Source organism: Cydia strobilella, chromosome 25 (genome assembly GCF_947568885.1).
Source record: "Cydia strobilella chromosome 25, ilCydStro3.1, whole genome shotgun sequence".
Taxonomy (NCBI): Eukaryota; Metazoa; Arthropoda; class Insecta; order Lepidoptera; family Tortricidae; genus Cydia; species Cydia strobilella.
Genome location: NC_086065.1, coordinates 8,358,629 through 8,417,557, shown reverse-complemented (window position 1 = coordinate 8,417,557; position 58,929 = coordinate 8,358,629). Strand labels below are relative to the sequence as shown.

Genomic DNA, 58,929 nt, shown 5'->3' with positions numbered 1-58,929 from the left:
AATAGTGTGAATGATCCAGGTAGCTTTACTAACATTTTGTAAATTTTTACTAAACCAAAAATTAGAATAATAACTTCGTTATTACGCGACAAAAAAATATATTACGTGTTTAACGTAAAACCCAAAACTTGACCACAGAGTATTTAAAAAGTTACAACTTTCTTTACCGACCAATTAGAGACGCGAAAAAAACGTTTCACGACACCGATTTGTAAGCGCTAGGGCTGTGCGATTCAAAGAACGGAAAATATTTTGTCACCGCTATTGTATAGTTTTAAAACGCGTGACCGTTTGTCTATGACTGCCGCCATTTTACCCAAGGCCGTCCTTTCCAATTTTATTATTTTACAGTAGTGTTTATTGGTATATTGCGACCGTATCTTCATTACGGACTACCGCAATTCTGAGGGCAGTAAAAGTTACTTTTTAATTGTCTATCATGTTATTCTGAAAGGAGGATTTTAGTATTGTCTTTAAAGGTTTGTCGGGCGGTTTGACGGTCAAATTTGGCGTCGTATTTCATAATTTAGCCAGTTTGTGGTTAATGGTAGTAATAAATAGTAATAAATTTCTTAGCTCTTTCCATTTGTGGCTAGATAGGACGGTGACGGTATAGTTTTTTGCTAATATTACTTAAACAAAAGTTACATTACAACACTAAAAAGTCTAAAAACACATTAATACAACTTTACTTCAGTCGTAAAAAGCTTAAAATTCATGAAAATTTAATAAATAATTAGATAATACTATATAAAGTATAAAGCAATGTTGACACTTGACAGGTACAGAATTAAAATGTTAAAATAAATATGGTTTATTTATACTCAGAATAATATGAGGGTTTATATTTGAAACTAACTTACAGCCATATGCAAAATTTAATCCGCAAAGCATCAAGTAAAATTTTCGCCATTTTATTATTATTATAGGCATTTATTACGTATTACAACCGAAAAAAACTTAATTCCCATTTCACCGATCCGCACAATCCATATAATTTACCTCTGGCAACCCAAGCGCTATCTGTCGCCATAAAAAAGAAAAGGATTGTCTTTGATTCCAATTTTGAATTCAATCTAGGAGGGCCGGCTCCATGATTTTATTTTCATGACCGTTTGGGGAGTGTGCCGCGAGTGCCGCGAATGGTTGCCTTAGGCGCAGGGCCCAGGCGAGATTTTTCGGTTTTGAGATGGTTTTGAGCATACTAGTGTAAGATGATCGCTAGGCACGTGTTCAGATCATCTCGGATTCATCCAGAGCTTTGCACCGACTTGAACAGAACAAAGTAAGGTAGTGTTAAAACGACATATTTTCATAGAAAGTTGGCATTAATGATGACACAATAAGCTAAGTCTGCATGGTAGTACCTATTTACAATGGTATTAGGTATTTAGGTATATTAGGTATTATTATTAATAGTATAATTTTTGATTTTGAAATGTATGACTGTTTACAATGTCAATGTGTGGTAATGTTATTAAAATTCATGTAAATTTTTTTATGAAAATTCCCTCACTTTGTTTTGTTTAAGTTGGGGCAAAGTTAACTTAGACGGACTTTATTTTTATTCAATATCGTGTATTTAAATTATATTCACTCATTCGTTCATTCACTATTATTATTCAATGATATTATATTATATTGCATATGTAGGTATAATATATCATTGCCATTTTTGAGATTAGCTATAGCTAGGGCCCATTTCCCGAACGGTATTAGTCTAATATCAAAGATAGATATAACTCCGTAATAGATGGATACAGTCTAAGGAAAAAACGTGCCTCGAAAATCAAGAAAATTTGACTCTCGGTCAGAGGGCGCTACTAGCTTTGGCCTACTGTCGTATAGATGGCGTTGACGGTTTCGTTTGTTATTTAACAATTTTTACGCATATCAGTGAAAGAACATGGGTCAAAATCATAAAAATAATTAATGCAAATAAAAAAAAATCATTTATCCATATTTAAATACATTTTATCGTATTTTTATAAATCTTCATTTTTAGTTTTAAAGTGTGTCGACAGATGGCAGTAAATTTACTGGGGTTACAAAATTTACTATGACAGTACCGCTCTAGTATAAGTTACTCTATGCTAATATTATTGGTGTGTTACCATGGTAACCCATACGATTTGACAGTTCGTGAACTAATAATGTTAGTCTAATACCGTTCGAGAAATAGGCCCCTGATGGGTGCTGCTTTCAGTAATAGGGAACTATATATCCACCAAATATTATCGAAATCCGAAGAAAAAAAATCGTACTTTTTAGTATTTGTTGTTATAGCGGCAACAGAAATACATTATCAGTGAAAATTTCAACTGTATAGCTATCACGGTTCATGAGATACATCCTGGTGACAGACAGACGGACAGCGGAGTATTATTAGTAATAGGATCCCGTTTTTACCCTTTGGGTAGGAAACCCTAAAACGGTAACAAAATAAAAATCTTGAATCGCCCTCACTCGGCTAGCGATTGTAACACGGGAGAGATGTGACGAATATTTAAATAATAAATGAGGTAACAATCTTGTTATTATATTAGCGAATAAGCAGGGATCATGCTCCGTTATTACTTGGGGGGTGAGCGTTATGGCGTTCGGTTATTAGATTTGTTATGGACTACTAGTGTTAAAGGGTTAGAGAAGAGTTATTTTCAAGTCGAACAAATAATTAAAGGGGTTTACAAAAAAGGGGTTAGCTATAGGGAATATTACTGCAATGTTCTACCGCCAGAGTGCAGTACTAGTGCGCATCCTAAACCAGAGTAACTTATACATACTATGCCTTTAACAGTTTTTTGACAAGTTTTCACTATGACATTGATGCATCAAGGCGGTTTGTTTACAGGTGGCCTACCGCGAAATGCGACAATCGAAATTTCATTATTTAATTTATTGAATACAATTCTGGTTAAACGGCATTACAGCAAACACCAATGCGCCGAGAAACTTAACCTAACAGAAAATTTCATTTCCAGAAAAATATAGTACAAAAGTAGGTACAAGATACAAAATACAACGGAAGAAACAGAAATAACACCTCACATAACATAGTATTATCTGCCTCTATCGATCGAATATATTTCTCAACCGATTGTCGTGAAATTTTGTGGGCAGGTTCTAGTTTTTTGTCCATCCAGTTTTGTTTTCAAAATGGCGGAGCAATACCTTTAACAACTCTCAACAAAAGTGTAAGAGACAACTCAACAAATTTAATATTAAGCACACACTCCTATTAGCACCTGCGAACCACATAATTCTCTCCTTTCTACCCCCAACCGCCAATATATTCCACTATAAATAAACAATCAGACGTCACCGGCAGGTATAAAACCCGGGTTATTTTTTAATCCGGGTCGCTCGTAAATACCCGGCTCGGATCACGGATATTCTGGGCAATCATCCCACTATCTCCACTATTTTTTCCCGGGAAAATGTAGCAGTGGGCCCCGGGGAACGTGCCTAATATATGTTTTATTTGGGCGCCACGGGTTAGGAGTGTTCAAAGCCGTTTCAAGAATTGTGTTTTCTATTTCTAGGAGGAATATGTTTGCAACGACTTGAGTACAAAGTGAGGGCGTGTCATTATAAACATCCGATTTTCATAGAAATTTGGTATTAATTGCCATTAACACACTTTCTTCTTCCTCGCGTTATCCCGGCATTTTGCCACGGCTCATGGGAGCCTGGGGTCCGCTTGACAACTAATCCTGAGAATTGACGTAGGCACTAGTTTTTACGAAAGAGCTACCATCTGACCTTCCAACCCAGAGGGGGAACTAGGCCTTGTTAGGATTAGTCCGGTTTTCCCACGATGTTTTCCTTCACCGAAAAGCGACCGGTATAAATATCAAATGATATTTCGTATATAAGTTCCAAAAACTCATTGGTACGAGCCGGGATTTGAACCCGCGACCTCCGGATTGAAAGTCGCACGCTCTTAACCGCTAGGCCACCAGCGCTTCAAGACATTGACACACTTTGTCATTGCAAATTCTATGCAGGGCTAGCTAATAGGCCCCAATCCCAATCTAAGGTCATAAACTGATTTTAAAACTAGATAAAATCCGGGACAACGTTAGGAAAATGAACTGTTGTTAGATTGCTCTTCCTGAATCTAGATATCTGCTCTACTATACTATAGCTCTGACGCTCTACTATAGCTCTGACTAGTGTCTCTATAGCCATAGAGTAACTTATACTAGAGCGGTACTGTCATAGTAAATTTTGTAACCCCAGTAAATTCACTGCCATCTGTCGACACACTTTAAAACTAAAAATGAAGATTTATAAAAATACGATAGAATGTATTTAAATATAGATAAATGATTTTTTTTATTTGCATAAATTATTTTTATGATTTTGACCCATGTTCTTTCACTGATATGCGTTAAAATTGTTAAATAACAAACGAAACCGTCAATGCCATCTATACGACTGTAGGCCAAAACTAGTAGCGCCCTCTGAACGAGAATCAAATTTTCTTGATTTTCGAGGCACGTTTTTTCCTTAGACTGTATCCATCTATTACGGAGTTATATCTATCTTTGCTATAGCTAAACGTTGCGCATCACAAAACGCACGGCTTCACATAAATTTCGGAGAAATAAATGTAGCAATACGAAGCAGAACCAAAGAGTTTAGTCATACCAAACAAACAATTTATACACAGACAAGATTATTTACACTTTAAAGCAACCGAAACTAATTATTTGCTACCGAACGGTTATCAACGCTTGGCGCAGCGGGCGGCCATTTTGATCATAAAACCTTTTTTGAACAATTGCGGGCTGACCATAAACCATTTCACGAAACGTCAAAATGTTTCCCGCGTTTTTCGTCGATGGCATTGTTCATTATGCCAATAAACTAAGGAGAAATTGGTACAATTTCTTTTTATTGCTGTAAACGTGCGTTTAGGGTGATTATTGCGATAAGTTCGTAGTAATTGTCACACGATGTGCCAAATATTTATTGGGCTTTGGGTATAGGCACAGAATAAGTAATACTTAGTATTATCAAACAGAACAGAACGGCCACGCACCGCCCCGCCCCGACTCGAATTACCTTGCCCCGCGAGAGCAAATTGACGGCCGTTTGCCGGCTGCTCAGTACTATTACTCACACTATGACGCATGACGCGTGAGACGTGCCGTTCACATATAGAAACGCAAGTGATTTTTGATGTATAGCGTGTCCGCCCTGTGGTATAGGTAAGTACTCGTTGCTGGGTCCTAGAATTGCTCAACTTTAAAGTATATTAAAAATCAAAACACGTTATTTTTAAAAGTCGCCGAACAAATGTTGGTCAGTATGAGGAGTACATCCTACAGTTTAATTTATTGCTCCTGTTACAGGACACACCCACACACCCAGTATATCCTTCAACTGTTGTAGAGTTCACTAAGTCGCGGGCGAAGTACAAAATAAACAAAGCAAAACCTCTTCGATGCGTCATAAGACCCATTGCAACCTTTAAATCTCAGCGACCTTAAGGGCCCTCCACATTCGTGCGCGAAGCTGCGAACGCGAGTTTGGAGTCTAGTTCGCTAATCAGCAAAATCGACTCCACACTCGCGTTCGCGGCTTCGCGACGCGTAGTCTGGAGCGCGCTTTATGAATTTATCAAAGCCTCAAGAAAATAAATCCGTCCATAAACAACGGAGCGCAGAAAACAAATTACGCGCCAATAGCAGCGCAGCGTCGTTTCGCGCCAAAATTAACGTCATTTAGAGCGCGCAGCTCGCAGACGCGCGGATAAACTGCGATCATTGCCTGTGGAAACAGAAATGGCGGACGGGTTACGAGTAGTGATGGCCGCGGGAATTCTTTATTTCTTTATAATAATAAAGAAATAAAGAATTCCCGCGGCCTTTATTTATTTATTTTTATTTATTTATTGAAAACTAATGCGCCATGAAAGTTAGTTACATTTAAAATACAACTAGTACTATGATACATTTACAACACTAAATTATTACAGCCTCACCTCATCCATCCTGTCACAAAACCTCAGACATTCACTGCACACAGCCGTCCATCGCCACGCAAACATATCGCAGTCAGTCGTTGATGTCAGGAGCGCATTTAATAGTGTGAGAGCACGAAGAAGTGGCGAGTTCTTCTGTATGAGTGCGATATTCATAACAACATAACAATAAATTATTGTGTTGAACATAAGCTTAAAATTAATAATAAACACTACATTAAATTAATTGCAATTAAAACTTAATGAGAAAAATATGATTAATGAAGCTTAATGAATTTACGGGAATATCTGGAACATTTTTTATGAAGCAGAAACGTCTGCGAGCGTTACTACAAAATTTTAAATTAAAGGAAAAATGGAAACAATTACACCGGCAGGACTCGAACCTGCGACCATACGCCACCTCAGGTAGCATTTATACGTAATTATGACGTCAGCGACGTCTTTATGACGTCATAACATCGCTGACGTCTCTTTGCTACCTGGGACCCTTAAAGGGATGGAAAAATTCGCACACAACTGGTAGGCCTCCGCGGCTCAGTTGGCAGAAGCGATTGGACCGGTGTTCCAATGGTCGCAGGATCGATAATCTCATTAAAAACTAATTTGTCAAAAAAAAAAATTCTTTTTTTCCTAAACTTAAATTTGAATTTGAAATCATTTATTTCATGTACCCGTGACACATATAAATATAGAAAATCTAAATTCCCAATCTGCCGAGTCGGGAACATTCCCAGTTCAAGGTAAAACGTGGAACATCACTATTTATGAACGACATTAAAACATAAACTGAGCTTACAATGTATCCAGATTACTTACGCCGTTTTCGCGTAATTTTGAAATTTTGTAGGTTAGGTTTTGGAATGCATTTTCTGGTTTTAAAACTCGTAGACAAGGTCAGGTACCATGTATTCTTAACTCGATTTTAATATCTCATACTACAAGTATTTCATATTAATGATATCTACATATATATTCTAAAAAAAACCGGACAAGTGCGAGTCGGACTCGCCCACCGAGGGTAAGTTACTTTCATGTAGTTAGTTATTTCAAGGACTTTCCACTATAATACCTTATAGCGCTTATAGGTAAAATACAAAGAAATTAAAATTTCCAACGTTAGAACGAAAACGTTCCCCAAATCCGGAACATTGTTCGTAGCACGTTGAATAAAAGCCGGGAAATTACTTTACCCCAATTTCTCCTTAAAAAGGCCTATCCGTTCTCGCAGTGCATCCCTTTCACTCCACAGCCTCCCTATAGCGCTGTCCCTGACTCACACGAAGAGGAAAAGCAGGCGAAATAAGTTCTTTCGTTTCTAAAGCTCGTTCATGAATCGCCCTCGGCTGCCATCATGGCTGATTATACAATACAATACGGGCCAGAATTCACTGAACGCTTTTCTTAGTAAAGTATACGTGAAAATGGTCAGGGACTTCAGCCCAGAAATCCTGGAGCGAAACGGGCCTTTATCTCTGTTCCGCTATTGGTTGTTTCAAAAAAACTACGCAGCTTGTGATTGGCCAAAACAAATTGCTCGCGCTCCGTTCTTTATTTGAATTTGTTGGAAATATCACAACTGCCTGTATTTAGTTAGTATGAATGGGCGTAGTGCTCAGGGTATTTTGATGCTGTTAGGTCTTTTTAAAGTTAAAGCGTAGAGGCTTTTACGTAGAAGCTTGGAATGAGAAAGAAATTGCAATATTAGGACAATTATACCAGATTTTCCTTCTGCCATGATAATGAAAATTACAGAGGTGATTTACTAAATCCTATGTTATGCCATGAGGCTTCCACATTTTGATAATAGGGTATTAAAAATGTAATTAACAATAGTGTATTTACTCGTAATAGTTACATATTTTAAGGAATCTTATTTTATAATACACGAAATACAAAAAATTTGAAACTAAAACCTGTTCTGATAATAGGGTATTTGATAAATTTTTATTAATGGTATCCACATGGTATCAGTCGATCAGGTTTGTTTTGAGGATCAAATGTCTGTATGGGAGCCATTGTCTTAAAGCAATACAAAAGTCACAAATGATGGTCAAAGTCTGGCACCCGCACTTTACTGACGAAACGCTTCTTACAAAATGGCAATACATCGTGACGTCAGCATGTAACGTCGCTATTGCTTAGAAGCCATTTCGATGTATGGAAAACAAGGAAATTGCGATTATCTATACCAGTATTATATAATCTGTGTCTATACATATAATAAAGCGGAAGAGGGTCGAAAGTCTGTACATGGAAGATATTCGAAAAAAAATTGGCTGGGGATACTTAGAATCGATAACAGAACACGTTCCAACAGTTTTCTGAATTTTTGTCTGTTTGTCTGTTTATCTGTTTATCTGTTTGTCTGTTTATTTGACCGCGCATAAAATGAAAACGGCTGAACGGATTTTGATGCAAACTTTACTAATCTGTCGAAAAAATCCACGGCCAGGTTATAGGCTATAAAAATTTGAGAAATTTCACCCCTGAGGGGGTTAAAAAGGGGATGAAAGTTTGTATGGGGTTCAAGATTTATTTTAAGCTAGCAATTTGAAACTTCGTTAAAAGATATATTGTTGAATTACAAGAAAACTAATTTCAAAGTTTTTGAAAATTCATCCCCTAAGGAGGTGAAATTGAGGTTAAAAGTTTGTATGGAGATCAAATTTTTTTTCGAGTGCGTTACTTGAAACTTTGTATATGGGCATATTATTATAATACAGAAAAAGTGATTACAGCGTTTTCAAAAATTCGTCCCATAACGGGGTTAAACGGGGGTTGAAAGTTTGAGTTTGTATTGTATTGGACAAATGCTTTGAAACTTCTTAGGAAGGCATAATAGACGATTACAAAAAAAGTAAAATCAACGTTTTTGGAAATTTAACTCCTCAGGGGGTTGAAAAGGGGATGTAAGTTTGTCTTGGGGTGCAAATTTTATTTTAAGCTAGGAACTTGAAACTTTGCTAAAAGGTATTATATTAAAAATCAAGAAAACCAATTTCAGCGCTTTTAAAAATTCATCCCTTAAGGTGGTAATAAAGGGGTTGAAAGTTTGTATGGTGGTCAAACATTTTTTGAGTGCGGAACTTGAATCTTTATATAAAGGCACAACGACGACTGGTCACCACAAAAGTACCCAATACCCTACTCAGAAGCCGAAGGGCTTCTTGCTGCAGAGGAAATAATGGGGCCGCCTCAACAGAATCCGCACAGGTCATGGCAGGTGCAATTATATGCAAATGGGGATGGAAAGAGAGCCCGTTGTATGACTGCGGCCTTGAAGACCAAACTACCCAGCACATTGTTGAACGATGCCAAAATAGACATTTTCAAGGCAACCCGGAGGACCTCTATACCTACCAATTGGACACCTGACCAAAGAATATAATACTCACTAGGAGAAGAACGATAACTCCATTCAAAAAAATGTCCCTTTCAAAAGTTATTTTATACGGGAACACCCAAATATTCCGAAATACGTTTTTCCGATTTTTATAACCACGATGGAATAAAATCACGGATGTGCTATTTCCGAAAACTTAAAATCCGATTGTCATTTTGACCGAAAGCTTAAAGTTCCGATTATACACTTTCCGAAAATATTTTTTTCCGAATTCTTAAATTCCGAAAAATCATTGTCCGATCGGAAGTAAAATAATTCGGTATTCAGAAATTCGGTCTTTTGTAAGGTCGAAAAAATTCTATCCGTGATATTCAAATGAAAACTCACGTTTTAGTAATTATTACTGGTGCCTGTCGTGCCGCATCATGTTAAATTCGGCATAAAATATTTTTGGCATTAAAATTCGGCATCAATAAATTAGGCAGAACTGCGACCCCGCGAACTCGACTGTTGCCAGAAGTGGGTTAGGTTAGATTAGAACTGCGACCCCCAAGAGAACGAACTGTTGCCAGAACTCAGAAGTGGGTTAGGTTAGGTTAGGTTAGAACTGCGACCCCCAAGAAAACGAACCGTTGCCAGAAAAGTGGATTAGGTTAGGTTAGAATTGCGACCCTCAAGAAAACGAACTTTAACAATATATTCGGAATATCGTTATAGGAACCACGTCAATTCGGAATAAGGGCAATTCAGAATTCGTGATTTTGAAAATCGTAAATCTTAAATTCGGCGTTTGTCACTGTCGGAATTGTTATAATCGGGATATGTGGTTCGGAATTTAAAATTTCGGAATAATGGCAATTCGGAATTCGTGATTTCAAAAATCGTAATCGTAATCGTACCTAATGCCGAATTAATTTATGATATCAAAATGATACCATTCCGAAATAAAAACCGAAAAAATATGAAAAAAAAATATTAAGTTCCGCCTCCAGGGGAGAGGGAGAGAAATTAGGGGTGAATTAGCCGCTTACTGACACAGACCGAATTCCACGCGGGCGGAGCCGCGGGCACAGCTAGTAACACATATCAGTGAAAGAACATGGGTCAAAATCATATAAAAATAATAAATACAAATAAAAAAATCATTTATCCATATGTACGTGACGTAATATATACATTTTGTATTTTTAGTTTTAGTTTTAATCGTGTGTCGATAGAGTGCAGTAAATTTACTGCGACTACAAAATTGAGTATGACAGTCCCCTATATTCTATATATTATCTTTGTATCTATTTAACTACATATTTAGTTTAAAAATTCAACATCTGTCAACAACACTATTTTCCTGAACCTGAATAGACAATATACTTAAATATAATGAGAATCGGTTGAGAAATTCGACCAGTAAAGGGGAACAGAATAGACGAAAACATATTTCCCAATCTGAAACGGAGACTCTTTGCTCGCGCTCGCTCGGTTAAATACTAACGAATAAGTGATAACGAATAATAAATATTTCTTTTATACAATTTTGAGTAACGTCTCTATATATGTGTTATTTTACTGCAAGTGTAGGTATAGTGCAATATAATTTTTTTATCAAACCGTAAACGCTTATTTAAATACCATAAACAATCTGAATGTGGTAGACCTTTATTTATACAACACAAGACACAAACGTGAAAAAAAACAATGCTAACAAAAGCTTAGCTTCAATAATTGCTACCGGGGTTTAAAAACAACTTATTGTTTGTGTCGCCGATGAAAACAGTATTGTCTATGGAAGAATTATAACCTTTTTGTCGTCAATTGCAAATGGTGAGTGCTTCTGGTGAAATGTTAATTGAGTCCATATCTAATTCGACATTGTAATTGTTAGAATTTGGACATAATAATAAGAGTTGGGAAGAAAAGATGATGTCAAGCTTCTGGGTGAAGACTTTCTTTGTGTGAACCGTAAAATTATCACGGAATCATATATTTTAATAGAAAAAATGGTTCGTTCGATTCTGTAGGAAGTACATTGACTGGTTTTATTTAAACGAAATGATTATGTATACTAGTATTTACATGTTTTCTGAATTACCTTTTCTATGTTTTTATGTAGGTATTAATAACTTACAAGAGGTATTAAGATCCGATGAAAATCTTTATAACTATCCATTCTCAAATCTCAGCGACGCTATCGATCCGACTGACTAAAATCCAAGATGGCGCACCTGTCATGCGCTAGTGATGTACTCGTATACTTTGGAGAATAGGGCTTGCCGTTGAATTGTTTTTTTCAACAGTTAACAGTATGTTATTTATCTACTTTAGTTCGCACTTTGCTTCCCACTAACATCGTCGCCTAAGAAATTTCAATAAAGGGTCAGGTGGGGTAAATATACAACACAGGTAAATAATAAATATCAGACTTACGTTTTTAAAACACAGCGATCGATATTACAAATTTTTATGTATATTCAAAGAAAACATGAAAAAATTTACGCTTCCGGTATTTGGGTCAAAATTCTTTTCGTTGTCTTGTTTCTGACCACTCTGTCACGCTTGTATTTTTGTCTTTTATCATTCACACGAGAAAAATTAAAAACTAAATTTCACCCCATACAAAAAGCTCCATTCCGTTTTGGGGTTAAAAAACAAGACAACAAAAATAATTTTGACCCATTTGCGAGGTTCCTGGTAGGTTTCCGTAGCTCAATTGGTTAAGAGCAATGCACGGATTGCAGGTTGCGGTAAGCGTAATTTTTTTTCCTTTAATATAAATATTTACAGATAATATTTATAAGTGTCCCCTCCCCACTTCACTGCCCGTGGCTCTAATATAAATGGCGGCCATTTTTTCACGGGCTCCATCTGCGCTAAGCTGCTGACATTCATGTTTATTTTCCATTAACCAGATCTAATCAAGTTTAGTTTCGTTTTACGCCTTCTGATGTTATTTATTATTATTGAATTTACTAACTCACAATGTACGTAAGTACCTAATCAAATCTAGCAGCTTGATTTTAATCAACTTTCAATAGGTGGACCGATTTGAAGCTATTTATAAAAGTAAATATACAGGATGATAATACAATAATTTGGTTCTATCGACACAGAATAAGTAATAGTATTATCATACAGAACGGCCACGCACCGCCCCGCCCCGACTCGAATGCCCTCGCCCCGCGACAGCAGATTGACGGCCGTTTGCCGGCCGCTCAGTACTATTTTTAAGCAACTCTCACACTATGACGCATGACGCGTGTACAGACGTGCCATTCACACATAGAAACGCAAGTGATTTTTGTTGTATAGCGTGTCCGCCCTGTGCTATCGAGCTGATTTGATGATGAAGTCAGGATGTAGATAGCAGAACTCATCGGTGGCTAATACTAGTTATATCTACGAGTATCTTTGCTTGAACCAAAGATAGATATAACTCCGTAATAGATGGAGACAGTCCAAGGAAAAAACGTGCCTCGAAAATCACGAAAATTTGAGTTTCGATCAGATGGCGCCACTAGTTTTGGCCTACTCTCGTATTGAGGGCGTTGACGGTTTGGTTTGTTATTTATAATTTTAACGCATATCATTGAGAGAACATGGGTCAAAATTATATAAAAATAATCATTTATCCATATTTAAATACATTTTAACGTATTTTTATAAATCTTCATTTTTAGTTTTAAAGTATGTCGATAGATGGCAGTGAATTTACAGTGGTTACAAAATTTACTATGACAGTACCACTCTATCTTATTATATCCTCTTTGCTTGAACTAACAAACGCCCGCTATTGCGAGCTCGTTATTAGTTAATAGATTCCAACAAAACGACGACGTCACAACTCTCCTCTGTCACAACTCACCTCGGTCTCCCCTAGGCACGCCGATTATGACGTTACAAAGTAGGACGTTATAAGGTAATTAACGTTACTGCTAATCGAGATAACTTAACCCTTAAATGTATTTTTTTTTTGCCCGAAATTAATATATGTGTTACGTAATTGTTTGCTGATTATGGGAAAAATGGTAAAAAAATATCACCTCGATTTTCACTGCGAAATCAGTGTTCATACTCATACTTATTTAATCATTGCTTTGTGTGTACCATGTGTGTACAAAAAGATCTTAAGATTTATTATTATGTTTTAACACAACCCTGTAAGGGCACTGCAATAAAATTACAAACTAATCAACTACTTAACTTAATAACACTATTAAATACTTATGTTTACATGTAATGGCCTGCCGTATACATATAAGGGTGGCAGAGAGGACGACACCAGTAAATATTAAACATTATCGCAGGAGTCCAGATATTCACTTACAGAGTAGAATGCTTTGTCTACGAGCAGAGATAGATATAACTCCGTAATAGATGGATACAGTCTAAGGAAAAAACGTGCCTCGAAAATCAAGAAAATTTGATTCTCGTTCGGGGGCGCTACTAGCTTTGGCCAACTGTCGTAAAGATGGCGTTGACGGTTTCGTTTGTTATTTAACAATTTTAACGCATATCAGTGAAAGAACATGGGTCAAAACTACATGTATAAATACATCAGCATTTCACCCGTGCGAAGCCGGGGCGAGTCGCTAGTTTATTTTAATAAAGCAGACGACTCTGCTTTTTTTTAATACCACGTCGGTGGCAATCAAGCATACGGCCCGCCTGATGGTAAGCAGTTACCGTAGCCTATGGACGCCTGCAACACCGGAGATATTACACGCGCGTTGCCGACCCTTTAAAAACCTGTACACTCCTTTTTTGAAGAACCCCATACTGTAGCCCCTGGGGAAAACCTGGGCAGGGAGCTCATTCCACAGCCGAAGCGTACGTGGGAGGAAATTTCTCTTAAACCGCACAGTACGCGACCATTTCGGTGCTAGGGTGTGAGGATGAACACCCTGCCGACTGCTTAAATAGTACACAATTTGTTTAGACAATGCACAGCCTAAACCATTAAATAATCCAATAAATACCTATTTTTAATGTTCTTCAAATGTTGTAGAGGTCCACTAAGCAACGATATTCTGAAATTCAATTGCGAAAATGACATGTAGAGTTAAATGGTAGATAAAGCGCAAAACTAATTTTAGTTATGTTCTGTGTAGGTACTCCTGCGAAGCCAGCGGGCCGAAGGCCCGACGGCAAAGCGTCGAGGCTAGCGAAGGCCGAAGGCCGAGCTCCGCGTAAGGCCGAAGGCCCGAAGCGTCACCTGAGAGGGGGAAGTTGGACCCAATAATAAAAGTGTCTTGACAAGCACATGTCAGGCCTACGGCTCTTGATTTATAAAAATAATATAATAAAATATCTTTATTTTGGAACGTTCAAAATTCCATACAATACTGTTAGTAGGTACCATCGTTATAGCTATGTTTAGTAAATACATTAAAATCAGATCAAAACATAATAAAATAATTTATAATTAATAATATCGACAAACAAAACTTTCAACAATAAAATCACGATCCAATAAATTTAAATAATGAATAATAAGAATAATTTGGCATTATCATAACTATGTATAGTATCTTTTTTTATTAAGTTTAAGCAAGGTTAATTACCCCTAGAATTCCGTTAACTAATAAATGCATAACGACCTCACGCTAAAGCCCAAAATTTCATCTAAACCTACCTGCAGACCCATTACCCGTTCTAGTCCAAATTACTAGCAATAAAGTGCTTACTCCGTAATAAAATACTTAGTCCGTGCTCACAGCTTGGCCGCAGGCTCCAGTATTGAACGAGTCATTATTGGATGGAATGAGTTTAAACTTCCACGCTACTAAACATACCAAAATACCCCCTATTCATGTACAACAAAGCTCAAAATCCTTCCTCTTAAAATCACCTACAGTAACCTCAATCAATCGCTATTTAAAACTGCGCTTTATCTCTTCAAACTTAAAGCTCAAAACGCCTCAGTTGTAGGTTATAACAGTCAACTCCCTACGGAATAGGCGTGGCCTCAGATACCACTAAACGGTCGCTCTACAAGCTCCGTCAGTCGAGATCCGACGCTCTATCGCGAAGTGAGTGTAGTGTTGTGTAAAATGGAGTCCGAAATTAGCAAAATGCCCACCAAAATACCGCCGAAAAACTTCTCCATCGAGTCCATCGTCGGGATAAACGAGCGAAGATCGCCGGAGATCGATATTGAGAATTCTATATCGCAGGATTACGCGAATTCTGAGGATGAGGAAGCTAAAATCCGGGATGCGAAGATGGGGTACTATTTCCAGCAGAATCGGGTGCCGAATTTCCCGTTTTTCATGTCGTATGACAAGAGGGTTATGGGGTTTGAGGGTCAGGGAGAGGAGCTGAAGAGAGCGAGCCCAGGCAGCGCGAGAAGCGAAGTCGATAGCGACGGAGTGGATGAGAGACCACATGGTGAGTTAAGAATTGTATTTAATTAAAACCAGTACATTATAATTAAAACCAAACGGTTTCATCCCACTTATCACTCGATAATAATTAACCTGAAGAATATTCTTCAGGTTTATTACGGCTATTCGTCGAATATATGTATCATAGCGGCCAAGGTGTTCCCAATATCTGAACACGCGCTCTAACACCTTGACAATAGAGGCGTGTGCAGATATTTGTGAGCGCTCAGGCCGCTCCGATATATCTGATGGCGACTGTAGATACATGTATAACTTCAATACTTTCAATAGGTGCTTGAATGAAACCTTGATTGCCTAATCGTTTGATTTTTATTTGAATGCCTTTAACGGTGTTTTTTTAGCATGTTTCCAACATGATTGCTACCTCTAGCCTCTAAAGAGGGTTGCGGCGGACATCATGCAAAAAGTACCTACATGTTACTTGCTTCAGATTTAGAGTAAAGAATTGCGAAACATTTTTCTTAATAAAAGGTTGTTATTTTTGAGAAAAAACGTAAACAACACTGGCATAACGTAGAGGCAATCTGTGTTTTTTTTTTCTTAAATTATTATGTATGTTTTATTTTTAATGTATGTAGAGTAGATACATATAAAAGCCTAAGTTCTAAATTTCCAACAAAACATTCAGGTTTTAGTACTTTTAGGGAACTTAATTAGAGAATAACGATTAATTTAGCTATTTTTAAATTGATAGTAGGTATCAATCCGTGCTTAAAAGTTTCTCCAAACTTTACTGTACACCTATCAATATACACCACAGATAAGTCTCCCTGTTGTCTACCTCTATTCTTAATCAATTTTGTTTTCTGTACGCTGTATCTATAAGATACATATATACAATAAAATACAATGAAAATGGTTGACTTTGTATAGACGTTTCTGTAAATATTACTCCGTTATTATTAGTGTATGTTACTTACTGCCCAGCCATGCCTGAACTCGTCTTCCCATCTCATATTTTGTCTTCCATCATCCCTTTTTCCGTCTATTGGGTACCATGTTCTGATGTCTTTTGACCATTTTTATTCTCTCTTGTCTCGGAGCATGTGGCTATAGTGTATTAGAGCGGTACTGTCATAGTAAATTTTGTAACTCCAGTAAATTCACTGCCATCTGTCGACACACTTTAAAACTAAAAATAAATATTTATAAAAATACTATAAAATGTATTTAAATATGGATAATGACTTTTTTTATTTGCATTAATTATTTTTATGATTTTGACCCATGTTCTTTCACTGATATGCGTAAAAATTGTTAAATAACAAACGAAACCGTCAACGCCATCTATACGACAGTAGGCCAAAGCTAGTAGCGCCCTCTGAACGAGAATCAAATTTTCTTGATTTTCGAGGCACGTTTTTTCCTTAGACTGTATCCATCTATTACGGAGTTATATATTTGATGTTACTTAAAACTAAGTTCTAGGTCATTAAAAAGTACCTCTATTTGTGCTTTTTATGATCTGAAAAAAGTCGGCGTGTTCAAATATTCCCGACATAATTACGGTATTGTTTATGTTATCTTGTAGTGGTAAATTGTTAAGGACATACCGCCAAAGGTTGTATTGTACCGCTAAAGGTTTATTAGGCTTTTACAGACATTTAGGATATTGTCATTTAGATTCCGTTCACTGTTTAGATTATTATGACCAAAGATAGATATAACTCCGTAATAGATGCCATCTATTAGATGGATACAGGAAAAAACGTGTCTCGAAAATCAAGAAAATTTGATTCTCGACCAGAGGGCGCTACTAGCTTTAGCCTACTGTCGTATAGATGGCGTTGACGGTTTCGTTTGTTATTTAACAATTTTAACGCATATCAGTTAAAGAACATGGGTCAAAATCATAAAAATAATTAATGCAAATAAAAAAAATCATTTATTCATATTTAAATACATTTTATCGTATTTTTATAAATCTTCATTTCTAGTTTTAAAGTGTGTCAATGAGATGGCAGTGAATTTACTGTGGTTACAAAATTTACTATGACAGTACCGCTCTAGTATAAGTTACTCTATGTTATGACAAAAGATATTGCCGAGTGTGCAAGTCGTTTTGGAAATATATCTATGCGATAAATAATTTAGTTACTGCAGATGTAAAATCTTAAATTTTTTATATTAAATATTGCAAGCAATTTTTTATATAATTTTGTTATACCTAAATGTTTTTGCTAGAAAGAATGTGAATATACCTACTTTAAATAAAATATTAATCAAATTTAAAGCTAATCATAATAAAAACAGAATAAAATACTTCCCCAACCTTTTTGTACGTACAGTCCAGTTTATAAATGTGTAGGTATACGTTTCTTCAGCTTAACCCAAATGCTTGATTTTTACTTTTTGTCCGAAATTAAAATAGACATAATAATATGTGTCACATAACTGTTTACTGATTCCGGGAAAAATAATAAATAAAATTAAAACATCGATTTTCACTGCTAAATCAGTGTTAGAAGTTACATAGGGTAAATCACAATTTATGTAAATATACAATTATTGGTAAAAGATATACTAGGTATGAAAAATCTTACTATCATCAGAAATTTACACTATATGTGATATACCTAAAATAAAGATTTTAAATATAAAATAATTGCAAACCCCGGAAACAGCCACCTAAATCAAATACAAATCACATACTAAATCATCAAATACCTATTCCTAATTTTCCAATTTTTCCGCCATTTCGTATTAAAACAAATGTATTTTTTTAAAAGTTAAATACAAAGTTTGAACAAAACATCGGAAAATGTAATAATTTACTATTATCTAAATAATAGATCTATCTAAATATAATCGATGTTATCTAGACCGGGCCGTGACCGGGCCGGAGCTTCCGGCGCTTACTTTTCTATGACATGACAGGTGATCACGTGATGCCTTCCATAGAAAACGAAGCGCCGGAAGCTCCGGCCCGCTCACGGCCTGGTCTAACGTGAGTCATCCTTAAAATTACCTACATGTTTTTGTTGTATAGGCTGCGCTATGCATTTTTATGTTATGCATTTAGGGATTAATCCATTGCAATTAGGTGAAAAAATGTATAATATTTATGAATTCGATTGTAGTAGGTAAAAGTATTTTAAATGTTAACCCTTAAATGCATATTGTTGCCAAATGTATACAAAGCATTGGACAGCTCACAGATTCAACAGAAAATAGCTTAAGTTTCTGAACGCACCTTTAAACCAAACCAAAAATAAAAAATCATGCATTTAAGGGTTAAATTTATACGCGAAGTCAAATAAAACTATCAACCCGACAAGCAGATAAAGACAGGATTACAATTAGCTTAAACTAAAATAACAGTTTATCATAACAAAGCCCCCTAAGCGATCCCCTAATCCTGCTTATTCTTCAATTGAGCATTACACTGTTTACAAAACATATAAAAACATTACTCTCCCTTCGTCAGCCGGCTAAAAAGGGGCACGGAGCCCCGCGGGACGCTCTTATTCAATCAAGTGATGAAAAGGGGCTCAAATCACAATTATTTCGGTGTATCAGGTGTTTTGTCATCGAGTGATTAAGTTTGTAATTTGATAGGCAATTTGAAAGGGGTTTGATAGTTTTTTAATGATTTGTTGATCTATCGTGTTTCGGGATTTTGCAGTTAGATTTGATATACATATTTTAACAACTATAAGTCCTAAATTATTAATTAAACAGATGGGTAGCCGCCGACATAAAACTAATGATCAGTTTCAAACAAATAGGTATTTCTTTAAATTGATATTTAAACCTAAAAAGTATAAAAACGTTTAACACTAATTTTGCGCGTCTTGTGTTCTAATAAAATATGAATTTTTGAACTAATAGACCTAATATCAAAATCATAGACAAAACCTCCCTTAGACTCCTTGGTGCTCCAATATTCCCGGAATTCATAGAACTTATCATTAGCGAACATCTAAATACTCACAGAGCTTATTCGGACCGCCTTCTAAAAATCAGTGCACACATGGCATTAGTAATCATAAAATTTTGTCTTTTCTCAAAAATAAACCAAGTTGTAAACTTCAGTAGTAAACCAATAAACAAATCGAGCAATAAATTAAATCCAAAGAGTTACCAAGTCACGCTTTAATAGACAAATTGAACACAGTAGCACATATTGTTCCTGAATTTCCTGATTGCTTCTGTTCGCCATTGTCAGCCATCTTGCCAGCGTGACGTCTGTCAACTTTGCCGCCAAATTGAAAACCATAGACAATACCTTTCCTTTTGTGAGTTGTTGGGCCACAACTTTTGTTTTGCTCAATTATGGAGTATTTATTTTGACCGCGTCAACCTTTGAAATTTCTCTTTTATGGTTATTTGTCTGTTGTTTGGTTTCTATTTGGTTTTATTGCTTCCACATTTTTGGTCAATGCGGTGTTTTCTACGAAAAAGCTTGCTTGAAACGGGAAGTTTTAGTGGTCAAATAATAATTCTTACGAAAGCAGATAATGCTTTATATTTGCACCAAAAACTTAGGTTACATGAAATAACAATGTAAAAGTTTAGATAATACCTATATTCGCAATAGAATAAAATAGGTAATTAAATATTGCCTAATTAAACTTTTTTTTAATTTGTTCTGTTCTATTCTTAACTATGGTTATTTGGTCGGGATAATTTTTTTTATATAATTATTTAAAAAGGAACGAATGATATGAAACGAACGCAAGTGAATGATGAAATGACGGGTGAAAGAGAGGTATGGAAGAAAAAGACATGCTGTGCTGACCCCAAGTGAATGGGACAAGGGCAAGCGAATGATGATAATTATATATAAAAAAAACAGATTATATGAGTGCACCTTCGGTGTCCGGTTTTGTAACGCGGCCGTACAGGTATAAACGTAGATTTACATCATTTTGTAAAATGAAATCATAATAATCGAATGTAAAAATAAAGCATATTTTTGTAAAAAAATAAATAATTTAAGCTGGGGTTGGTGGTTAAGGGAGCAAGAGATATTTCCGATAGCATCTTTCGTTATGTTAGAAAATTAGATGTCCTAAAACAACAACAAACAAACAAATTATTTATTTGTCGATCATAGGTGTAAGTACACAACATGATATTGCATATGATGGTAAAAAATAAAAATTGTTCCACTATGTCGTACGAAATTCAGTATTGTTTGCTAATAGCAATTAGCATGCACTAAATTAATAATTTATTATTTATAATATGTATGTCAAACAAGCAATTTACTTAAAAATAATATAAAAATCATAACAACCTGCTTCATTTAACCAGTTTTATTTTTATTTTATTCTATTTCACATACTTAAGCTCAATAATGATTATATTCTAATTAACATTTGAATTGAAACCAACTACAAATTGTTACATTAACACATAAAATTAATACTGTTTGACACTTTTACTATAAAAGGTAAATTAAAGGCTTAGCAATTAAAAAAAGCTAAAAACCAAATGCAACCATAAAAGCCCCGTTATCTTAATCCCAGTGTTACCCCACCTCGCGAGCGAAAGAGACGGCGAACGCCCCGCCCTGATTGGTGGGGATAACTGGACACGTTATTGGTTAGACGCGTTATAGATTTTTAGTACACCCACTTGCTACAGTCGCCTTAACTGTGGTCATAGACAATCTTCCTTTTAAGCGCGCTTGAAATTTAAGTTTGCATTCAGCCAGTATTTTTTACTTTTTTAAACGTTTGAATATGGAAGCGTTCAGGAGTTATACGATGGATCATAAGATGTTGACGGTTGATTTAATGACGAAGCATTATGATGTCACGCCTCCGCCATCGCCGAAAAGCAAAGGTATTTACTTTATTTAATAATGTTTTGTCAAAATTGTTTGTATTTCTAATGTTCGCGTAATTTAATTTAGTTATGTTCTTTGAATTTAACAAGGTCTAAGGCCTTCTCTTTCTTACTCATAATTGACTTATTATTTGTATTAAGTAGGTAGTTACTTATTTAAAATGTCAAACTTGAAATTAAGCTACCTATTGTTACAAATAATTTTTCACCACACCAGCTGATAAAGGCTCTCTTGACTTATATCAAAGATAGATATAACTCCGTAATAGATGGATACAGTTTAAGGAAAAAACGTGCCTCGAAAATCAAGAAAATTTGATTCTCGTTCAGAGGGCGCTACTAGCTTTGGCCTACAGTCGTATAGATGGCGTTGACGGTTTCGTTTGTTATTTAACAATTTTAACGCATATCAGTGAAAAAACATGGGTCAAAATCATAAAAATAATTAATACAAATAAAAAAATTTTTTTATCCATATTTAAATACTTTTATCGTATTTTTATAAATCTTCATTTTTAGTTTTAAAGTGTGTCGACAGATGACAGTGAATTTACAGGGGTTACAAATTTTACTATGACAGTACCGCTCTAGTATAAGTTACTCTATGCTTATATTGACCGGAATTACCTTTTGTATTATTTGTATTGTTTGTGTTTTTGTGTTATTCACGGTCTATATCCCGGTCAATATAAGTCTAGTGAAACTAACCGTGAATTATTCAAAACTCTAAGGCTCTCTTGATTGTTCAAAGGCAAAGAAAGTTGCATTTTATCCACGCGTGGGGCAAAGTAATCAAATGCAATTTTTTTAGTTGTTTCCTTGTGTTGGGTGGTAGAATTGACTTTAAAAAAATGATTTTTAATGACAAATACTCAATAACATTTATTTTGAATCGATTTGCTTTAACTTTGTTTGATATTTTCCTTGTGTTAGTGTGGTGAAATTTTTTGTGTTTCACTCGGTGGTAAAATTTGTTTAACCCATTGACATACATATAGGTATCTAAGGACGGGCCTAACGGGCAATAAGAATGGGACCAGTAAAGCGGTGTCACGCACACGAATTAGTAATGCCACAACGCGATTGGTTGATGAGTTAGCATCACGCGCGTGATTGGTCGCAACTCGCAACTAGTTGCGTTAGAAGGCACGATTGGCTCGAATTCGTGAGTGACACCGCTGAACTAGCACCATTCTTCTTAGTGCCCGTAAGGCCCGTCCTTAGATATATGTCATTGGTTTAACCCTCGCGCCTTGAAACCCTCGCAACGCTGAAGATTTAATTTTGAACCACTCGCTACGCTCGTAGTTCAATTTTGGAACCTCGCTTGCACGAGAGGTTAAACAACAACTGCCCCTTTGTAAAACAAATATTAGTCGTCAAATAAAGCGATTTCGATACAGTATGTTACACTCAAAAACTCATTGTATTGTTCTTGCGCATACTGGTTCAATTTTTATTCTAATGTCACATATGCTACGGTTGTTATGCATGATTGGGTAACACAGTTGCACCCAAGACATATTAATATGCCATTTTACATTGGTTGTTTTCATGTATTTTTTTCACTGTTAATTCATTTTCACCTCAGCAGCTCGAACAAGCCTACTTTCGTCACTCCCTGGAGTGAGGAAAGTGCAACTTTCCTCACTCCAGGGAGTGAAACAATGTAGCTTTTTAATTTAGTGAAGGCCATGAACTTCATACTTTTATTACATTTCTTTTATGGTATGGTACGGTACGGTACGGTACGGTACGGTACGGTACGGTCCGGTCCGGTCTGGTCCGGTCTCGTATCGTATCGCATCGTATCGTATCTCATCGTATCGTACATATTATAATACTTTTTTTTCTGTTTATTTTGTGTAATTCGAAATACATTTTAACCTTTAATATGTTTTCACTACTGAGGTGAAAAATTATGTGTGCAACACGAGAGCAAAGTTATTTTACATCTCATGTTTTTGAGTCCCTCGCTACGCTCAAGTTTCTACCTTAGAATCACTCACTTCGCTCGTGATTCAATTATAGAATCTTTCGCTTTCTCGGGACTCAAAATAAACACTCGCAAGAAAAACCAACTTTCCTCTCTTGTTGCACAAATAACTATTTTACGCGTATGGCGTGGTCTCTTCGGAATTTTCTCAAGAGGGTTCTACTATATCTGAATTAGGGGAGACCGTGGTGAGTTGTGACATCGTCGATTTTTTGGAGTCTATTAACTAATAACGAGCTCGCAATAGCGCGCGTTTGTTAGTTCAAGTTACTAGCTAACAAACGCGCACTGTTGCGAGCTCGCTAACAGTCAAAGATAGATATAACTCCTTAATAGATGGATACAGTCTAATAAAAAAACGTGCCTCGAAAAATCACGAAAATTTGATTCTCGATCAGATGGCGCCACTAGTTTTGGCCTACTCTCGTATAGAGGGCGTTGACGGTTTCGTTTGTTATTTATAATTTTAACGCATATCAGTGAAAGAACTAGGGTCAAAATCATATAAAAATAATTAATGCAAATAAAAAAATCATTTTTCCATATTTAAATACATTTTAACGTATTTTTGTAAATCTTTATTTTTAGTTTTAAAGTATGTCGATAGATTGCAGTGAATTTACAGTGGTTACAAAACTTACTATGACAGTACCGCTCTATCTTATTATATCCTCTTTGCTAACAGTTAATAGGTTCGAAAAAATCGACAATGTCAGAACTCTCCTCTGTCACAACTCACCTCGGTTATTAATAAATACCTAGGTACAAACAATAGGTACATTAAAATTAACTATAAACTAAATTAAAACTAAACAAAGCCACAGCCTAGTCAAACAACTCGTCCCGCGCGGGCCGCGCCCTTCCAGACGCAAAGGTGCCCATCACGCGCCGCGCTGTACCGCTATACTATACTTTGCTATACTATACTATATTGGTATTAAATCATCGTACGCCGTGATCACATGATCAACTCTGCCCCCACTTGCCATCTGGCACAAGATATCTACACTTTCTCAAGCTAATGAAGGCTTCATTATTCTTAGTGCTTAATCAATGCAGATGTAGTCGATTTGATAGCTATATTAATTAGAGATGCCCCGAATACCGAATATTCGGCCCCTCTCGGCCGAAGCGCCGAATGTTCGTCGACCGAATATTCGGCATGACGCGAACATTTTGAGTCACAATTATTATGTGTAAATTGTAATTGTTATTTGGCGTCCGTTGGCTCGTTGGGTGGACGACATCCGGAAGATTGCGGGTCACTTCTGGATGAGATTAGCTCAGGACCGGGACAAGTGGCGTACTGGAAGAGAGGCCTATCAGGGGCGTAGCTAGAGGATATGGCGCCCGGGGCAGTCACCAAATTTGCGCCCCCTGACGACTGACAAAAGTTTCCCCGCTGCTGCCTTTTGCCCATTTTGGCGCCCCCCCCTTGGATGGCGCCCGGGGCACTTGCCCCCTCTGCCCCCCCCTAAATACGCCACTGAGGCCTATGCTCAGCAGTAGGCGATAAAGGGCTGATATGATGTTTTTTTTTTATGAAATAGGAGGCAAACGAGCAGACGGATCACCTGATGGAAAGCGATTACCGCCGCCCATGGACACCGCAACACCAGAGGGGTTGTAAGTGCGTTGCCGGCCTTTAAGATGGGAATACGCTCTTTTCTTGAAGGTTTGAAGGTCATATCGATGATGAATTATTATGTAGACTGTTCGCCAACAAAGCAGAACGTTTGCTAAGATATATATTTTGTTGAACAGAATTAATGAATGTACTTAAGAGTCAATCAAAGATAGATATAACTCCGTAATAGATGGATACAGTCTAAGGAAAAAACGTGCCTCGAAAATCTAGAAAATTTGATTCTCGTTCAGAGGGCGCTACTAGCTTTGGCCTACTGTCGTATAGATGGCGTTGACGGTTTCGTTTGTTATTTAACAATTTTAACGCATATCAGTGAAAGAACATGTGTCAAAATCATAAAAATAATAAATGCAAATAAAAAAAATCATTTATCCATATTTAAATACATTTTATAGTATTTTTATAAATCTTAATTTTTAGTTTTAAAGTGTGCCGACAGATGGCAGTGAATTTACTGAGGTAACAAAATTTACTATGACAGTACCGCTCTAGTATAAGTACTCTATGAGTCAATCAAATCAGACCCATGATAAAAATAAAATATTTTGTAATCAACAAATGCTCAAAAATGGGTCTTTGCTTATAACTTTCCAAGAATACATTTAGATATTAAATATACCTAGTTTCTGTACTTAAGTGTGTACTTTTTCTTTTTAGGTAGGTGCAACATATATTCGGTATTCGGCCGAATAGTAGGCATCATTCGGCCGAATACCGGATAGTTGCCGAATATTCGTGGCATCTCTAATATTAATATGTATGTATATACAACTGAGGATCGATCCTTGAACGCTAAAAAAAATATTTTTAGATTTAAACATCTATTTTATAAATACCGTATCTTACTGACTAACTGCATAGAGTAACTTATACTAGAGCGGTACTGTCATAGTAAATTTTGTAACCCCAGTAAATTCACTGCCATCTGTCGACACACTTTAAAACTAAAAATAAATATTTATAAAGATACGATAAAATGTATTTAAATATGGATAAATGGTTTTTTTATTTGCATTAATTATTTTTATATGATTTTGACCCATGTTCTTTCACTGGTATGCGTTAAAATTATAAATAACAAACGAAACAGTCAACGCCCTCTATACGAGTGTAGGCCAAAACTAGTGGCGCCATCTGATCGAGAATCAAATTTTCGTGATTTTCGAGGCACGTTTTTTCCTTAGACTGTATCCATCTATTACGGAGTTATATCTATCTTTGCTAACTGTCAAATTTAAATTTAAACTGAAAAGTACCGTTTGTTAGGCAATTAAGCCCAGTTTTAAACCTAAACAAATCGCCATAAACACCTTAAGATAACGCCCAGGTAGATCAACCAACAACGACGCGGCTGCTAAACCTTTTGACTTGCTAATTTCAACCTTAATCCAAACAAAATAAGACTTCATTAAATGAGTGGTGTTTTTGAGCTGTAAAGTTAACCTTGTAATTGTTAAAGTAATTATGAGCTTTTTACAACATCTTTGAAAACGCCGACTCCTTTTGTTGTTGTTTATAACATACAGAATCTTCGGTACCGTATTCTTCTCGATAATTTCGAGTTTAATATTTTTATTGACGTTTTATTGCGCACCGTTAGGTTAGGTTATCACAATATGGTCAAACTTTATGGCTTTCGGAGTTGCCGACAAATTCGCTTAATGTTTGTATTCAAATAAAAAAAAGTCATGAAGACTACAATAAGTATTCAATGAGGCTAATGACGACTATCCTATCTATTAAGGATGACTCACGTTAGACCGGGCCGTGACCGGGCCGGAGCTTCCGGAGCTTCGTTTTCTATGGAAAGCATCACGTGAAAAAGAACATACTAAAACACCGAAAATACTTTACAATAGTTTATTTATTTTTGAGTTTTCTATAATTAAAACAATACAAATCTCTTATTCATCCGCTTGAGTATATTTCCTCGAGTCGTGATCTAATGTCAATGTCATTATTGTTCAAAAGCGCGGCAATACTATCTGTCACTTGTCAATCATTTAAGAAATAAAACTAAAGGATCATTCGAGATCCTTAACATCTAATACGTGATCACCTGTCATGTCATAGAAAAGTAAGCGCCGGAAGTTCCGGCCCGGTCACGGCCCGGTCTAACGTGAGTCATCCTTTATGGTTTAAGACATTAGATATAGGTAGTTTGAGTGCAACTGCATATTTAGGAGAATTTCTTTCACTCAACCAGCCCAAGCTGAAAAGTTCACCTGATAATGCTCTTCTACAATGTCACAAATAGGTACCCATCAATGACCTTTTATTAATAATAGACGCGTGACGTTCAAAGTTGACAAAACTAAAATGCAGGCAATATTTAGTAGATGATTGTGACAATCTTGACACATTGGCGTCAGCCGTACCTACGACTTACCAAAGATAGATTAGATGGATGGATGGCTAAGAAAAAACGTGCCTCGAAAATCAAGAAAATTTGTTTCTCGATCAGAGGGCGCTACTAGCTTTGGCCTACTGTCGTATAGATGGCGTTGACGGTTTCGTTTGTTATTTAACAATTTTAACGCATATCAGTGAAAGAACATGGGTCAAAATCATAAAAATAATTAATGCAAACAAAAAAATCATTTATCCATATTTAAATACATTTTATCGTATTTTTATAAATCTTCATTTTTAGTTTTAAAGTGTGTCAATAGATGGCAGTGAATTTACAGTGGTTACAAAATCTACTATGACAGTACCGCTCTATTGGACTTACTAATAAATATAGGTTCCGGAACCTATATTTGATGGTTCACGGTCGAGCGCCGGGTGCCATATCTACCTCCCTTTACTTACATCCATGGTCCCCATGCTTCTAGAAATATAATACCATATAAAATATATTAACTAATTAAAATCTTATATTAATAAAAAAATCCCTAATCAGTAACATATAAAACTCTATAGGGTCTTCTCGTCTTTTAAAAACATTTTAACTTTTTAATTAAAAAAATAATTTCTATAAATAAATATAAGACAGCTTATATCTCATCCAATCTTTTATTATCTATCAATACTTATAATAATGTAGTCATCATAATACCTTATTTATTCAATTTCAATCTCTAGCATTACTACATTTACTACAACAGATTTCGTAAGTACAACAATTAACGAAATAGTTTATTTAGCCGCATCATTAACCGTCAATATTTAGGACCAAAAGCGTGAGCATACGTCACGTTGGCAGTTTAGTAAAGCTAAATGGTTCAATTAACATCAAATAAAGCCGTATTACTGGCCACAGCTGCCAACACTGCCAAATTAAATCAAAGGCATCGATGCATTGTCTATGGTAGAAAAAGTTAACTGCGCGGGTGGATTCCCGCCACAATTGACAAGTGGCCATTTTTAATTGTGCACACGTTTACCAACTTAACAATGCTGTTAACTAAATCGCTACTGTACTCCGCAAGCTCTATATTTGTATGCGGAGGAGTTAGTTTCCCATATTGCCACCGGTAAATATAAATTTGTACAGGAGCGAGGGTCGAGAAGGTAATATGTCTTGTCAATTGGGGCTTAAACTGATTTTGTTTTTATTGCGCGTGCTCCCTACTGAGATATTTATCTTCATTATATCGTTGCCGACTAGTAGATACGAATTTTATTATGAAAATTGTGTAGGGGAGACCGGGGACATGGGTAATTGGGTCCGTAGGATAATTGTTCAAATGGATGCTGCAGATTGTTTCTGGTCCTTTGGGAGCGTAATCCTTGTAACACTATTTTCAGCATATTGTTTTAATCTTTTTAAACTTATTTATTATTGATGAAGAGGAAAGGTAATTTAATTATGCTGATTACATTTTATACAACAAAGTTATATAATCTGATATTTTTAGTACCAGCTTAGTACCTAAGTAGTATATTTTAACTATGAATTGTTTTTATAAATAAGCTTTAACTGTATTAGATACGAACGAAGAAAAACTAAAAAAGTTACTATTCCGGATTATTTAAGAAGAAACACGAAAATCCTTTATTTTTACCTACGTCCACAGTTTATTAAAATTTAGCTTAATTGGGCAAACCAAAGCTCAGTCATCCGGATAAAAGTTTTGTCTTGAAACAATATCAAAGTCATATATCAACGAATCTCATCCAATTAACATTAGTGCTGGATAATGGATTCACCGTAACGATCTGGCCAGTTACATCCATAGACAACCGGTCTATTAAGCGGGAACACACGACACAATCGCCGGCGCGTGGCGAGGGTGCCAATAATGCCAATAGCAAATTTAGCTAACTTATCTGATTGTAAATCAAGCGGAATTAAATCTTAGCCCATGGTGTTAAGGACTTGATGGATGCAGTTGTATATTGGTTGGTTTCGGCGATTAAATTGAACGTCACTATTATTAATGAAGCGTTCGATTGAGCGTTCTTTGGCATTTATGGCCAATTAGCTACCTCCGTTAGTTTTTGGTTTTAACATTTTAGTGCTTTATGATAAATTCTTTAGTGATGAATGGTAGAAAGTAAATTAATGATAAGCCTTTTTTTTCACGCACTGCCTACTGTGCTTGAAAATGGAGACCTACACACTCCGAAACATGTCGCGCAAGTGATTACAAATACGTGAGTAGTATGACTCAAGAAAATTTTAATTTATTTATTATAAAATTCTGAGTGTAACGTAGATAATACGGTTATTTTTTTGAAATAAATTTGGGCAAATAGCACAGAGTGTTTATATAACATTATAACCAGTTATAATATGTAGAATACTTTTAATCCCGATAAATGATTATGGCCTAAGGGGTTAGGGTCGGCAACGCGCATGTAACTCCTCTGGAGTTGCAGGCGTACATAGGCTACGGAGACTGCTTAACATCAGGCGGGTATGCTTGTTTGCCACCGACGTAGTATAAAAAAAGGAGAGTTAAAAATTATTACGACTTTTGGACGTAATCGTGGGCGGTTATTTCAATAATTAGTGCTTACATGACTAACAAAACACAAAGTAGCCTTTAAAAACCCTGTTTAAAATCAAACATTGCGCCATCGAATTATTGGCAACGCGCAGGCGCTAACCGGACCATAGACAAGTGGTCGTTAGACGAATGATGGCTGCGTGTGAAAAGGTTGTTTCGTCACTCGTGGTCTATGAACTATTGGTTTCATGTTAAGGTGTGTACACATGATGGGTTAAGAGCTGAAGAGCAGAACAGGGGCCGTAACGTGTCCAAGATGACATTCGTACTATTATCGGAAAATGCCAATCGACATGTAAAATATTGTAAGTAAAAGATAGGTAACTGCGGTAGATTCCAGATTAGGGAGATTCCTATATAACACCAAAGATAAATTTAACTCCGTAATAGATGGATACAGTCTAAGGAAAAAACGTGCCTCGAAAATCACGAAAATTTGATTCTCGATCAGAGGGCGCTACTAGCTTTGGCCTACTGTCGTATAGATGGCGTTGACGGTTTCGTTTGTTATTTAACAACAGTGAAAGAACATGGGTCAAAATCATAAAAATAATTAATGCAAGTAAAAAAAATCATTTATCCATATTTAAATACATTTTATCGTATTTTTATAAATCTACATTTTTAGTTTTAAGGTGTGTCGATAGATGGCAGTGAATTTACTGGGGTTACAAAATTTACTATGACAGTCCCGCTCTATCTTATTATATTTATCCTCTTTGATAACACTAAACTCTCGCGTTTTGTACACATAATTAATGTCATTACCGGGTCTAACGCGATTAAATTTCATTATTTTACCTTTTTTCCGACGTTTCAACTAGGTTGCACTAGCTGTGGTCACGGACGACTGACGTCCCAGCAAATGTCAATTGAGATATAACACACATACACACAATATTGGTAATGACATTAATTATAGGTAGATTCCTACCTAAAGACTGTCTGAACTGAAAGAGTTTGCTTTTTGGCGATAAGACTGCCTGTTGTTTGTTTACTTATGTTGCTGTTTTCTTTTAGTATTATTCTTTTCTATTGAGGTGTGCAATAAAGAGTATTTGTATTGTATTGTAGATTACAAAATAATATTGTCATTTTAGTATCTGAAATATAAACAAAATTTAACGTGAAATTTCCTCGATCATCAAAAAATTCAACTCGGCGGCTTACATGGCCGTGCTCAGGGCTTTTTCCTCAGAACTCGTTGTTTCTTCCAATTAGCGAGCACAAAGACGGAGACACGTTTCAACATTATTCTTGTAAGTACATAAATGACATACGTCATTACTGTACTTTAATAAAGACTAAGTATCGTTTGCACCATTCGCATTTGACGGACTGATTAACGTCACCGTATACTATGCAACTTTCCGTACAATAAAATTTAGCGAACTCTTTAGCGATGACAAACAGGATGCAACCGACCCTAAGTAAAGTGGTAGTATTGTTAGGACATTTAATATTTGGTGTGGTTCTTGCTTAAGGCTGTTCCATCGGTTTGCCGCTGTCTTTGCCACATTTCGCAAGAAAGAACGGGAAACAATATACGCGCCAAGTGTCAATTTTGATCGAATTTTGTCGGTTTTTATTTATTTTAAAAACGTTACCTTACAATATCGAAATTCTAAAGCTATGAAATTACTATTTATGTTAAGATTGTTTTTTCTTCTTTTTTGTTTATAGTATCACATAATAAATAACCGAGTAAAGTAGGATTAAAAGTCCGAGTTAGAGGTTACTTTGGGAATTAATTGTATCGAGCGAAGTATCATAATTCGTGTATCGGAAACTATGTTGTTAAAGATAATATAGTCAAGAACTACATATATTTTTTCCACGTCTACGAATATCAAAGCCGCTTAGAAAAACATGATCATATAAGGAGATTTTTCGCCTTCTGGCTCAGGGAACCGCCTTAACATGCGAGTCCAACAACATCAACTGAAAACTTTTCCGTTCGCTACTTTTAACAATTAGCATTTTAGTTTATGCGGTTATAAAACGTTTCGAAAAAATACGGACGGAAGCTTTTAAACGGAAGCTTTTTAAATCTTGTTTCGTTTCCTCGTTCTTTTTTCAAAAACAGACACACGCCATAATAGCGCAGCTGGTGACCATAGAGAAAAGGTTACGATTAGAAAAAAGTTTGTTTGACAACAACGTTTTGAATGAGAGGAAGCGAGGCTAGACGTTGCAAATTGGTTTAAGTATGCTGTCGCCACCCAGCATGGGAACGGCTCAAGTGGTTCAGACGCCGGACCGATTAAAAAAAACATCATGTGTTTGAAATATTCAAAGTGGTGATAAATTCTCAATAACGATGTCTTAATATGGTTGCAGTTTTTTCACAAGTTTGTGGCGATGTCTATGATTCGAAAGTTTTAAAAGCGTCTTAAGTTCCCGTTTAGCATAGACAATGGAGTTGTGTTTTAACGGCCAGTGTCAATAGCGGCAGCCGTTTAAATTTAGAACCACTTCAACATAATCAGTCATGTAAAGGCGGCGTTTCGGTGGCACTTTTTCTTAAATTGAGCGGCAATAGCTGCCGGTTTCTTTGTGGCCAGCATAATGGCGGGAACACACATGGGAAAACATTTAATTAGACAACAGCTTATTTGTGTTTGCATTGTGTTAATGTATTCCTTTTGAAACGTTGGCTGCGTGCAATTAGCACCTTCGCCGCGGCTTCCGAACGTTTTTTTTGATAACTCAATTCCATAGACTAATTAGTTTTTTTTTATCGCGGCTCGCTTTGTGTTTCTGGAGTCTGGTGTAATTAAGATTACGAGGCTGAAGAGTGTACTTGTACAACCCTTTATGAAATGCGGTAGCTTTTTCGAATAGATAATCGGTCCTCTGAAAACCAGAAGTTTCAGAGTTTATTTTTAAAACGCATTTTAATTTGAGACTCTTTGTCTACAGAATCACTCAGTCCGCAGTCGGAACAAATGACCAACTCAAATTCGGTGCCAGACCCAAATATAAGGTAAGAAATACATTTTATTAGAGCGGTTAGTTGTTTTGGAACAATACCTTTGTCCGGTGATCCTTTTTACATTAGGCTGATTCTAATCCAAAAATTTGTGTGTTTTGAACTATTTTGATACGTCCTACTAGATCGTCTTGATGACTAAATGCAATTAGCGTAAGCGATCTTAAGAGTCCCCGGCAAGCTCGGTTCTCCATACAAACGTAGTTAGTACACTCTCATTTTAAAACGACTAGCTAGATTGCTCTGAAACTTTGAACTTACAATAGGATAAGGTATATCTATGTCTGTAATTAGTTTATGTAGCTTCAGACACCATAGTTAAAATACAGCTAATTTAAGTTTTTCATACAAAACTTGTTTTATAAACTGGAGCTATATAAACTAATTACAGACCTAGACCTCATGTCATTGTATGTGCAAAGTTTCATTACAATCCAACACGTAGTTTTAAAATGAGAACGAAACTCCGTTTGTATGGGAAGGTGAAATTCGACCGAGCTTGCCGGGACTCTTAGGACTTCAAGGTCGAGTCAAAATAAGATGAAACCCGTAACAAGATGTTGTCTGAAACGGCCTCATACTCAGGCCAGTCGCCCGACTATTACATTATAGTTGTGTGACCGGTTCTAATCCAGCATATGTCCGCAGACGATACCGCACAGCCTTCACTCGGGAGCAGCTGGCACGGCTTGAGAAGGAATTCTTCAAAGAGAACTACGTGTCCAGACCGCGACGTTGCGAGCTCGCTGCGCAACTCAACCTCCCTGAGTCCACCATCAAGGTAGGTTCTTTCAATGCTCCATTAATTATTACTCCCTTAGCGCCACTTGCACCATCCTACTAACCCCGGGTTAACCAGTTAACCCTTAAATGCATATTGTTGCCAAATGTATACAAAGCAATAATGATGCATAATTAATTATAATACGCTTAATTAATTAATTAATTATATTACATTAATTAATTTAATCATGCATTTAATCTACGCTATATTTTTATTTATAAAAATTACATTCGTTTTAAGACAAAATATCGACAAATTTGAAAAAAATCCTGAATTTGATGATTTTTAGTATGTGATTTTGGACGTTTTTTCGGGGTTTGTAATTACTTTATATTTAAAAACTTTATCATAGGTGTATCACAAATAGTGTACCTTTCTGATGTCAGTAAGATTTTTCATATATCTTTTGCTGAAAATTATATATTTACATAAATATGATTTAGCCTGTGTCTGCATTAATATTTTTTATTTTTATCCCTTGGGGGGGGATTGCCGTAGTCGCCACGCTAGGCAGGCGGGTTGGCGACCGCAGTTTGATAGAGGTAGTTCTCGGAGGACGCTGCTGCCCATCCACCGGATTTCCTTAAGTCGCCTCTTACGACACCCACGGAAAGAGAGGGGGGGTGGTGCTATTCTTACCCGGCACCACACGGGACTAGGGTCCCGTACGGTAATAGGGTCCCGTAATTGATGGCCGGTGGGGCCGGAAGGTTCTGGAGTGGCGTCCGCGTACCGGAAGACGAACTGCCGGTAGGCCTCCAACGAGATGGAGCGACGACCTGGTGAAGGTCGCGGGAATTCGGTGGTTGCGAGCGGCACAGGATCGGTCGGAGTGGCGAGCTTTGGGGGAGGCCTATGTCCAGCAGTGGACGTCTATCGGCTGAAATGATGTCATGATGATTTAGCCTGTGCAACTTCTTACACTGATTTTTCAGTGAAAATCGATGTTATAATTTTTTTTCAATTTTTCCCATAATCAGCAAACAATTACGTGACACATATAGTAATATCGGGCAAAAGGAAAAAATCATGCATTTAAGGGTTAAACCGTTAACCCAGCAGTGTCAAAATGTACTGGTAACCATGGTAACTACAGGTTACCGGTTAACTCTGGGTTAGTGAGTGGTGCAAGTGTCCCTAAGAGACCCTACACTAGCTTCTACCGAGCATCGTCGTTTAGATATAACTAGGTAGGTAATTGTAATTTTAATTTTAATTTTATTTGTAATTTTAATTTGATTTCTAATGTAATGACAATTTATTTTATGTATTATTAAGTTTAATTTGTAATTTTTATCTATGGGGTTTTTGCCTGAAATAAAAATATTGATTGATTAATAACTCAATGGCTGCTGCTCGACACCGTTTTCTATAGCGCTGACTAGACGCCGTCGCTTAAAAGGGGTCCCTCTAACTTGTGTGATACGGATTTCTATGTGTGAAAGGCACGTCTGTACACGCGTCATGCGTCATTAGTAGTAGTAGTAATAGTAATCACTTTATTGTACACAACACAGGTTTACAAAAATAAATTACAGTAATGGAAGTACAAAGGGGAACTTATCCCTATAAGGGATCTCTTCCAGCTAACCTTCGAGTAGATGAGTGGAAAACTATAGCCAGGTCAGATAGACAAACTTACAGGATGTACAAATTAATATTTAAAAAAGAAATAACACTATACTATATTAGTGTGAGTAAGTTGCTTAAAAATAGTACTGAGAGTACGCCAGAAGTCCGCCAGATTTCTGTCGCGGGGCGAGGTAATTCGAGTCGGGGCGAGGCGGTGCGTGGCCGTTCTGTATCATAATACTATTATTTATTCTGTAGCGGAAGGGTTCTGTGTGATGCGAAGGGGTCCTGGATTTTCCACAGGCTACCATCCCCCCACACAGTCCTACCGCTCTAATTACCCTGGTGTAACAAAGCCCGACAGGTTAAAAAAAACCGGCCAAGTGCGAGTCGGACTTGCGCACGAAGGGTTCCGTACCATTACGCAAAAAACGGCAAAAAATCACGTTTATTGTATGGGAGGCCCACTTAAATATTCATTTTATTCTGTTTTTAGTATTTGTTGTTATAGCGGCAGAAATACATCATCTGTGAAAATTTCCACTATCTACTCTATCTAGCTATCACGGTTGATGAGATACAGTCTGGTGACAGACAGACGGACAGCGGAGTCTTAGTAATAGGGTCGCGTTTTTACTCTTTGGGTACAGAACCCTAAAAACAACTAACCTAATGGTCGCGCAATGTGCGGTTTCAGAAGAAGATAATATCAGTTGCGACATTTGGTTCTTATTTGAAAAATGTGTTTTCTTCTATATATTATAAGCACTACAGAGCTTTCAGAAATTAGGTTTTAAGAGTCATCATTAATTCCATATCATCAGCTTCTCAATTCGAGTTGATAATAATTTGACAAGTCAAATATACTTGTAAAACAATATTTTGGTCGACAGATCTTGGTATTTTTACATAGTTTAGTTTATTTATCACATTTATACAATTTTCACACAGGTAAAATATACGTACATTTCAGCTTGTACTACTTGTCGTATAATGATCGTTTTTTTTTTAAATAATAATAATTAGAATTGAATATAAGTATAAATGAAGTTACAATTAATATTAACAAAACAATGCAAATAGAAATAAATTAAAGACGCTAAAATGTCACAATAGTAAAAAATAAAAATATAGAACAATATCAATACAAGAACACGAGAAAATGTAAATGTAATATTTCTGGTTGACGTAACTGGTGACCGAAGAGCTGGCGGCTTTCTCGCACAACGTATCAGCATTGCGATACAGCGGGGAAATGCCGCCAGCATCCTTGGTACAATGCCTCAAGGGCCTATTTTAGATTTAAGCTAGTTATTAATTTCGTTTACGTAGTACCACTGTATATATCTTGTATGTAAATAAATGTTGTTTTATATTTAAAAATAAATATATACTAAGTCTAAAATATAATGAAAATAAAAAATAAATACCTTGGTGTGAATATGCATATTTTTCGTAACTTGAACTACCTACACGTAGTAACATTTCAAAGAGTTGCAAACTTCTCCAGCCCACGCTATGGCCTACATGAAAACGGCCTTATATCAATTATTATGTCAGTGACAATTTTGTTACTTCGTCATTTCGACTCACGATTACGTAGTCACATTTAAATGACAACTATAAAACGGTACAAAATTAAACTTGTTTATGTTTTTTTATTTTATTTTATTTATTTTTTAAATACTACGTCGGTGGCAAACAAGCATACGGCCCGCCTGATGTTAAGCATTCTCCGTAGCCGTTGCCGACCTTAACACTCCTCTCCCTCGTTGAGCTCTTGATGTTTATTTATAGGCTAAGATATCAAATATAAGGGACCCATTGCAATGAGGGCTAACGCGTATGAATTCGCCGCTAGGGGCGCTAGTGTAGATGGTGGTCTTTTCCATAGTTCGAAATGTCAAATGTCACTTGTCACATCAATGACTGACGGCTGTTCTATAGTCTTTTGGACCACCATCAACAGAGGCGCCAACTGGTGAGCAAAAAAACGATAGCCCTCATTATAGTTTGAATTATGGATGGTATAGAAAGGATGCCAATCTCTTATGGCAGAATTGTTGCAAAAGTGACCGCTTTCAGCTTTAAATAATAGTTCCTAATCTCTCCGGTGGCGCTAGTTAGGCTCTAGGACATGAGTATAACATGAACCATATAAGGCAACAAATAACCCGACCAAATTACGTAGGTTGTTTTTGGTAGTATTTCGGTGTATGGTGGCGCCGCCTAATTACTGTTTTTTGATGGACAATTTTCATACATAGAGATTTGGCTCCTTTATATAGTCTCCATGGTCTTTTGACCACCATCAACAGAGGCGCCAACTGGTGAGCAAAAAAACGATAGCCCTCATGTAGAGAAATTTGACAGTCAAAATTTGACAATACGTCCCATGTCAATTCACAAGAGGTGGCACGAATGATGAATGAGTGAATGAAAATCTATCTATGTGAGTATCACATTAACCATAAACATAGTATAGTAGTTATAGACATGAAACCGAGCGACTAGGGGTAAGAGAAAGACATATTCATGTATTGACAGGTTAATGTATAGCAGCATAATCCTTTTTCTCTTTCACTCTTATAAATTTCGGTATTTCGCCATCGCCTCCTACCTATGCTGCCATAACCCGACCATGAAAAAAAACCCGGTCGGTGATAAGGACAAAGCATGGCACTATTTTTTCTTTCCTCTTATAGGAATCGCAATAAGACTATCTTTCTCTATCAAAGAGTGTCAGGCCCTTGACATTAACTAATGGCGGCTCTGACTGTATACCGATTACCGATACAGGTGTCACTCATACAATGAAAGTTTCGTTCATTCCATTCATGACTGCTTTTGTGAATCAACCTGTACCATAGATTATAGAATAGTTCTTTCTGTACATCATAATTACTGTTTTGAAGGTGATTTATAATAAAGTATAATAAATTTAGGTATAATAAATGTTCTGCAGTTAAGTAATCTCTCAATAAAATTTAAGGAATCGAATGGTACGAACCTGTAACTTAACCCTAGATAAAATTTACCTTTGCAAGAAATGCTATACGACAATAAGATATGTAAATGTACGAAATCGGTTCGTCTTTGTCTGTGACGTAGAAGACTGTTTATGGCGCTGTATGATGCTTCAATTAGACACACAATAATTTCCATCACGAACGTTTTATGGTTTCTCGATAATTCGCAGAATCACGATATGAACGTGTGAACATACCGTGTTGTCGACGTCAAAGATATGTTTACGTTTTTCGCCTTATTACATAGGAGTAAGGTGCAAAAGTTTAAACATAATATTTTAAGTCGACGGTACACGCTAAACGCGTTCCATTTTTGAAACAAAAGTGATAATTGATGTACAATGATTTGTGAAATCTAGTTTGACGGTTGAACAACTCTTTGTTTGAATGTTTGAAAGTAACACTTAATTGGGGTTGGCAACTGTCAAAGGTTTGCAGAGCTGGCGCCATCATAGCTAGCCCCTTCTTCTATGAGATTTGGCTTAAAGGGCTGGCATCCAGGGCATTAAAAAAACAAAAATTTGTCACAATTCTAGGGATTCACAGGGCAAGCTATGCTGGCGCCATCTGCTAAATATTTCGACCGGCCAACCCCATTGAAAAACTTTATTTAAAAAATAACTTATTATTTTTCTTATTCGTTTTTGAACGTATCAAAAAACAGTGATTCAGACGAATTTTCGGAATTTTATAACGGTTATAATCAAAAAGAACGTTCCAAATTCAAACATGAGAACATGACAAGTATTTTTTTTAACGATCACGTCTAAATTTCTCGCGGCCAGTCATAATCTCAATTATCACTTCCAAGTAAAAAGAAAGCAGCGGCCGAATAAAAATATGTGTTTTTATTGCTTCATTCGAATTTTACATTCCCGCTAATTTGTCGATGTATCAAAAAGCGCCGGAATTATTCAGTAGCTACCTCTAATGAACATTTAAAAAAAAACTAACCATAAACTAGCTATTAGTGTGTATATGAAGACTTCATCAGTTGTCTATGCGCGCATCTGTTTTATGGCGGCTATACCAATTAAAAACTATTAAATTAAACCGTGGCTACCACATGATGTGTCATAAAAATCAAGATTTCTTCTATTTGTTTATTGTGACGGGCCCGGTTAATGTCTATAAACACGACACGACGGGTTTAATTTCGTTCGCACTTCATTTAAATTTTATGATTACAACAGGTTTATGAAAAACGATAATCTTGTCTATGGTTTAGGAATTTCGCAAGAATTCCCGCCCATTAGCAAAGCGGCGGCCATTTTGTGGACAAAAGAGGTTTTAACTTTTAAGTATGACTTCGCTTTGTGTGCGTACTTTGTAATGACCGCTTTATGTAACCATAGGTGAGCCTTACGTCTATGCAAATAAGGTTTTTAAATGGTCATATGACAATATGGATGGTAAGAAGGCCCATTATTTTGCGTTGATGATTTTAGATGGGTTTGAGCGTTTCTCGCAGTGTAAATATGTTCGTTTCATTGGCGTTTTAGTGTTTAAAAGCAAACATCTGTTGGATTTCTCTGTTTGCGGTTTAATTATGAAGTTAGCCTTTATTCTTTTTTATTCTTCTTCATTTCTTTTCATTCTTTTGTCGGATATATTCATGTTTACGATATATAAGTACGGTAGATTGTCCGACCTCCATAGACATAGTATATACAAGTAGTTATAGACGCGCCACCGAGCGACCGGGGGTAAGAGAAAGAATATTCATATAAAATTTGGGCAGCATAGGTTTCTTTCTCTTTTACTCTTATAAATTTCGGTATTTCGCCATCGCCTCCTAATGATGCCACCCGGTCGGTGATAAGGGCAAAGCATGGCACTATTTTCTCTTTCCTCTTATAGGAGTCGCAATAAAACTATCTTTCTCTATCAAAGAGTGTCAGGCCCTTGCCGACCTCTGATTCTTAATAAGCTGGCCAAGCAAATTCAGTAGAAAAAGGCGGCAAATTAAAAAAAAGTACGCGTGAAGGGATATCGTCCCATGGAAAATTTGAATTTCGCGCCATTTTCTACGGACAAAATTTGCTTGACCAACTATAGTATGTAGATATTGATAGAACTTTTACTAAACATACTTTATACATTTTAGTGAGTAATGTCAATAATATGTGGTATTTTCTATAAAAAGGGACCTTATTGTCGATGGCGCTTACGTCATTATTAACGATGCTCCGATATAAATACAATGACGCGCGACGCTGTGCGGTGTAAGCGCCATCGACAATAAGGTCCCTTTTCATAGTGAATGCCCCATATATTATTTCTTCTATAACTTCTGATTATTCACAATTTCAAATTTAGCCCATAGTAAACTTGACAAACAGACGGACGGACAGACAGACGGACAAAGTGATGATTAAGGGTTCCGTTTTTTTTCCTTTTGAGGTAAGGAAGGAAGTGAAAGAGGGTAGCTGTCTACGAGCAAACATCGTTACAATTAGCTCCGTAAATAAATATTGATTTCAAGTAGTTAAGCTGTAGTTTTTCGAAATATTTCGCGCTAATGTCTTCGGGCAAGTCAAATACTAGTGAACAGTGTTAAATGTAATGACAAAAGACTAATTTTAAAGTGATATCAATGTAAAAATGACAGTTACTTCGCACAGTGCAGAGTTTTTGAAACAAACGTCGTAACCGACGCGGATTGCACGGCGCTTGCGCCCTTTACCCCACGGCCTGGCGTCTTGGAGATAACAACATCGTACAATAACTGAACACGGAGTGCGAACAAATCTGGACCATAAATACAGTGAGTCAAGCTATAATTTCAATAGAACTAAAAGATTGAAGCGAAGTTGTCAGCCGGTTTATCACCAATATATTTTGTAATTAACATCTCAAAAAACACCACAAAATGATTTGTTTAGCTTGCAAACTACAAATAAACTCCCGCCTGGAACTAATAGTATGTTCGGCCTGCAAGGGTTTTCACCATTATACGTGTGGTAATATTACCTCAGCGGAGTATAGAGAACATGGACAAGAATTAATGCGTTCTTGGCTATGTCCATCCTGCCAATTGATTACGCGCAGGGTAATTAGGGATGACACACCAGTGGGAAAACGCAGTCACATACCGTCGCATTTAAACGACACAACTATGTCAGTAGACGAGCTACTAAATTTGGACGAAAACTCACCTAACACGACAAATTGTAACATCACCCAGAACACTGCAAACAGCAGCATGACCCAACTTGTAAACATTAACCAGCCACTCTCACTGGACCAAATAAGTCAACTCTTAGATACAAAGCTACAAAGAAACAACGCAGCCCTACTAGATGAGATGAAAAATATAGTACATAGCGAAACACATAACATTATATCCGAACTAAGACAGGACATTACGCAGAAAATTACCACAGTATCAACACAACAGGAAGCTTTAAAAAAAGAAATCAACATAACAAACTCAAAAATAGGACATTTACAACAAGCAAATCAGAGATTACAGACCGAGTTAGATAAGTTAAAAAATCAAATGAAAACCATAAACCGGGAAAACACTTATCGTAGCAATAGTGACAACCAATACTACCAAAAAACCATAATTTTATACGGTTTGGATGAATACCACCCGGAAAAGGAACCTGAGTTATGTCAAAGATTAGACAACATATTCTACGACATCCTAAATATAAGCATTAACGGATTTATCGAAGGGGCCTCACGAATAGGTCGTAATGGATACCGTCGCCCGCTTCGTATAGAACTTCTAAATAAAAGGATGGCAAATTACATACTCCAAAACGCGCACTGTTTCAAAAACACAGGTCTCGCGGTGTCACATTTCCTAGATGGAAAGGCCCTGGAAGAAAGGAAACTACTTAGAGAGACATTAGTGAGAGCGCGCCAAGAAGGAAAACATGCGGCGATAAGAAACAATAAACTTTTTATAGACGGAAAACAATACGTCCCACCAGTAAATACGTCACAAAAATTACAACCCTCACAGCAACCATCCACAAGCTTAGATCTTTCGATCCTACAGGACAAGACGCAACGCCCTACCACCCCAACAACAAAAACACAGGATGCATCACAAACACAAACATGCACTAGCTCAATCTCGATTATAAACCAAAAAGATGCATGTTCGAACCAGCCCTTTCGTGAATGATTTTAAAATCTTCGTGCAGAATGTACAAAGCCTCAAAAATAAAATCCCAACGTTCGAAACATTTTTGTTAAAAAACAAACTCCCAGCACTATGCATCTCAGAAACATGGATATCCGAAAATCAGATCAACCTAGTAAAAATTGACGGCTACGAGTTCGCAGCGGCATTCTACCGTAAACAACATCAAGGAGGCGGTGTGGCTATTCTGCTACAAAAAGGCATACCTTTCGTGGAAAAAAGGGACATTGCGGAACTGTCAATTGAATGTGTTTTCGAGTGTTGTGGGGTAGAAATACCTAGTGAAAATATGATCCTGATAAATATCTACCGACCCGATCGCGAAATAGAAGACTTCTTTGATGGCTTAAACAAATTACTATGTAAATTACAACTCAAAGAGCAAAAAAAACGAATTGTTATCGTAGGTGATTTTAATATTAATATGTTAAGACTCTCTGGCACCTCCAGGAAACTCAATGATACTATGTTATGTCACAATCTAGTTCAAATCGTTAAAAACTCAACTAGGCAAGTTAACGGTTCCAACTCCTGTATCGATCTCATATTTACAAACCAGAAAGAATATGTTCTCGAAATAAAGGACCATGGCATATCGGATCACAAAAGCGTTACATTTATAGTCCAAAGCCATACCTTGCAGACCTTTCAGAAATCCTGGCACAAGGAAAGTAGGATATTTAGTGACAAAAATATGTCTTCTTTTAGGCAGGCATTAGCAAACGTCGATTGGGGTACTATAATATTAGATGGCATCATCAACATCAACCAAAATTATCAGTCATTTAGTGATAAACTGCAGAACATCTTAAACTCACATATACCTAAAAAAAGAATCAGACTACTATACACGTCGTCAAACACTAAAACTTGGCTAACTAAAGGCTTAAAAATATCATGCAAACATAAAAGACAGCTAAAAATCTTCGTTAACACAACAAGAAACGAGATTATTCACGATTTCTATAAAAAATATGAAAAAATGCTGAAAAGATGTATAAGAAAATCTAGTAAAATAAATCACGCAAACCAAATAAAAAAAACGAATAACAAAACAAAAACCATGTGGAGCATAATAAATAACATTACGCGAAGGAATAACGAACGACGATACAAAAACATGTCTTTACAAATTGACGATAAAATTTTAGAATCGCCCCAACTAGTAGCCGATGTTATCAACGAGCACTTTGCATCAGTGGGTGAGTCATCGCCGCTTGACGCCGCACGCGCAGGTTGCATAGACGCGCCCGCCGCGCCGCTACTCGGCCGTCCTGCCCTTACCTCTGTCACTAACTCCATATTTCTAAGCCCAATCACCGAATGCGAAACACTGAAACTAATTAAACAACTTAAGAACAAAAAGAGCTTCGGTACAGACGAATTACCGCCGGCATTAATAAAACTGTGCGCAAATGAATTAGCCTCGCCCTTAACACAATTAATAAACCAGTCGTTCGAAAACGGCACATTCCCAGACCAGCTGAAAATCTCTAAAATAAAACCAATTTTAAAACCAGGTGGTAAGGCAACAAATCCGAATCAATACCGTCCCATCGCATTACTACCGGCTATTTCAAAAATTTTCGAAAAAGCAATGTCCAATCGTGTGTATAACTTTCTCGAAAAATATAAAATATTCGACAAAAATCAGCACGGATTCAGAAAACACCACTCCACAACTTTAGCAATATTTAAATACATTAGAAAACTTTTAGAGCACATCGATGACAAGAAATACAGCATTGGATTACTTCTCGATATGACCAAAGCATACGATAAAGTGTCCCACGAAATACTCCTCTCAAAGTTGTATGAAATGGGAATACGAGGTACGACACACAGCTGGTTCAAATCATACCTAACAAATCGTGAACAATATGTACACATAGACCACTACAATCACGAAACCCGAGAAGTGACTGATATTGCCTCACAGAGACGCCGCACCACCTGTTCTTTGCCACAAGGAAGTATTTTAGCATGTACCCTATTTCTGGCATATATAAATGATTTGCCAAAAATTCTAGATCCTAATGTGACTTGTGTAATGTTTGCCGACGACGTCTCCCTCTTATTCAGCGCTACAAACAGCACAGAATGTAACTCCCAACTTATTTCTATCTTCAACACAGTTACAACATGGCTAGAACACCACAACCTTGAAGTAAATATAAAAAAAACGAAAATCATACAATTCAAACCCAAGCAGAAAAAACCTTTAGAGCTAAACCTATACATAAATAGCACCCAGATAGAGGAAGTCACAGAATTTAAATTGCTAGGAGTATTCATTGATTCCGGAGTGGACTGGAAGGCCCACGTACAAAGCGCGAAGACAAAACTAACAAAGTTTATCTACGCGCTTAACGTGATAAAATTGAATGCGGATTTTGAGTCTGCATTATCCGTATACTACGCGTACATATATTCGAGTCTCCGATATGGTGTGGTCTTATGGGGAGCCAGCACTGACGCTCACGACCTCTTTGTCCTGCAAAAGAAATGTATACGAATCCTGGCAAATATACGGATCCCAAATAGTTGCCGTCCCTTTTTCAGACAATATGAGCTACTTACACTTCCGGCAATATACATAATGGAGGCCGTTATCTTCGCTAGAAAAAACCCCGATCTATTTGAAGCTAAACTGGATACGTACAAAACTAGAAGCCAGTATAGAAACAAACTAAAAATACCTAACTCAAAATTAGCCATCTATAGAAACGGGCCCCATTTTATGTGTATCCAAGTAGTAAACAAAATACCCGATGAGATCAAGTTGGAACCAAATGACAAACAGTTTCACAAAAAATTAAAAACTTTTCTCATACAGAAATGTTACTACTCAGTGGAGGAGCTTTTAAATGAGGAAACCTAGTCGCTGTAAGAGAAAGTAACTATTAAGCATAGCAATTAAGCAAATATTGACATTGAATTTATTATTGTAATTATTTATACCCCATACATATACAAAAATGTCTCTAACCAATTATTAATAATAGCATGCATGGCCTGTAAATGAAATTTAAATGTAATTTAGTAATAAGCTAGATATAAGACAATTTGTGTGCCCTGACAGGGTGTCATGGAAGCTTCCTGTATAACTTCAATAACATCTCATGTACATGACTTTACAAATAAACATCTTATCTTATCTTATCTAACCCTAAAAATGTTCAGTTTGACCTACTATTCACCTCCGAACATGATCGGACATAACTATATCACCTGTGTGTTTGTGTGTGTTTGTGTGCGTGTGTGTGTGTATGTAGCTGTGCTAGTTATTTAAATTGCGTGAAGCTTCTTATTAACACCGCATTGTTCTGTATCATTTAAATTCATGTATCACGGCCATCTTTCGAAAATTAAGACAAAGAGACTTAAGGAAATGGGCACTTTCTCACTTACGTACTTTAGTTTAATTGGCTGGTATAATTTCGTAGAGCCTCTACGGCGTAGCACCGTAGACTTTCTACGACGCTAAATAATATCAAATAGTTACAACTAGGCGCTTTTATTACGGAGTAATACAATGCAATATTTGAGAATTGCAAAATTTGATTATCTATTAGATTAGACAATAAGTTAGTATTTAACCTAGAATAAGTTAACACTATACTTAAACTAGAACTTTTGTATTGTATTATTGTATTGTTGTATTGCTATTTTTTGTACTATCATGTTTTGGCATTAAAGTGATTTGAATTTGAAAAAAATAATAAAAAACCGGCCAAGTGCGAGTCGGACTCGCGCCCAAAGGGTTCCGTACCATTACGCAAAAATCGGCAAAAAAATCACGTTTGTTGTATGGGATATTTATTTTATTCTGTTTTTAGTATTTGTTGTTATAGCGGCAACAGAAATACATCTGTAAAAAATTACAATTTTAGTTTTAAAAATCTAAGCATAAATAGGGACAGACAGCGAAAAGTGACTTTGTTTTTTATGTAGTGATTACACCTACTTTATTATAGGTATGCAATATTGCCCTATTGACTAAACCACATCTTTTTTCCTCAGGTATGGTTCCAAAACCGAAGAATGAAGGATAAACGTCAAAGAATCGCAGTAGCCTGGCCGTACGCAGCCGTATACAGCGACCCAGCTTTCGCGGCTTCAATCCTACAAGCCGCCGCGTCCTCCGTCGGCCTACCTTACCCCTACCCCTCCCCGATGATCCCCCCCTTCCACAACCCCCAGCTCATCCCCGGCAACTACCCGTACTACCCCCGCTACCCCTACATCCCCCCCACGCCCCCCTCGCCTGTCAACCCCGAGATACGACCACAGTACTCCACCTTCAATTTAAATGTAGACAAGTAGGTTTTTAGGTTATTTATTGCATTTAATTGTTATGTACTTGTATAATTTTGATTTACTATTAATATTGATATTGTATTCAGTGATTTTCAATTATAATACAAACAGTTTTAGGTTTAGAACGCACTGCGATTTTTCTTGCGGTTTCAGTTTTGCAAGTGCGTGCGCTACGTAAGTACGCACTTTTGGCGGTTCTTAAACCGCAAGAAAAGAAATCGCAGTGCGTTCTAAGCCTTACGCAGCGTACTACGTAGGTGAACAAGAAGCGAACGCGAAGCGAAGCGATGCGGCGCAGGGTAAATCAATCCTTTGATACCTATAGAAGTGTCCTACGTGGGCGATCTCGTTGCGAACGCGAACGCTGCGCAACAGTTCAATTGAAACTGTTTAAAGTTTCATTTTTTTATATTTACCGATTTTAAAGTCAAATCACATAAAGGTTTTATTCGGATTGCAACTCTAAAAGCGTCAGTGTTGCAGTATTGCAGCAGCGGCAAACAATTGACAGACACAATTTCCTTGATACATTGAGTTGATGCTGTACGATTGACTTCTTAATTTATCAAGGTTGACATCGCTCGTTTCCTATTGCTGCAATGTTGTGCAGCAATGCTTTCACAACCGGGATGATACCTTAAATAAGCGCTCCTTTTTGACTCCTTTTAAATTTATTTTTTAAACAATAAAGATGAAGGACATTAAAGACACATTAACTTTATTATTTAAGAATTATTCTACCATTCCATATTATAGTCTGACCAGAATTTTGTAATAACACTCGCTTGATGATTTCACCGTCGTATTTCTTATATTATATAATTTGTACCTTTTGTTCTGTTTCTGTTTTTTTATTCCGTAGACTAAAATTTCATGTGGTACTAAGAAATGTCATCTCATACACATGAAACGTCATTTTAGTCTACGGAATAAAAAAACAGACTTTAGTGTAAATTTTATTCGATAACGTGACGTGACGTACATGTTTGCGTTAAGTGTCATTTTGTATGTGATTTTGAGTTTCCAAAACGCCCCGCTTGGTGCGCTGTTCAAAATCCCATACAAAAATAGACATAAAGCAATCGCGGACGCTCGTCACGCTATCGAATGATATTAACACATCTCATGATTCCAAAGTCAAGCGAGTGATAAACATACCTCGGGGTTTTTGGGGAGGGAATATAAAACATTCCTTCCTAACTAGCAAAAAAATTGGTAAAAACTGTAAAAACCGGTACTATTTTAACATTTCTAAGCACATTTTGAGCTTACTACCTATTCGAATTTAAACTGTTGTGAGACATACTAACATTAAATAATTTGACGGTTTAGAGGTTTAGACACTTGTTTTAGTCACTTGCGCGACATGTTTCGGAGAGCCTAGGTCTCATTTCTCAAGCACTAATAGTGCGAGCAGCGTTCACAAAGACATTGTATTGCGTACATCCCACACGGTCGTCGTGAACGCTGCTCGCACTATTAGTGCTTGAGAAATGAGACCTAGGCTCTCCGAAACATGTCGCGCGAGTGACTCCTGACAATTCCTGACATGTATAATAATATTTATTTTACCAATGTATGTTCTGATTCTGACTAAAACAAGTGAGTCTAAACCGTGAAATTATTTAATGTTAACCTATTTATTCATAGTTTGGTAATTATTTTACAATAATAGTACATTATGATACAAGTGTGCTAAGTTGGTTAATACACACGAGGCGATATTGTGCGCGCGAGCTGTAAGCGAGCGCGCAATAAGAAAGCCGATGTGTGTAATGACCAATGCACACGCGTTTCATACGACGTTTTTCAACACACTTGCGAGAAAAAAAAAGATACTCATATTAATCAAATTTTAATAGTTAAAACAGTTAGTATTGTGTGTTTCATCTGTCATACTCATACTGCCGGCCACCCCTCGCCCCGGCCGCGCACCGCGCAGGCGGTCGGGCGCGCCGGTGCCCGCCAGTCCGACCAATTAAAGAAGGCTCCCTTTCCATGCATATTATTAGCAATCAGTTACCTTCTTAACTCAGTCAGATAATAAAATGAAAAAGCACGAGTGGAATAATACACTGAAAGAGCACGCGTGTTTAATATCTAGGATTATGAGCCAAAAATCGGTGGAATAAAAACGTCGTTTTGAGCAAGTGTGTTGAAAACAAAGTTATAAATACACGAAATCATTCCCGCACCAAAAACCCCGATGTATGATGATAAATGATATTGTTAAAGTATAACACTCCTTTTGATTGCATAAATAGGAAATGTTTTATGTGAAAAATATATAGGATAGAATAATTGTAAAAACCAAAGCAAGACGCCTCATAGTGCAATACAAAATACAGAGGCGTTTTTTGAAATGTAAATAAATTTATTATCTATCAGCTTTCAATGGCTGATTTACTTCCAATGCCTATTTGTAATTGGATAAATTTTTTCTTCAATTTTTTAATTGCAAATAGACACTGGATTCTTGTAAAAAGCATGTATAGACATAATTAGTGTTCATAATAGATTAGTGAAATGTTTTATTGTAGCATTAAGATTGTAAATAGTATCATTTTAAATTAAAAAGAAGTTATTTATAAATTTATTTTGCTGTTTCAATTACTTACAAACCGTGATTCCTATTAACAGTACAAATATATGGTTAAAAACTTGGCTAAAGCCCTTTTTGTACGTGTGTGAAAGTGTTTATAATAGAATAGAATAGAATGAGATTTTATTCGTAAGCACAAACAAACAAGACATTACATAATACAAAAGAAAACATAAAATAAGATTAAAGTGCCACGAAATGGCCTCATCTCAGCATGTTGCTGGTGACTTCCAGCGCTGATCTTCCGATGAGACCATCAGGTGGGAAGAATCACGGAAGGTAACAGACAAGAAGAAAAGATACATAAAATAATATACAATGAAAAAATAGTTAAATACAACAAGCAAGAAGATACAACATAACGCTTAAATTAAACATTATTTATATAAAGTAAGCATCGTACTTGTAACATAACAGTCAGTCCCTGTATCGGTCCGGTCCAACCATACCTTGGCTGAACAATCTGTAATTAAAATTGTTTGAATAATCTGTATTTAAAATTTAATATTACTTTCTGTTCATAGTGTTCGTTTGTCTATCTTGATCTGTTTATTGTTTCATTCTCAATTGCTCAAAGGTTGACTTGAAGAGATCCCTTATAAGTCCGCCTTTGTACATTGTATATATTTATGTTCTTTTATTGTGTTTGTAATCTGTCTTATGTACAATCAAGTGTTTACATACATACATACATAATATGATGAAAAGCGTGCAGACTAATTATTGGCTTTTCTACGAAGTTTATTAATCCTGTGCGCTTTTAATTTTTCGTAAAAAATCAACAGAAATAGTGTGAAATAATTTATTATGCAAGAGCGGCTTTAACTTAATTTTTCACAGCGAGTTCGCCGCGAGCGCGCAACAAATTCGCCGCGAGCGCGCAACGATATTGCTGAGTACTGTCATACTGGGATGGGAGCGAAATCGTTGCTTGCTCGCGGCGAGATCGTTGCGCGCTCACGGCGAACTCGCTGCGCGCTCGCCTCGCTTTCAACTCGCTCGCAAATCGCTCGTGTGCCAGCGCCCTTATGTCAGCGACCATACCACTGGGTATCTGTAGGCAGCGTGCATGAACTATAGAGGGCAGCACAGGAGCCGTCAGATTTTTGCCGTCGTGAATGTGAAGTTTATGCTTCCTATGTGGCCCACAAGGTGGCAGAACCTACTATGCTCAAGCAAAACGTACGAGAATGGTAGATGGCAGCACTTGCTTTGGCAATGATGTTTATGTTTCCTATTCCGGCACTTGTGTCTTGTGGTAGCAGATCCTCCAACGCGCACGGTACCTATCATGTCAGCTCTATGATCGTAGCAGAGTACTGGTATTACAGTCAAGTGTAAAAATGATATACACGGTGTTTCATAACCCACTGAAAACCTAAAAACAGCTTGTTCAGAATCGATAGGAGAATCGATCACGCTCTGTTTTAATGGGGGTATTTTTTTTTTATTTTACATGCCCATTCTGCAGGTTTGTAATGCAACAATATCAATAACTAGCATTTGACACGTTATTTGTCAATGAGCAACACCCTTAACTGGCCATTGGTAAACCGTATGCCGTTGCATTAAGGTATGCAAATGGTCTGTTAACAGTGTTTACGATGGTAACTAGCGATTAGCTCCATACATGAATTTATTTTTATTTTTGGATTCATAATTTATATCGTTGGAACACCGGAAATGATAAAAATACTTTTGTAAACCTTAACATTATTTTATTAAAAAATATTTAAAATGTTGAAAATTTTTGAGCGGTTGAAACGCTCATAATTTTTGGCGCGAATTCGACAGAGCGTGATGACGTCACACGTTGGGCGGCCCAACTGACGTTTGCTACTAATGACACTAATCTGTCGAACGCGTGACGTCACGTGGCGTTTCGAGCGTTTCGCTCACTAGCTTTTCGCGGGCAAATTTTTGTACTTTTTATTTATAATTTTAAGTAATTAAATGGTAATTTAAAAACGGAAATGCATTTGTAACATGGTAACAAACATTCGAATAAAACATATTTCGCTCAAATATAAACTTCATGCATGAGGCTAATTGTTTGATGTCACTAAAACGACGAAGCATCTTGTGTAGAATTACCAGTCGAATAGAATTGTTAAGAAAACTGAACAACTAATATTTTTTTAAATATTGATCGGATTAAAGAATAAATAATCAAGATGAGTTCAAAATAAAAAAATACTGTTGGGGTGTCTCAGGTTTTCAGTGGCTCAAGTAACACCGTGTATATCATTTTTACACTTGACTGTATAGTTAACGCTATCTCTACTGAGCTCGTTCACTTACGTACTAACAATGGCATTCTGTTAAACAAAAGCCATTATTTCTTTTGTGCCTGAGCGCGTGGCCTTTGTGCCTGAGGCTCACACACAATAGCCACGCGATCAGGCACAAAGGCCACGCGCTCAGGCACAAAAGAAATAATGGCTTTTGGTTAACAGAATGCCATTGTCAGTACAGGTAAGTGAACGAGCTCAGTAGATAGACCGCATACATACCAGTACTCTGCTACGATCATAGAGTTGACTTGATAGGTACCGTGCGCGTTGGAGGATCTGCTACCACAAGACACAAGTGCCTGAATAGGAAACATAAACATCATTGCCAAAGCAAGTGCTGCCATCTACAGTTCTCGTACGTTTTGCTTGTGCATAGTAGGTTCTGCCACCTTGTGGGCTACATAGGAAGCATAAACTTCACATTCACGACGGCAAAAATCTGACGGCTCCTGTGCTGCATAAAATAACATGTTCGAAAGAGGTCGCATGCCAGCCAGTCGCCAACAGTCGCTTAATTATCAATGAAGCATAAGAAGAGAGAATAATATTACTGACTTTTTCTAATCCTAGTACATATCCTGTAACCCCTGGAACTATTACTGTTAGCTCGGCGCTCGTGCGCCCGAATATAGCTGACGTAGCCGATTTTTGAGGTGAACCCCCGCGCACATTGAGGGCACGTGAGGACACCAGCCAGTGGTAATGAATGGAAGCAGGCTGGCGTGCTTTCCGCTCGTCGCGTTTAGCGTCGAGGTCAACTTTAAGGATGACTCACGTTAGACCGGGCCGTGTCCGGGCCGGAGCTTCCGGCGCTTCGTTTTCTATGGAAAGCATCACGTGATCACCTGTCATGTCATAGAAAAGTAAGCGCCGGAAGCTCCAGCCCGGACACGGCCCGGTCTAACGTGAGTCATCCTTTACGTTGCTCCAAATCGCGCGCTTTTATTTGTCCTGCACCCATTCCCACATTCGAAGGTGCTCCATTGTACCTCATATGTAGTTTTCTTCTTCTATTATTTTTAACAAAATTGGTTTCCCAGACTGTGGCTGCGACCCTGCCTGTCGAGTGGGAAAATCGTGGGACTTATTAAGGGCGGGAAAATTAGGCTCTGATATCACGCTTGGCTCCAGAATAATGGGATCGGACCTCTCTAGACGAGATTGGTGCAAACTTAATAGACTGCGTACTGGTCATGGTCGATGCGCCTACTACAAACACTGCTGTGGGTGGATTCCCTATCCTGTGGCTGCGGTGCGGAAGCACAAACCATCCAGCACATTATTCATGACAGTCCTATTAAGGATGACTCACGTTAGACCGGGCCGTGTCCGGACCGGAGCATCCGGCGCTTCCTTTTCTATGACATGACAGGTGATCACGTGATGCTTTCCATAGAAAACGAAGCGCCGGAAGCTCCAGCCCGGACACGGCCCGGTCTAACGTGAGTCATCCTTAACGCGTAATGTCGCCGGCCCTCCCGAAGACCTGATCACCCTGAGCGACGGAGCCATAAAGTGGCTGACTGGTCTAATGTGTATATCTTTAATTACTTACAATACTTACACTGTTTATATTTTTACAATTATTACTCGACCGATTAAATAAATAAACCCCGCCTGTCCAATAATGGAGCGACCTCTATAAATCTTACAAAAGTGCCAATAAAGTGCCGTATCGTAATTGATAACAAGACCGCTATATCTAGCCTTCTCTCTTAAACATTTGGGTAGCTGTTTACGGACATTACGCAGCGTACTACGTAGGCGAACAACACGCAAACGCGAAGCGAAGCGATGCGGCGCGGGGTGAATCAATCCTTTGATACCTATAGAAGTGTCCTACGTGGGCGATCTCGTTGCGAACGCGAACGCCGTGGGCCTGCCACAGGGCGGACACGCTATACATCAAAAATCACTTGCGTTTCTATGTGTGAACGGCACGTCTGTACACGCGGCATGCGTCATAGTGTAAGTAAGTCGCTTAAAAATAGTACTGAGCGGCCGGCAAACGGCCGTCAATTTGCTGTCGCGGGGCGAGGTAATTCGAGTCGGGGCAGGGCGGTGCGTGGCCGTTCTGTATGGTAATACTATTACTTATTCTGTGACGCTGCGTAAGAATGACTAGAAAGGAACGTCAAATAGTTAAGGGTTAAGTTTCGATTGGTGTTTTCTATAAACAACTGTCATCTTGACTAGCCCCCTGTGGTTAAATCGAGCTGTCCCTAAGTATAACTACCGTGGCAAGGTCGAAGCCACCATTAATCTGAGCAAGCAATTACCTGTCGGGGAAATGAACGCAATAAAGGCTGACGTAACGAGGCGCGGCTTATTGCTCGCCAGCACCTTACAGCTTCCTCGAACCATTAGGCTGCCTTTCCATTGAGGCGGAGATGAGTTGAGACGAGCGGGAATCAATTAACCAATAGCATTGGCACAGAATAAGTAATAGTATTATCATACAGAACGGCCACGCACCGCCCCGCCCCGACTCGAAACCTCGCCCCGCGACAGCAAATTGACGGCCGTTTGCCGGCCGCTCAGTACTATTTTTAAGCATCTTACTCACACAATGACGCATGCCGCGTGTACAGACATGCCGTTCACACATATAAACGCAAGTGATTTTTGATGTTTAGCGTGTCCGCCCTGTGGCATTGGCTGTTATCCAGCGGAGCGAAAAAGAGATGTGGATTATAAACAAATCCTTTTTTTTCATGATACGGGAGGCAAACGAGCAGACGAACCGTCTGATCACTGCAACACCAGATAGATAGATAGATCATTTATTAATAAATAAATAAAAATTACATGTCAATTTTGCTTATTCCTATTCTGGAGGGGATAAAGAAAGAAAGAAGAAAGAAAGAAAATACATTTATTAAGATAAGATGGGAGTACGCTCTTTTCTCGAAGGTTTGAAGGTCGTATCAGTCCGGAAATACCGCAGGCGGCAGTTTATTCCAAAGCTTAGCCGTGCAAGAGACTGTGTGTGCGTTGGAGGGCTTATTGGTTGATCCTCTCATCTCCGCTCTTCGCCTCAGTGGAAAGGCACCCTTAGAAGTATACCTACCATAAAGGTTGTCGTAATGAGGTGCGGCTTATTGCTTGCCAGTACCCTAGAGGTTCAAACGACTGGGGTGGTCGCACACAGTGACTTTTTGCAGCGATGCAGTCGCAAAAAGGTCGCGATATAGTCGCAAAAAGGTCGCGATATAGCCGCAATTACATGATTTTGCATCGCTACTATCGCGAAATGCCAAATGGCAGATTTATTTGATTAATAGGGAGTATTAAATTAAATTAAAATTAAAATTCATTTATTTCGAGTAACAGAGGGACTCATAATTACAATAATACTATATTACAATTTAAAAATTAGATTAAACAGAATAAATAATATTTACACACTATTCTAATACAATTCACAACACAACACAACACAACAAAAAAAAATTGTATTATATGTAATTGTAGTATTACTGCCATGGTCGCGGGTTCGAACCCCGGCTCGTACCAATGAGTTTTTCGGAACTTATGTACGAAATATCATTTGATATTTACCAGTCGCTTTTCGATGAAGGAAAACATCGTGAGAAAACTGGACTAATACAAACAAGACCTATTTCCCCCTCTGGGTTGGAAGGTAAGATGGTAGTCGCTTTCGTAAAAACTAGTGCCTACGTCAATTTTTAGGATTAGTTGTCAAGCGGACCCCAGGCTCCCATGAGCCGTGGCAAAATGCCGGGATAACGCGAGGAAGATGAAGATGATGACATTTTGTGTGTAAAGTGTATTAGGTAAGTATATTAAGTGTATACGATACAGCGGGGAAATGCCGCCAGCATCCTTGGTACAATGCCTCAAGGGCCTATTTTAGATTTAAGCTAGTTATTAATTTCGTTTAAGTGTATTATTCTGCTAAGTCGGCAGGCTCAGCGGCAGAGACTGCCGCCATAAGCAAGCACCTCAACTCAAATACTCTGCTTTGGAAGCCACCTATGACTTCGTGCCCGTCGCCGTCGAGACAGCCGGGCCCTGGGGGCGGGAGGCGCGTGAGCTCTTCCGAGAGCTTGGCAAGCGCCTCAGAGAGAAAGGGAGTGACCCCCGTTCTGAGTCACGGCTTGTCCAACAGGTCTCCATCGCCATCAGCGGGGTAACGTTGCTAGTGTGATGGGGACCTTTGGAGCCGGCATGGCTCAGAACGTACGGGTTTTAGTTTCTAATTTTTTGTATTTCTTGTATTATAAAATAAGATTCTGAAATTATACATAAATATAAATTTATAAAATGAATTTATTAGGTAATATTTCCATACAATTGTCATTTTTCTATCAACGATTTTCATTTTCGCTACGCGCTCAGATGCCGATGTTTTCAATGAGAAAGCCAAAATGTTTAGTGTTCCGTGCAAAATTTTGTTTTGAAATCGGCATGGGATCACTTCGGTCTTGCAAATCAGATAAATGCGTTTTTCTCAGAGACCGTTTGACGTAGATACCTTAAATTTGAAACAGTTATAGCAATTACCACCACTAATATTGATTTTAGGGGGAAATTTAGGGGGTTGAGAGGGGTAACCTTTTTTAGCTAAAGGTTGAAAAGATTGTTAAGTTTTTCCGGGTCTAGCTCCTAGCCTATAGCTATTGCCTACGCGATAATACTTCGCGATATAAAGACAATACAGTAAATTTCCATTTAAATAGACAAGACGATAATATCTTGTGAAACTCTATTACAAGAGTATATTACTATGTGATATGATATCAGATAAGGGATGAGGGATGATAGTATAATTCTCAATACATTTTATCACGTCTATTATAAACTGAACTATAAGTAAGAAAGAACTGTACGCAGTCAGAGGTCAAAGCTTTAATGGTCGTAGTAGTTATACAGGTTGTGAACTAGAAGCGTTTAGGGTGACCATGTCGTACGGCAATAAATAAATATTAAAGGACATTACATTAATAAATTTATAAGAAAATAATAATCAATATTCTAACTAGGATATTCAAAACCGGCCAAGTGCGAGCCGGACTCGCGCACGAAGGGTTCCGTACCACGCAAAAAACGCCAAAAAAATTCACGTCGGTTGCATGGGAGCCCCACTTATTTTATTCTGTTTTTAGTATTTGTTGTTATAGCGGCAACAGAAATACATTATCTGTGAAAAGTTAAACTATCTAGCTATCACGGTTCATGAGGTACAGCCTGGTGATAGACAGACGGACTGTGGAGTCTTAGTAATAGGTGGTCATAGTGAAAACTTGTCAAAAAACTGTTTAAGACCTAGGGCCCGTTTATCAAAAGCTTGTACCTTGTAATACAAGTGGAAGTCGCTTTTTTACCAGCTTTTGTTGGTTGTGACTTCGGACTTCTAATTGTAATACAAGCTACAAGCTTTTGATAGAGGGGCCCCTAGTATGTATAAATTACTCCATGGTTTAGTATGTGCACTAGTGCTGCACTCTGGCGGCAGAACATTCTCCCTATTAAATTAGTACTGTTGCCGCATTGCTGTTGCGATTAGAACATTTAACTCTATCACTCCTTTTATCAAGAATATTGACACTGATGTCGCCTGTTTTTCGCTGCCGTAACCGGAATGTAACCTTTATTATACACGGTGGCTAAAATATAAGTGCATTCCCGTTGCCAGGGAGGTTTTGGGATTATACTGAACAACTTTTACTATGGGACCAACCCCAACATAGCAAAAAAAAATTTGGCTGGTTCATTTACTATAAAGAATAAGAATAAAGAATAAAGATCATTTATTTTCAGCTAAAGGTTACAGACATTCCAGGGGTCTCCGCACTAGGCACTGCCTGTAACGCGGGGACCAATTATAATTTAAATATCAGACTTTGTTACAGTTAAAAACTATCATTTAGTAAGAAACTACTAACTACAAACTAAGGTTTAATCTAGACACAATATTGAAACTAAATTTTGTTAAATATGGCTTCTGTCTCGGCATAATTTTGTGAGTGCAGCAGTTTGAACAGGGCTATGGGAGGGCAATTTTTTTTTCGCCATTTCGTGGTTGGTCCTATAGTAAAAGTTGCTCAGTATAGACTTATATTGACCGGGATATAGACCGTGATTACCTTTTGTATTATTTGTGAGCTCCCGATATTTCGACGCAGTTACATGCATCATGTTCACGGGTGACTGAAGATAGCGGGTGGGTGTCAAAGTTGTGTAGACAGCGCTCTGTCTACCCTCATTCTTGCGCGTCGGCTGCGTTCACTTTCAACACAAAAGGTAATCACGGTCTATATCCCGGTCAATATAAGTCTAGTGAAACTAACCGTGAATCATTCAAAACTCTAATTGCTCAGTATAATCCCAAAATCTCCCTGGCAACGGGAATATACTTATTTTTTAGCCACCCTGTATATTCGTCGAATATACATGGTGCGTAATAATAACATGAGATAAGTATCACCTTATATAGCGACGTCAGTCATAAGTTCAGAGAATCAGTGGATGGTATCATCCACTATTGCTGTAGGGTGGCTACGTTTGGGGGGGGGGGAAGGAGCCGGAACCGAAAAATCTGTTTTATACACACTAGCGACCCGCCTCGGCTTCGCACGGGTACCTAAACCTAAACAAATTATTATATATCAACATCAACATCAAATATTTATTCAGCAAGTAGACCACAGGGGCACTTTTACATGTCAATTTTTACAAGCAATAAAATTAACCAAAAATTACAAAAAACAATTACAAAATGGATACTTTGTTAGAGATGTATCCAGTCTCTAAATGTCGAATTACACAAAAAAAACTAATAAAAAAAATATACAAACAACAGACAAGTACTAAAATTGTTTAGAGATGTAATGTGTAATTGTAAACCGACGGACGTATAAAATGTAAAATTTTATGAATAAATAATTGAATTGAATTGATGTAAAAGTCTCTAGGTGTCAGAGATAAAATATATATAATAAAAAAAACGTTCATCCAATTATCCTTAGAGGTGTAAAGGGTCTCCTAGACTTGAATTGTTATATAAGTAATTAAAAGAC

The 58,929-nt window shown here is 37.3% G+C and overlaps 1 protein-coding gene across 1 annotated transcript; it reads left to right on the top strand.

Moving 5' to 3' along the window:
- The first annotated feature begins 14,941 nt into the window (after window positions 1–14,941).
- Window positions 14,942–47,028, top strand: LOC134752931 (segmentation protein even-skipped). Its single transcript, XM_063688713.1, has 4 exons — window positions 14,942–15,719; window positions 33,057–33,120; window positions 33,775–33,907; window positions 46,694–47,028. Exons 1-4 carry the CDS (start codon window positions 15,383–15,385, stop codon window positions 46,994–46,996), a joined length of 837 nt encoding a protein of 278 aa, XP_063544783.1. The 5' UTR covers window positions 14,942–15,382; the 3' UTR covers window positions 46,997–47,028.
- The last annotated feature ends 11,901 nt before the right edge of the window (window positions 47,029–58,929 follow it).

Coding starts and splice junctions, on each gene's coding strand:
- LOC134752931 (XM_063688713.1), top strand. CDS start 15,383: ATGGAGTCCGAAATTAGCAAAATGCCCACCAAAATACCGCCGAAAAAC. Junction 33,121..33,774: donor GTGCCAGACCCAAATATAAG/GTAAGAAATACA, acceptor ATATGTCCGCAG/ACGATACCGCACAGCCTTCA. Junction 33,908..46,693: donor TCCCTGAGTCCACCATCAAG/GTAGGTTCTTTC, acceptor TTTTTTCCTCAG/GTATGGTTCCAAAACCGAAG.